The sequence below is a fragment of the Durio zibethinus genome, chromosome 26 (assembly GCF_047325235.1).
Source record: "Durio zibethinus cultivar Kanyao isolate XHJ-2024 chromosome 26, ASM4732523v1, whole genome shotgun sequence".
Classification (NCBI taxonomy): domain Eukaryota; kingdom Viridiplantae; phylum Streptophyta; class Magnoliopsida; order Malvales; family Malvaceae; genus Durio; species Durio zibethinus.
The window spans coordinates 3,390,275-3,451,222 of record NC_143187.1 but is presented as its reverse complement, the minus strand read 5'-3'; the positions used below and the strand labels follow the sequence as shown (position 1 = coordinate 3,451,222).

The 60,948-nt window shown below is 32.6% G+C and overlaps 5 protein-coding genes, 2 long non-coding RNA genes, 1 other non-coding gene and 1 pseudogene across 18 annotated transcripts; 7 read left to right on the top strand and 2 right to left on the bottom strand.

Annotated features, from left to right (window-relative positions):
- The first annotated feature begins 239 nt into the window (after positions 1-239).
- On the top strand, positions 240-5,151 carry MFP1 (MAR binding filament-like protein 1). Of its 3 annotated transcripts, none has more exons than XM_089755605.1 (5): positions 240-611; positions 2,001-2,079; positions 2,546-2,602; positions 2,715-2,852; positions 3,280-5,151. In XM_089755605.1, the coding sequence occupies exons 1-5, from the start codon at positions 337-339 to the stop codon at positions 4,987-4,989; spliced, it is 2,259 nt and encodes a 752-aa protein (XP_089611731.1). In that variant the 5' UTR covers positions 240-336; the 3' UTR covers positions 4,990-5,151. The 3 variants fall into 3 exon arrangements, with proteins under 3 accessions (XP_089611731.1, XP_089611730.1, XP_022714933.2); XM_089755604.1 differs by lacking the exon at positions 2,001-2,079 and adding an exon at positions 1,808-1,889 and having other exon boundaries at positions 241-607; positions 2,515-2,602; XM_022859198.2 differs by lacking the exon at positions 2,001-2,079 and having other exon boundaries at positions 242-607; positions 2,520-2,602.
- Positions 5,152-5,666: 515 nt separating this feature from the next.
- TRNAR-UCG (transfer RNA arginine (anticodon UCG)) lies at positions 5,667-5,740 on the bottom strand. The gene has a single exon. It is a non-coding gene; the product is annotated as a tRNA-Arg (tRNA).
- Positions 5,741-6,409: 669 nt separating this feature from the next.
- Positions 6,410-10,607, top strand: LOC149511149 (uncharacterized). The gene is made up of 2 exons (XR_016334295.1): positions 6,410-6,530; positions 10,416-10,607. It is a non-coding gene; the product is annotated as an uncharacterized LOC149511149 (long non-coding RNA).
- On the top strand, positions 6,639-9,229 carry LOC111274507 (uncharacterized). Its single transcript, XM_022859195.2, is given in 3 exon segments — positions 6,639-6,962; positions 6,965-7,010; positions 8,992-9,229. Coding segments are annotated over 3 exon segments (459 nt in total). The 5' UTR covers positions 6,639-6,787.
- A 409-nt stretch (positions 10,608-11,016) lies between the features above and the next one.
- Positions 11,017-15,544, bottom strand: SULTR3;4 (sulfate transporter 3;4). Its single transcript, XM_022859197.2, has 13 exons — positions 15,143-15,544; positions 14,563-14,611; positions 14,250-14,457; positions 13,803-13,974; positions 13,320-13,385; positions 13,118-13,231; positions 12,910-13,026; positions 12,531-12,657; positions 12,157-12,443; positions 11,825-12,015; positions 11,647-11,732; positions 11,437-11,513; positions 11,017-11,345 (listed from the first exon to the last, which is right to left on the bottom strand). Exons 1-13 carry the CDS (start codon positions 15,503-15,505, stop codon positions 11,202-11,204), a joined length of 2,001 nt encoding a protein of 666 aa, XP_022714932.2. The 5' UTR covers positions 15,506-15,544; the 3' UTR covers positions 11,017-11,201.
- A 9,075-nt stretch (positions 15,545-24,619) lies between these two features.
- LOC111274508 (coatomer subunit beta'-1-like) lies at positions 24,620-27,473 on the top strand. The gene is made up of 10 exons (XM_022859196.2): positions 24,620-24,712; positions 25,123-25,143; positions 25,254-25,315; positions 25,501-25,555; positions 25,804-25,840; positions 25,936-26,261; positions 26,337-26,468; positions 26,565-26,713; positions 26,914-26,982; positions 27,119-27,473. Exons 1-10 carry the CDS (start codon positions 24,710-24,712, stop codon positions 27,195-27,197), a joined length of 933 nt encoding a protein of 310 aa, XP_022714931.2. The 5' UTR covers positions 24,620-24,709; the 3' UTR covers positions 27,198-27,473.
- A 136-nt stretch (positions 27,474-27,609) lies between these two features.
- LOC149511148 (uncharacterized) lies at positions 27,610-30,059 on the top strand. 2 transcript variants are annotated; one of them, XR_016334249.1, is made up of 3 exons: positions 27,610-28,033; positions 28,338-28,682; positions 29,771-30,059. It is a non-coding gene; the product is annotated as an uncharacterized LOC149511148 (long non-coding RNA). The 2 variants fall into 2 exon arrangements; XR_016334248.1 differs by lacking the exon at positions 27,610-28,033 and having other exon boundaries at positions 28,040-28,682.
- A 2,458-nt stretch (positions 30,060-32,517) lies between these two features.
- Positions 32,518-48,500, top strand: LOC111274506 (coatomer subunit beta'-2). 7 transcript variants are annotated; one of them, XM_089755766.1, is made up of 26 exons: positions 32,518-32,740; positions 33,125-33,145; positions 33,265-33,326; positions 33,417-33,471; positions 35,272-35,308; positions 35,421-35,746; positions 35,847-35,978; positions 36,065-36,213; positions 36,613-36,681; positions 37,028-37,178; positions 37,290-37,355; positions 37,509-37,697; positions 38,070-38,210; positions 38,299-38,373; positions 38,500-38,676; positions 38,781-38,872; positions 38,980-39,096; positions 39,530-39,644; positions 39,761-39,832; positions 40,331-40,527; positions 40,611-40,704; positions 41,478-41,584; positions 41,841-41,970; positions 42,092-42,309; positions 42,880-42,946; positions 46,702-48,500. In XM_089755766.1, the coding sequence occupies exons 1-24, from the start codon at positions 32,738-32,740 to the stop codon at positions 42,263-42,265; spliced, it is 2,751 nt and encodes a 916-aa protein (XP_089611892.1). In that variant the 5' UTR covers positions 32,518-32,737; the 3' UTR covers positions 42,266-42,309; positions 42,880-42,946; positions 46,702-48,500. The 7 variants fall into 7 exon arrangements, with proteins under 7 accessions (XP_089611892.1, XP_089611895.1, XP_089611896.1 ...); XM_089755769.1 differs by having other exon boundaries at positions 42,092-42,233; positions 46,702-46,840; XM_089755770.1 differs by lacking the exon at positions 46,702-48,500 and adding an exon at positions 43,625-43,746 and having other exon boundaries at positions 42,092-42,233.
- LOC149511147 (nuclear pore complex protein NUP50A pseudogene) lies at positions 46,759-48,500 on the top strand (annotated as a pseudogene). Its single transcript, XR_016334294.1, has one exon. The product of XR_016334294.1 is annotated as a nuclear pore complex protein NUP50A pseudogene (transcript).
- Positions 48,501-60,948: the final 12,448 nt, after the last annotated feature.

Genomic DNA, 60,948 nt, shown 5'->3' with positions numbered 1-60,948 from the left:
ATTTTTAAGTTAATTAAGTAAAGAGATGTTGATTATATCATCTAGTTGAATAACTAGTAATGTAGCCATGTCAGTTTAATTCTTAATGTATTATCTTTAATTCTCGCACGTACCTATGACCTTCCTATTTCTTTTTAATTAAAAAAAATAAAAACTATATTTTCATTACCGAGAAGGGGAATTCCGTCTTTCCGCAAGTTTCCACTGTCCAAGACAATTTAAAACCAGAAAGACTGAGCAAAGGATCTAACTTTCTTTTCGTTCTTAGTGCGCTTAATCTCTGAATCAAGAAAAATCAAATAAAAAAAGAAAAAGAAAAAGGAAAAGAAAGTAGAAATGGGTTTCTTGTTAGGGTGCTCTTGCTATTTGCAAGCTCCCTTACCCAACTCTCAGGTGCTGTTTTCTTCTTCTCAATCCGTTTTCTTTAACATCAGAAATGCAGAAACCAAGAGAAGAAGGAGAAGCATCAGGCCTCCAATGGCTGCTCTGACCCATGAAGACCCAAACGACGACGTTTCCAGCAAGAGGAGGGCGGTTCTTCTTGTGGGTATTTCCATTCTTCCTTTCTTGCAACTCAGAGCCAAAGCTCTTGAAGGCTCCTCCTTAAGTAAGTCCCTTTTTTTAATTTTCTTTTTTCTTTCTTTGTTTCAACGTTTCATCTTTTTAATCAAAGTATTGGATTTGCTACTAATTTTTTCTTACAAGTATATATATATATATATATATATATAATTGATACAATTTACTAATCAAATTTGTCTTTTCCTATGCTGTCCATAACCTTATATAACAAAAGCAACCTTTTTTTTTTTTTATATGGTTTTTCACTTGGTATACATGTCAGATTATCAATGTTAGTTGCCTGATTATCAACCTTAAAGTCATTTCTTCTACTTGCATCTTGTTAACAGCTATTGGATGCATTGAGATTTGAGAGTCTGGACATTTAATTTTTTGCTCAAAGGAGTGGTGTTCTTCTATAATTTATGTACTAATATTCCTTTTGGAACTTTTTTCATAAACAAGATTGTCTTCTTAAAGAAATTGTAATAACTAATAAGATTTTGCCGATGGCTGTTGTGTACTTTTAACATGAGGTTCAAACGTGGCAGTTAACTGGCCTGATGGCAATGAAGCCGCTTAACTTTAACATCATACTCTAAATTGATTTTATCTCACCATTGGACTTCTGTTAGTTAAACAATTATTCTAATTGCTAAGGGAAGCGTTGGAATTGCCTTTAGAACCAATGTATGGGACATAGTTTAGCTGTGTGGCTTAATATGATTTAGACACTTGACATCTGATGTTGTGGCATCATTGAGAAAGATTTTTATAAAAATTAAACAACAAGAAGCTATCTTGATATATAAAATCAAGTTAACAAACTTTGCTTTCTTCTCTCTCTCTCTCTCTCTCTCTCTCTCTCTCTCTCTCTCTCTCTCTCTATACCCTTTGGCTACAGCACTTTTTCTGTTGGTCATGCTTTCTTGTGTTGTGACGACATTATTCTTCTCTCTCCCTGTCTCTCTTCTCTAGGTAGTTTTTTTTTTTTTTTGTTAACATTGTAATGCTGTTTGGTATTTTTTAAATTTATATAAATGGGTTCTGGGGGAAAAAGAACAAATACACTTGGTTGAGGTACTTTGGTTTTGGTAATCTATACTTGGTAAGCCTCCTTAAGGTTCCAAGTATAGAGGTGATGCTTGTGCTAGATGTGCGTACCACTTTTACTGATTTCATGGAGGGTTAGATATATCAATCTTCCATGACAAGAGAGAGATTGCTAAGGCTTGTGAAATTGCAGGGAGAGAGAGGCAGAGAAAGAATAAAAGTAGAGAAGAAGAAGGAACAAGAGAGCTGCCAATGGCAGTTGCTAGCGATAAAGCACTGGCACTAATTGCCTTTATTTTGATTTCTTTCCTTTTTGCACTTTTAATGTTAAAATTTCTGTTTTAACTTTTATTACTATGATATAATTGAGTTAAATATTTAATTAGCCCCATCTCCTTCCATGAAAAAAAAGGAAACGTTCCTCCTAAAGGTAATGGAACAACCCCTGTTAAGATTGTTTGGTTAGTAATAGATCAACAGTGCATTGAACCAAAGTAGTAAGAGATGGCCTGATCGAGAATTAAGTAAAATGCTTAGTGGTTTTAGTATTACTATAAAGTACCTGGCATGAATCAGGTATGCAGTCAAAGTTTCTGGACTAGTTGGCTCAAGGTCTAATCTCAAGTGAAGCATGTGTAACTATTGAAGTAAATGGCTAGAATTATCACTCTTCCACATCATACTCGAAACAAAATCACTCTTCCACACCATATTCGAAACAATTCCTTATGCTCATGCCTGTTCTTTTAAAGTAGATCTGCTTACTATTTTGTTTAAAGTTTACATATATTTTATTGTTACCAAGGTCCTGTCCCTGTTCTTATTCTTAGGTCCTTTTTATAGGGTTGGTTTAATAATTGCTTATCCTTCTTCATTTTCTATTCTATTTATTCATCTTATTTCAGAAGAAAATGAGGTAAACAAACCAGAGGAAAACCAAATAGCAGAAATTGATCTAAACAAACCAGAAGAAAACCAAAAGACAGAGGTCTGAGTCTCTTACTTTAAGATCCCATCCAGTCTATCTGCTTTCATTATGTTTACTTCTTGATTTTGTGACTAAGTTTCAAAAATTCTTAATGGGTAGCTTGCATGGACAGGAAGCACAGGGAGATTCACCATCTAATCCCTTTCTATCCCTCTTGAATGGTCTTGGAGTATTTGGTGCTGGTGTGCTTGGTGCGTTCTATGCTTTGGTTTGGAAGGAGAAGAAAGCAGCTGATGAAACCCTAGAATTAGTAAGTCATCACTTACCTTTAAAGTCAATTTTTGTTACACAAGGCTCATTGTTCATAAATGGCTTTGAGCATTCAGAAGATAAAGAAGTTATGGAAAGAATACAACTAAGAAAAAGTCAGTTCCCTCTTTTTGGATAATCAGATGCTTTTCAACAATATTATTATTTCTCCCACTCATCAAACCCCCTTCCCGTGCTACTCCCCTACCTCCTATCAAGTAGTCTTTCTTTCCAAAATACAAAGGAAAAAACAAAAAACAAAAGAACAGAGATCAAAGAATGCTTTTGGTGTTTTCACCTTAACGTAATGTTTGCAGTGCTAAATTATTTTATTTGACTTTCATTACCAAATACCCTTTTTTGGACTAGTTTACAAATCTTGCTTTGATTGGAATATGTACAAATCTTGCTTTGATTGGAACATGCAGATAAAGATCAAATTGCAAGAAAAGGAAGCTGCAATTTTGTCATTGGAGAAAGACTTTGAATCAAAGCTGCTAAATGAACAGGAAGAACGAACCAAGCAACTCAAAGAGGCAAAGGGAGAACAGCTGTCTTTAATGGATCGACTAAATTCATCTAACAATACAATTACAGGCTTAGGACAGGAACTGAAAAATGAGAAGAGGTTAATTGAGAAGCTTAAAGTTCAAATAGACAGTCTTCAAAGAAACCTCTCAAAGGCTGGGGAAGAGAAAAGATCTCTTGAACAAGAACTGAAGGAAAAGCTTGATTCAGTTGATGTCCTGCAAGAAAAAATTAACTTGCTCAGTTCAGAACTTAATGATAAGGGAGGTAATATTCAAAAGCTCAGCTCTTCCCTTGTTCAAAAAGAATCAGAGTTCAAGAACTTGAACACTACCTACAAGCAAACCATGGAAGAACTTGGGAAAGCACATTCAGAGATTGAAGGATTGAAAGATGAATTACTAAGAAGTCAAAGTGAGCTTGAATCCAAAAATTCTGCAGTGGATGAATTAAATTCAAGGTTAAGCTCTTTAATGGTTGAAAGAGATAATTCTAAGCAGGAACTTGGTGCTCTTCAGGAGGATTACAATGATCTGAAACTGTCTTCTGTAAATAAGGCAGCGGCAGATATTAAGCTTTTGGGGGAAAGAGAAAAAGAAATTCAACTGCTGAAGGAAAAACTTGAGCTTGCTCTAAATGATGTAAGTGAAAATAAAGGAATTGTTGTTGATTTGAACAAGGAAAGGGAACACCTGAAGAGAGCACTGGAGGTGGAATTGCACAATGTAACGAAGCTGAAAGAAGAACTCCTACTTGCTGAGGAAACTCTTGCGAAGTCCAGAAGTGAGGCTTCTGATCTGTCCAAGCAACTAAATCACTCAAGAAATCATAGTAAAGAGCTTGAGTCTGAGGTTTCAAGGGTTAGGGCTGAGTTTGATGAAGCTAAATTAAGACTGCAGGGTAGTCTTGTTGAGGCAAAACAAAGTGGTGAAGTTCTAGCCGGTGAGCTCACAACTGCTAAGGAGCTTCTGAAGAAATCTAGGGAGGAGCTGCAGATTTTTTCTCATGACCTGACTTCTACGAAAGAAAATTGTGATAGCCTCCAGAGGGAATTGGTAGATGCCTATAAAAAGGCAGAAGCCACAGCCAATGATTTGAAAGAAGAGAAAAAGATTGTTTCTTCTTTACACAAAGAACTACAGGCTTTGGAGAAGCAGATTGCGATGGACAAGGAAGCTAGAAAATCACTTGAAACCGACTTGGAAGAGGCTACCAAGTCACTTGATGAGATGAATCGAAATATATTGAAACTTTCTGGAGATCTTGAAAGGGCTAATGCTACAATATCTAGTCTTGAGGATGAGAAAATGGTGCTCTATAAAACACTTACAGAGCACAAGAATGCATCCAAAAAAGCCCGAGAAAACATGGAAGATGCTCATAACCTTGTCATGGCACTTGGCAAGGAAAGGGAGAGTTTGGAAAAGCGAGCGAAGAAACTTGAGGAAGAATTGGCATCTGCTAAGGGTGAAATATTACGGTTGAGGAGTCAAATAAATTCATCCAAAGTTCCTGTAAATGATCAGCATCAACAGAAAGGTGAAACTGAAACTAATGTCAGTGTCAGCGCAAGGAAAACTAGCAGAAGGAGAAAAGGTAGCGCACGATGAGGCCGTGAACCATCCTGAGTTCTAATACTCCTCCTAGATTTTTATTGTTGCTCTGACAATTTTTCGCAACACCATTGTATTGTTACCGTATAAATCTGACACCGAGGTATGCTGATTAAGGAATTTACTTCATACTGATGAAATACTAACGCAGTTTCTCTCTTTTTTTTTCAACAACAAAGAAAACATCAAGCTTTGCATGTTCATTGGGAATTAAGATTCATCTCTTGGGATGAAAATTGCTTGAGAGAACAATTAAACTGACAGTAGAAAACATAGCTTTTTTAGATCCTGAATCAATCTGAGCAAGGATATAGTTTCATCATATATATATATATATACTCCCGTTGAGTAAGCCTTGTCAACTCTATAGCTGTCTGCCATTTTGAGGTCATTGAAAGGGCTGCTATCGATTGCTGGAAAATGGAAGTAATCCAAGAGTTGTCCTAGGTTTTTTTTTCCCGTAATTCGCCAGATACTCATACTAGTTTTTTCTGGAAGCATAAAACAATGTTAGAGGATAAAAAATTATAAGGAGGGTAGGCGAGAATTAATGAAGTTCAGTGATAGTAAATGGCATTTGATTGTTAGTTGTTCAATTAACGAGAAAGATTAATAAATTGTTCAACGTAAATAGTTAATGAACACAAAATTAAAATGCTATGAAATTCACATTTCGACCACAGTGGGAGTCGAACCCACGACCTTTTGATCCGAAGTCAAACGCGCTAATCCACTGCGCTATGCGGTCATATGACATTTCGGTCGATAATTACAATAGTTGACTGAAACATATGAAAATGAATTGTTTAAAATTTTGTATAAATTATATATTAATACTTTCAACCTGATCAAATTCGATTAAAAAAAAATTTGAATTCAGTTTGATTATTATTGAGTCAAACTCAAATAATTTAATTTATCGATCGAACTAAATTTCAATATTCTTATATCCGATTTGAGTAGCTCGCGAGCTTAATCGAGTTTTTATATTTAAATATATTTTTATTATTTTAATTAATAAAATATTTCGAATTCGAGTTCGAATTCGAGCATAAATAATTGAACTTTTATCGAATATACGAATAAAGCTTATTTCTACATATAAATCAAGTTCAAAGTTGAAAAATAAAATTTAATCGAATTTGAGTCGAATACCAAACCACAAATTATGAATCGAACTCAAACTTTTCACTATATCGATTTAATTCGGTTCGATTTGATTACACTCCTAATTATAACTTCAAAACGACATCCATGTCATTTTTGTAGTATTTTTTCTCTTTTTTTTTTTTTCTAAATAAAACCTTCAATCCCTCTCCAAAGAAGAAAGTTTTAGTTTTCAATCTTCACCTGTTTTGGCTTTTCTTTTCTTTTTTTTTGGATCAAAATCTCAATTTCATTTAAGTTTGCTGGAATTGGGAATTCTTTCTTTCTTTTTTCTTTTTCTCTGATTCCCTCCAAAAAAGGGCCTTTCAGATTCGGGTTTGTTTCAGGACTACTGATTTACCAGATCCGAGTCCGCCAAGTCTCAACTTTAGGTACACTGAAAATTGAACCTCAAAGTCAATTTTAGCATTGAATTTTATTTCTTCAAAAACTGGCTTTTTCTTTAACTTCGAGAAACACCAGATTGGCAACCGATGGTTTTTGCTTTGATCTTTTTAATTTTTTGAGAATTGGGTTTGAAAGAAAATTCTGCAAGGGAACTAGATTTTCTTTTATGATCTGACGCTTGGATATAAGGAAATTCTTTTGGGGTTCTTTTTGCTGATCCGGGGGTATTTCAATTGTAGTCATGTTCTATGGTGTGGTGGTATGGGACCCTTGGCTTATTGTAGCCCAAATTGTTTGCCTTCAATGTTTATACTACCTTACACTTGGAGTCTTCTTGTCTTTTCTTGTCGGCACTCGTGTTTCTCGTATGAGCTTGGTCTATTTCTTTGACTTTGCTACTGTTACTACCTCTACGTTACAGGCTGGTGTGTCATTGCTTCGTTTCTGCTCAGTTCTATAGCAGGGTGAGAATATAATTCCCATCTTGTTTTATAACTGTTCTTCATTTGTATGCCTATCTATCGATGTGTAAACGAACAAAATATAAACCTTGTTATGTTCATGATCTTCATTTTCTGTTCACTCTAAAATGTTATTCACCATTGTTTGTTAAGCATAATGAATGAAATAAACGAAAATAAACTGAGTCTATTCATGAATTGTTCGTGGAAAGTTTTGTACTTTTACAATGTAAACGCCGAACATGATTGAGTTTTGCTATGTTCATGGTCTATTTGCTTAATTAATTGGCCTTGAAATATGGTGTTTGTATCCTTTGTTAAACTTAATAAACAAGTATAAATGAACACAAACCAAGCCTATTCATAAATTGTTCATCTAACATTTTGTTCTTTTATATCCCTTCTTATCTGCGTGAACTTTTGAATGCATCAATAGAAGAAATGGTTTGTTTCTATCAGCTGCTTTTAAGATGTATTAATTATTAGTTTTGCTTGAATGTGAATAATTGTTTTCATAAAAGCATGATAGCGTTAAAACTAGCTCTTATTTTGCTCAACTATGGCCTAATCTATTTATTAAAAATCAGTATGTTTCCTTCTGTTGCCTCACAAATCTTCCCTTTGCTGTGATACTCATACTTGTAGCAACTTTTAGTTATGATTAAACTACAAAAATCCCATTTTTCTTGTTTCATCCTTGATTATAAGCTGAGGATTGGCTTGGATTAATGTATAGATTACATTGTACAGTTGTGACATTTGTCTGTATCATTTGTTCCATGATATGTATACTTTTTTGATACTAGAAAGAAAAAAGATTTAGAAAGCTTTGCACATGAATTTTGAAACTTAAGAAGATTGAATCTTGAACCTTTTTTAGGATATTAGTAGCTAAGCTTGAATGTTATTTACCGCCTGCCCACATCATTGTACATGTTATTTTGCTGATTCCGTTGGTCTTCTGTATGAGGGAGGTTTATTTAGTTGTGAATTAATGGCCAGAACTAGATACCGTTTCTGTGAAGATATTACCTTGTTTTAACCTAGGTGGTATTTTATATGTTCATGTACATAAAAACTTGGAAGTAAAATGTACTAAGAATTTAAGAGATAATAATAATAATAATAAACTTACAGTGTGTTTGGATTGAGGGGAGAGGAAAGAAAGGAAAGTAAAGTAAAGGAAACAAAATCCCCCTTCCCTTGTTTGGATAACATTTAATTTAAAGAAAGGGAAAGAGGTGGAAACCAAATAACCTTTGATTTCCCTTGTAAACCCAATTTTTTAGTACCCCAATTTGGAGGAAATGCTAGGGAAAGGAAAGTTGAAATTTTTTTTTTTTTATAAAAAGACTATTATGTCCATCTTTTTATTAATACTAAAACCCTAATAAAAAAAAACTTAAGCAGATCACAATCATCCTATAATTCTTTCCAAGCTATCTCTTTTTCCAAGTTTCATATATATCTTCCAATTAACATTTTTTTTTAATTTTTTGGTGATTTGATTTTAATAAATGGTTGAATATAAATATATATATATATATATTTTGGGTTTATGAGATGTTAGATTAGCTCAAAATTCATCAATGCATATTTTTAAAATATCTTTATGTTTCACTTGATTAAAAACTATTGATATAACAGCAATTGTGAAGCCAGACAAGATAGCAAACATATCATGGTCCAAGAATGTTCTAAAATCACAGGCAATGAAAGGTTATAATTGGAAAAAATTATTATAATGAATTATTTCTTTTCTTTTTCACTCTTTATCCAAACAATGGTTATTAGAATTCTTTTCCTTTCTTTTCTTTTATTAATTTTAATTATCCAAACAAGGGTTACATGTATCCTTTCCTTTCCTTTAAAAAACTTTCTTTTCTTTTTCTTTCCTTTCCTTTCCTTTCCTTTATTAATATTTATCCAAATATAACGTTAGCTCTTTTTAACGTGCATTTTTGTTTTGTTTGGATCTACACAGAGCTGGTTACATGCTTTATTTGATTGAAAGGGCGAAGAAGTGCTTAGATTTTTCAGCCACCCTCTATATTATCCATCTTTTTATATGCCTCGTATATGGAGGTTGGCCTTCCTCAATAACATGGTGGGTTGTGAATGGTACTGGAGTTGCATTGATGGCTTTGCTAAGTGAATATTTATGCATTAGACAGGAACTGAGAGAGATTCCCATGATGCGATACCAATCAAGTAAGAAATAATTCCTGTATATGTTAGATTGACTTCTTAAGATAATTGTAATGTGAAATAAATAATTTTTTTCATTATTCGGTTGCCTGTCCTTTTCTTTTGGGATATGGGTTGCAGTGGTATTATCATGCTGGCTTTCCAACTTATTCTTTCTTGAAATTGTGGGATTGCTATTTATTGTCCTGTCATTCTTTATATTTTGATGGTTGGTCTGCACAATTAATTGTGCACTTTATTTGTTGGTCTTATGTTCAATGGGAGTACAATGATTTTCCACATCAACATCGTGAAATGATTGGGGCTAATTCATGTTATTTGTCTTTTTGGACGACAGTTGGCTGTTGCAGCACTAGTTTCCCAGTGACTTCCTTCTTGAGTGATCTGTTATAGGCTTGCATCACTAGTTTTTTCCTCTTATTCTTTTCCTTCTATACAATGTTTGTTTTGGGAGCATATCAACTTCAATCATTATAGTACAATTAACCAATCACAATTCAGAATTATGTGGATCTATCAAAATTTTATATGGACCCCACACTTATAATTGGTGGATACCTACATAATTCTTTAATATGATTGGATAATTATAGGATTGTAGTAAAAAGAATTGTAGGTGAAATGCTCCCGTTTGTTTTGGGAGATGTGTTAATTTTGTGGATTTAGATTTAATTATCGGAGAAATCTTGCACTTGCTAAAGTAGTTTTATAACTTGCAACTGCTTAAAAGGTGTTTTGAGAGCATGCATTTTTGGTTGAGAAATTTTTTTCTGTTTAAATCAGTGACATTCTTGGAAGCATTTCCCAAAAAAATAAATCCTTTAAATTTTCAACCCATAATTATTAAAAGAATATCCAGTTGTCATGTTATTTAAATAAGAAAATATAAAAGTGATTGAACCATGTATTCATTGACTGACGACCTTGCTAGTTTTATGGGTTGAAATATTCCACATTATTTACATTTTCTTCTTTTTCAGTTTACAACTCTTTCTCAATTGTCGTAGTATTGGCTGAATTTTGAACCTATTTCATGCAGATGTTTGACTGACAAAGAATCAGGCGTGAAGAAACTCCTTGTGGCATTAAAATTCTTTGTTTTTCACTGCTTTGGAGGAGCTGAAGGATATAATTCTTTAGATACCAAATCTTATCCGCAATGAGGAAAAACTGACTTTAGTTTATGGAATCTATTTTCAGTGCTTCTGGAGACAATATAGAAGTGCTTCTGAAGATGATAGAGAGCTACCATAAAAGTTTGGGATAATGGTGCTCCAGTGAATTGAAGCTGGGGTGCATGAGGCTATGTATACATTTGTGCAAGGGCAATCTAAAGGTACAACTACATGTGACTTTGAGAACTGTTAATACACTCACTGTTTTCAGATTCTATCTGCATGGTTGATTAGTTTTTCATTCTTTAATACAATTGTTCGGTTGAGTTTTTAGGTCTGCATATGATTTGAGAAATTTGGGGTTAATCTAAAAATTTGAGCATACACTACTGACTACTGACCGCTGAGTTATCTGACCTGCGTTTCCCAACCATGTCAATTTCTGACCTTCAGGGAGTAATTCAAACTTGAGATCCATGTCGATCATGTCTTGCAACTTAAGATCATGACCAACTGCCTAAATTTTGATCTGGTGAAAATCCAAAAATAAATTGACTTATTAACATGAAAGTTTATTTAATTTCATACATTCATATGAAATTAGAAGATAAATTTGGAAAACCAAGAGGCATCAACTTGGTTAATTTGGTGGAATGTAAGAAGGCTTCAAAAAACTCTTTTTGAAGAACATAACTTTCATTTCTCCATTAAACCAAAACACAATGTTTCATGGATTTGGGTTTCTCGCAAAAATGAAAAGTAAGAGCAATGTCCTCTCCTATGCTACAACTCTTCCAAGACTGCCAAATTAAGGTCTAAAGGTGTTAGTCCTCTCTTGATTTTTGTTGTCTCCCTAAAATTCTCTGCAAAATCATGGCTGAGGTTTCCATGAAGCTGAGATGTCTCCCACAGCTTCCCCAACTGTGAGATAGAATGAATTCATTCCAAAGGACTCTAAGATTTTGGAGTGATGCAATTTCTCCATTACACTTCCCACAGGGTTTACCAACACAAGCTACATTGGAAGATAAACCATATCAGTCTAGTGTTAACCTCTAGCTAATAAAGAATGTATGTAGTGAAATTCATTGGGTGACAACCATTACCTGAAGTGATCTTTTCTCCAACATTTTTCTTAGTTCACATACCATGTCAATGCCACTGGTGTCTATGGCTGTGACAGCTGAGAAAATTGCAAGACTGTTTGTCAAATACAGTAGCAAATTCTTGGGAATAATATGTTTCACAACCTAGAGTCCTTTTCTGGTTTTTTTTTTTCCTGAAATGATAATTAAAGAGTTTTTGGAGTAACTTACAAGTCATGTCAATAATTATACATTTCAAAGTGCTTTCATGGTTTGCCTTAATCCATTCTTCCTCCTCTCTGATCCATCTTAGTATCCTATAACAAAGAATTTCCTTCATTGCTCAACAACATGCTCTTCTATAATCTGCTTGACTGATAAGATGAAAAGGAGTCACTAGTGGAGTTACCTTTCTTGTAGATAAGTTGCATTCGCAAAGTAGATAGGGGATTCGATGGCCAGTATGAGAAATGAAGGGACCCTTGAAGCTTCTCTGTATCTGTTGAGGCTTTGGTATATCTGTGTTCTGGGAATATTCCCCAAGACCACAGTGTTTGGCCTGGTGACATGCAAGAGAATCTTGAATACAGAAACTCCAACCTGCACATTCAGGCCAAGTCATTAGATCCACAGAGAAAAATTGTCGAATTTCATTGCTTCTATTTTATATCGATGCTTTTAACAATACAATACTAGAAGAAGAGGAAGTGAAAAGCAATCACTAGGAAGTTAAATGCTTACTGCAATGGCAAGTCCTAGGGGAACAGAAATGAAAAGAACCCCAAAGAAGGAACAAATACAAGCCAAGAAATCGAGTTTGTCAACTTTCCACAATTTGTATGCCGCCTGATAATCAATAAGTCCTATCACTGCTGTTATGATGATGGCTGCTAAGATGACATTAGGGGTGTAGTAAAATAGTGGCATGAGAAACAGCAGGGTCACAAGCACAGCTGTAGCTAATACTATGTTAGAGACTGCTGTTTGTGCTCCAGCATTGTAATTTACTGCAGATCGAGAAAATGATCCTGAAACACGTCGAGGAGAATAGCTTTAGATACTAAGTACCACTTTTCCAGGAAGTTTTATGAAGCCAAATGAGAAAGGTTCGTCACCTGTTGTAACATAACATGAAGTGCAAGAACCAGCCACGTTCATGAGACCAATAGCCATCATTTCTTTGTTTCCATCAACTTGGTAGTTCCTTAGAGACGCAAATGTCCTTCCCACTGCAATCCCTTCCTACAAAGCATTATCGAACATTTGGACATTAGAAAAGACTAAACATAAAATCATATGGAAATTAGATATCAAGAATGAGGTGCAATGTTATGCAAATCCACATAATTTTTCTGATTCATTTATAGGAGGGTAGGCCATCAATAAAAAGGTTTGGAATCGCACGTCTATGTTGTCCAATAATGTGCGTTAATAACAATGATTTCAGCTATTGTATAAGATGTCAATGGCATTGCTGGCTAAGGAAAAGCTTACAGTGAGGGACAGGATCCCTGTGACAATGCCAGTCCTGATAGCTAAAGCCAGATATTGGCCATTAAAGTATAGCATGTTCGATGAAGGTGGATTCAAGCCCTTTTGCAAGTGGCCAATCTGTGAAAGAGAAGGAAAAACACAACTTAGATTTGGGAGAATTTTTCAAAAGATCTTTTACATAAACTTAGAATATGGTATCACTTCTTACAATTGGGATTCCATGAGCTTTGGATTTAATGCAGAAGACTAAAAGCGTTGAGAGAAACACTGATGTTAATGGGGCGGCTGCTGATACCCAGAAAAGCTTTGGTTTCCTCATGCTCTGGATCAACATTTTCAAGCATCAAAATTTAAAGAAGTAAACTAGAATCTACACTAATCATTTTGTTTGGTAAAATAGAGATACTTACAATATGCCTTGCCGTCAACAGAAACAACAGGAAGCTGAATCCCATTACAATAGTTTGCCAGGACCACTGCAGATGAATTTAACCAATATTACCATTGAAACATTTTCTTGAAAAGAATTTTATAAAGGTAGAATACATCTTTCTACATGAAGCATATAAGCATTAATTAAACTAAATAAAATGAACAGAAGGCATCCAATATCTATAAAAGGCACCTGCATTCTGGTAATTAATTCAGTGATTGAGTTTATTAGATTAAATCAAAGGGGTAGATTGTCAAAACTTAATCTTAAGCAATGATTGTAGAAGCATTTCTAACAATAATTGCCAGATGCTTGGCCGAAAAGCAAGAAGAGCACTTTCAAGATGCTGCTAATTACTAGCATAGTTTACATTCTTCTACAAATGTTGGCACCTAGTTATTTAAAAAAGAAGAAAAAGAAAGCGAAAGTTTACATTGGTTTCCCTTGATGAGCTACTTACCTCTTTTTTATGGTCAAATACAGAGGTCACAACAGGAATGAATTGCATCTTGCCAGTGAAATGAACAATTCCAAGCAACCCCTTTAGCTGCTGTAATGAAACAATGACTGCTGCACCAGCCATGAATCCAACAAGAGTTGCCTTGGACAGAAAATCAATTATGAAGCCTAACCTGTAAATCATAAACCAGAATCAATTAAAATACAATAGATAATGAACTGGCTTTTGTCTATGGTCCAATATGTTCAGGAATTCTTCTGATTTTCTATAAATGATCCATAGAGTTTAGGTATTAAGAGACCTATGTTTAAAAGGTATTAAGACAGAATCAATAAGCATAGCAGACAGAATCAATAAGCATTGTGACAACAGTTGTTTTCAGTAATCTTAAGGTTGTCAACACCAACTAATCTTCAAGGAAAATGAGCAAAAACCAATAAAAAATACCTTAAGAGACCCAAAGATGCCTGAAATAAACCAGCAAAGAAGGTAGCAGTGAAAGCTAATTTAAGGTAGAGAATAGGTTCTTCAACAGGGGAAATACTTTCACTTAGCATTGTGCCCATGACTAAGGATGCAATGGACACTGGACCAACAGCAAGATGTCTAGAACTCCCAAGGACAGAATAAATCAATGGGGGAACAAAGCTTGAATCTGCAGGAATTAATGAAAAATTCATATTAATAAGAGTTAATTTTATTTGCATTTATCCATTATTGAATTCAATTTCGAGACAGCAGTTTTGGTTCTGATACTAACATAGTCCAACAATAGGTGGCAAACTTGCAAGTTTTGCGTAACTGATTCCCTGCAGTCCAACAAAACAAAATCGATTAACATAAAATAATAAGGATTTTTTTTTTCAAATGAGGAATTTGTACAAAAACAAAAAGTGAATATTAATTTGATCCAAAACATGATTTATTCAATCCAATGACCAAGCAAATATCATGTTTGATGTCCAAAAATCATTACCATGTGATATCAACCACAACAGGACATTGAATTAAATTCACGTGAGGAATGACTATTGAAAATGACAACATAATTTAAGTTCAGAACCAACATAATTTTTTTATATAGAAAATGACAACAATAAAAACAAATTAATTTTATTATTAAAAACTATAAAACAAAATTCCAGTTCAGATAAGCCACACTTATTCACTGATAAACTTTTTAAAGAAGAGCCACTCTAATGATCCATAAGAAAATGGAATAAATTCAGAAACTTGTCCACTAATTTTCATTAGTTGACCAAACCCATAAAAACCATGAGAGAGAGAGAGAGAGAAAGAAAGAGAGATGGTATTGTGCTTTCGTGTTCATGATTGATTACCTGTGGGATTGCAAGGCTAGCAATGGTGACACCAGAGATGATATCAGACCTAAACAGCGTGAGATTATATTCAGGACCCCACTGGAATATTGGGAACAAAAACTGAAGTCCCAAGACCAGTTTCTTACACCATGTTTGGTCCTTGAACCTGTGGAGAGGATCATCAGGGAAAAATATCTCAGAAAGCCTGTGTTTTAGCTTCTGGAAAGTGGTTTTCTTTGATGGCAGGCAAACGTTGTGTATCTCCATTGCCTCTGCTTTTGGCATTGGTATCTCTGTTGAAATCTTCAGAGTTGTTGTTGTTGTTGTTGTACTTCCACCGTGGCTATTGAAATCTTCAACCCTGTTAGAGTTTACACCCATGTTTTTTCCTTTTTTTTTTTTTTTTTTTTTTTGGTGAGGAGCAAAGTTAAGAGTGGCTTTGAATTTATAGAGAAGAGAAAACGGAAGGGTATCTGTCAGATGGTAGCTATTGGGCAGCTGTTGGTTTTTGTTTGTACGGGGCACTCGGGATAATTTGATATTAGTTAACAGTTTAGTATAGTTTAGTATAAGGCGTAGTCGATCGAATTCAATTTTATATAATATTAAATTTGAGTTTAAATTTAATTTTAAATTTGATATTTAAAATACGATTTAAATTCGATCGAATTTTTTTTTTAATTTGAGTTTGACTTAAGATAAAAATTGAATTATTTAAATTCGTTTGATTAGGCTCGATTAACTTATACAAATAAATTCGATTCTTATATTCGATAAAAATTCGATTATTTATGCTCGAATTCGAGTTCGAGATATTTTATCAATTAAAATAATCAAAATATATTAAAATATAAAAATTCGATTAGGCTCGCGAACTACTCGAGTCGAATATAAAAATACTCGAACTTGATTCGATTAATAAGTTAAGCTATTCGAGCTTAAGTCTGATTCGATAATAATTAAATTGAATTTAAATTTTATTTGAATCAAATCCGAATAATTTACGAATACTAATATTTTATTTACACGTCTAATTTAGTATATGAAATAGTAGTATTGTTAATGTAGTCATTCTTTTGCCACTTAAAATTTCTTCTTTTATTTCAGATTATGATTTTTTTATATAAAAAAAAATAGTAGTATTTTATTAACCACAATGAACACTCTTTGAATATATCAATTATTTAGTTACAATTAATCAATTATAATTCATAATTGAATGATTTATTTATTTTGATTTATTTAAAATAGCTTTTGGGTTTAATCTTACAGCAGCAAGAGAGAAGAACATGGATGATTCTTGGGGCCATTGGCAAAAAATATTTAGGCGTGAATTATTGTTTTGGATTTGGCTTAGACATTCCGAGTAAAACAAAAGAGACCATGCAAGTTACAGCATAGATTAACATGATCATAATACAAATGGATTAGCATAATAATAAAAAAAAAAAACCTTTTTCTTTACTAAAATGCTGCTTAAAGTTTTCTCCCTCTTAAAAACTTTGCTTTTCTTGGGGTATTTATCAAAGATTTTAGTGCAAAGCTAAAAATTCTAGTTCTGGCATTTTGTTCCCTTGTTATATCCACAACCATCTACAAGTTTCTTTTTGCCAGGCAAAAAAAAAAAGGGCTTTGTTCTCTTGATTGATGGTTTTTCTTAGCTAAATTGCTTGATATGGAAAACTGTTTAGTCAACAAATTTCACATCCATTTGGACAAAAAAGGAAGGATTTGTGTAAAAATTTATTCATTTATATGAGCTGGAGATTATTTATTTAAAGTATATTTTAACAATATTGAGAGAGATCTCAATGTTGAAAACTGTTTTCCAATTTGTTTAATTTGTATTAGACACCCTATTAATTAAAAGCATATATGACCTAATAATGTCCGCAAGGAAACTTTTGTTGCGTGAAAGTGAAATTCATGAACTAAATATAACTTTTTATCGTGGTAAAATTCTATTCATTAGGAATTACTTAGATGATTAATTTATATATACGTATATTAATATATGGTTTTATGTTATAAGTATATTCTTATACAATATATAATAATACATTAGAATACGTTAAAAAAAAAAGAAATACGCAAAAGCATTGAGTATATAATAAAAACATTAACACCGAGTAGAATTGTTAATTAATTAAAATATTAATTTTTAATAAATATTAAATTAAAATAATTTAAAATGAAAATGAGTTATTTATTAAACATTATTACTTTAACAATAGATCTCGTAATAAATTTTTTTAAATCATTAAATTTTTATTAGGGAATTGTGAAAAATAGACATTAATCTTATTCTAAGTTTACCTAAAGCCTTGAAAAAAAAAAAAAAAAAAGTGTAAAGAAAGACAGTGTAACTTTCCGAATTGCTTTGGAATAAGGAATATTGTTTGAAATCTTTCTATTGATATATCTCTTTGGACATTAATTCCCATTATAATCCGCTCATTTTTTTTTTTCTCAATTTCAGACAGAAACAAAGAATTACCTAATGCAAAGTTGGAAAGGGTCATCTACCTCCCAAATTTAGCTGCTTGAAGTGAAAGCTATCCTTTCAAAAGGGTCCAAGGGAAGCTATTTTGAGGCAGAGACTACCTGAAAAAAAATAAAATACAAGTCATTACCAAATTTCTTGCGCATCAATCTTTAAAAAAATTCTCAACGGTTAAAATTTAAGATTCTAAGTTATATTTTTTGGAATTAAATTAAGAAATGGAGATGAGATTTTTAAAAAATTACTAATTGCTACATGAAGTTGGTATGTGTTACATCAATATTATTACTATTATTATAATTTTTGGCTTCTTGATTGAAGTTATAACATGGCCTAATCGAATTAATTAAATAATTAGATTAATGTGTCAATTATTCTCGTTAATAATGGCTTTGTAGAGGAATAGGAATATGTCAATATTCCAATTTCAGCTTCCCTTCAAAAACAAGAGGGAGCTCTTTAAATCAAGACAGTCTAATCGGCGATAGATTCTATAGTTTTTATTTTACTCTTTTTTTTAATTCTTTCTTTTTCCTTCTCTACTTTTGATTGAACATTTATTCTCGACAAAGTTATTTCGCCCTGCAGTTCAATTCTTTTTGTGAACGGTGTTTGAAGAGGGATATTAATTGGATATACCCTTTTTTATTTCATTTCATGCGAGCAACTTTTTGAGCATGAGCGCAGGGCTTGACTGTCTTGGTGCCGATTGATTGGGAGATGTAAATGTGTTTTGATTGGTTTTGGCTTTTGTCATTGTTTTATTTTTTTTTATTTTTTTTTATATTACAGATGAAGGATTTGAATTAAAATTTTTTTTTTTATAAAGAAAGTTTCGATCTTAAAATAAAAAAAAATGAATTACAGTACCTGAAATTTGAATTTTAAACATATTGAATTTTATTTTTTAAGAATAATTATATAAATTAATTAAATTAAATTTTAAATTTCAAATGCATCTATTTGGACATGCAAAAAATTTATATTTATCAAGAATCAAATGCTTGGGTTTTTTTTTTTTTTTTTACTTATACGTACAAAAGGTGAAGAGTAATATTTAGGTATATATACTAAAAAAAGGGGAAAAGAAAATGAAAGTTATTGTTGAACTTAACATTCAATGTGTATTTACCTTGGCAGCGGTATGCATTTGACTATAGTGCTTTGCTAGAGAAGAAATTAAAACATCAGAGGAAAGCAAAACAATCTGCACATTTCATTAAAAAAAAAAAAGTGGAAAATGAAACCCGTCAGCTTGTTTTACTTCTGGTTACAAACGGGTTGGTTCCAATTTGACCAAAGTCGACCCTAATTGAAAATCGAATCAAAACCAATTTGATTGTTCAGTGTTACCGAATATGAATATTTTTTTTCTTTGGTTCATTGCATGTGTCGTGTTGCCTGTTATTCATGTCTTCATCAGTGCTGCAAATAGTTTTGGGAGGATAATGTTGTGTACGTATGGAACACATCACACTAGGGCATTGCTTGATGAGATCATAAAAGAGCGGAAGAATGGAAGGCAGTTGATGGAAAAGTGAAAAGAAAATTATTTTCGTTGGTGTTTGGTAATAGAGAAAATTGAGAAGAAAAAAATTACGAGAGGTGATCATTTTCTATCTTTCTTCACAAAATAAATCATTTCAAGTTGGAAAGACATGAAAGGGAGCAAATTGAAAGACATGCAAGTCAAGTGTTATATATCTACAAGATTGTCCCTCATTATTTAGATTTTACATTTTTTTTCTTAAATTATAAAAGGTATAATGGTAAAATAATTTTTTTTCATTTTCTTTATTTTTCAACCCTCTATAATTTTTTATCACCAATAAAAATAAATATATATTTTCCGCCTTTTCAATTTTTTTGCTCCTTCAATTTTAGCTTTTCATTTTTTCTATATATCCGGTCATTCACCCTACCAAACAAAGCCTAAAATAAAGCTGAGCCCCACATAGTTGAGAATGCAGAAGCTGAGGATCGTAATTGAGTCAATGTGGATTCCACTCATGGGTAATGTGAAAACAACGAAGAAGACAACAATATCTCTGGCCCTGATGAGGTCAAAGAGAAGGAATTTTGGTTGAAATATAGCCTATAAACAATATCGCGTTGTGGATTTTAACTAGAGAACCTTTCTTCCATGAAAGAAAATAAAAAAAAAAAAAAATTTGGGGTGCCTTTCTTTTGACCAACAGTCAATTTAGATGTAGCCCTACCATTAACAAAGATATAATGTACTTTTGCATTGCCTTTGTTATATTTATCAGAAAAATAAGGTATGACAAGGGTACATGGTCATAGGTTCACTACTAATCAACTTAATCACCCTTTAGTTATCAAAAGAACATACTTGGTCTTTCTATCAAAAAGAAAAACAGTATATTCAGTATTCTTGCATTGGATTTCTGTCGATCAACTTCTCTTGTTTAATTTACAGCAGACTGCAGACAAGTTTGATTAATTATAAAACCATGGTTAAAGGTCCAAGTTCATGATCATTAGGAGGCCATCTGATCCAGGCGGCTAGTTTTTATTGGGATTTGCCTCATGGCATTTCTCAAGGGTTACTTTTTTTTTTTTTTGTTCTTTTTTCACGGTCACCATGATTTTATAATATTTTGTACACTATAAAGCACTGAAGAAAAAGTTAGAATCAATGTTGAAACCTGTCAAAATTCATGTTTCGATCCTCAGGCCAAGAATCGCCGACAGTCAAAAGTTCACGCCTTATTGAACGATCAGTGATTTGTCTTCCCACAATATAATATCATGAGCCACTAATATTTCCAAGGCAAAAGAATTTTTTTTTTTTTTTGACTTTGGTTGGATATATGCAAAGATCGAGTAGATTCTTTTTTTCTAGCTAAAGACACCTAATTCACCTATATGCGGCGAGATGTAGAAGCCTGTTGATTGCTACCTATAAATGGATTGTAAAGGTAGAGCAATATGTTAAGCAATTTATTTGTTCCCACAACCGATGAACCAGAATTAAGCACAATATTCTTTGGCAGTGTTGGCAGGATTTGATAAGGCAGAAATGGTGTGCCATTACTGGGAATCTGACTGATTATTATAGCAAATTTAGACCAGTTTCTGGGGTCATTATTTCAACAGCTAAAATGCTATAAATTCAGGTATGTGGCAGGAATTCTTTTTTTTTTTTTTTCAACTTTTAAATAAGCAGTTATAGTTTATGCTTGTCTTTGCGGAGAAGATTGCCCTTTAGATAGACTAAAGTGAGAAAAAAAGCCTCAGTTCCCATTTGCAACAGTGTTCACGTCTGTTCCAATTCTGTTCAATCATTTTGAGCATAATAATTAATAAACTGTTGTTTCAAATGGAACTATATCAACAGGACATAAAAGCATACCAGATTTTCCCACAGGGATTAACCATGTAGGCAAGTGGTACTCTCCACATTCTATGCCAAGTTTCAACTTCCTGACACTGGTAATCTATTTAAGAGCCACCTAATGGTTGACAGTTGCCCACATCACGTGCTTTTAGACCGAGCTGTTCTGGAGGAAACTTACATGGCTAAACAAGAATCCCAGGTTGGATAGAGAAGTGTTTGCAATTTTACTTGTTTTAATCATAAACGTATCTCTAAAGTATAATTAATAAAAAAATTTGAAAGATAAGTAGACAAATACTAGGCCCACACGCTTTCTGCAGGATGCCATTTATGGGGAAGTTGAATGGGAATTTCAAAAAGATTCCTTTGTGGCTATGTGCCTGAAAGAACACACTTTCACTGGTTTGTAAATTTGGAACTTTGAGACTGAGTGTCTGGGCATATCAGTCCTTGTCAGGCAAGCAATGCCTGACATTGTAGTGCTTGACTAGGGTCCAACTCTAGTTCAGGATGAAGATGGGTAGCTCATAGAGGACATTGAGAAGGAACTGTGAGTGGACAGGTTTATTCCTGGTATATTCCATTCCATTCAAATTTTGTGCAAATCACTTTTACAAAGTAGTTTCTGATCTATGATCATACCCAATTGACTAATTTTCTTTCGTGTGTAGTTTACTAATACTTTAGCCTCCAATTGATCCAAGTCAACTGAGGCGATTGATAGAGATATTTAGATATGAATCTTCACATTTTATTACCATTAATTAACAAGCATTAGTGGAGAAGGCATTAAACCCTTGATTTTGATTTAAACCATAGGTGTTATAGGTCTAGACTCTTGAGACAAGTCACAACTCAGGGATGAACCCTCACCATTTGACAGGCTATTACCACTTGGATTTGGCCTTGTTTGCATGATCACAACTTATAATAATATTTTAGCATTCAAACATACCAATTCACCATTTGACAGGACGTGTGGGATTGAACATGATTACCTAACTGCTATGAAGATTGTTAACAACATTGAGAAATCGATCATAAGAGGTAGAAAATCAGGACTGTCTTCCATTTTCCGATTGTTTTATTCATCCACCATGATGTTCATTATGTTTCATTGCTCTGATCACAAAAACTGATTTTATTAATTTCCACTTTTTGCCTTTTCAAAGAACTCATGAAATTGTGCTTTTTAGTTAGTTGAAGAATGATTCACGCTAATTAAGTTCTTGGTGATGATGATGATGATGGTTCAAGGGGTATACTTCCATATATTGTTGAATGACCTGGTGTTTAATCCATAGAAAAAGAGATCTGTTGTACCCCTTTTGCTCTCTCTGTCTCTCACCATGACAGACGTACACTTGACTTTTGCTGATCTTGCATCTTACTCGTACGTATGTATGTATGTATGTATGTTTATGCATATTCAAAACAGTCTACCATTTACTGGATTTGGTCCATATATACAGGATTACTGTCCAGGAAATACAAAAAAAAAAAAAAAAGTAATAGCATAACAAAGGCTTTGCAAAGTATTTGGCCTAATGAAGTTGTAAAGCTGTAGCTTTTACTGCCTTGTGATCTGTGAAAGCTTTAGGAACAAATGTCACATTTGGCAGGGAATAAAAGAAGTGAAAAGATGCAAAAATTGTTTGGTCCAACCAATAACCAAATATTCTTTTTGTTTGGAGCAAAGAAAAACTATAGATTTATTCTGTTGAAAATGAAAAATGCCTATGTTTCTATTTGACCAATCTCAACTTTGGCACTTTGCTTCCGTACAGTATTGATGTAAATATCATGAGACCTCTTTCATTAGCTCTTAGCTTTATTTTATGCTTATTATATGATTCGTTTTAGCAACTGTCACCTCTTTGTTCTTCTTCCTTCAAGGGGGAAAAAAGCCTTTGGATGCGGCGGAGACAATAAGAATATTTTTCATGCTTATATCTGTTGTTTCTTTTTAATTTTCTTTTGATAATATATATTTTATACCAATGAGATCACGGTTTTTTATCAAAAGATTGCTGCAAGTGTCCGTGGCGATACCAAATTTGTTTTCAAGAGTATCCATTTATAAAATATATAAAAATTTATAAACAAAAATTTTAAATAATATATTATTATATTATTTAATATATGTAATCCAACAATTATTCAACCAATAATTGTTGAGGGATTTATTTATTTTATCACAAAAAGAGTATTTAAAATATTTTTGAGATATAATTTTTTATTTTTTATTTTTTGAGATGAATACTTTAATAATGAAATTTAAACCCAAGCTTAGCGCCGCGTCTAATGATCGCATGGAGAGGTCGTCAATGTATAATCTTATTTTATTCTATTGTTTGGGCTAGGGGAATATTCCAGTAATTTTTCTTAGTTTCTCAGGCCCACTACTAAAATCTAACAGCCCATTGTGTTAAGACAGGATGATGGCTAGCTTAGGATATTACTCCTCACACTGGAACAATGCAAAAGCCCAATGAAGGAAATATAGAACTCATCTAAGCCGGTCCTTTCCTATTGTTGAGTGTAAATGAAACTAAAATAAAATAAAATAAAATAAGATTATTGCCTTGAACTTTGAAGTATTAATCAAACTGCGCCGGAGGCCTAAAGAAACGTATTCTTGTTTATAAGCTCACTGTTATTGTCAATATTTATCGGTGGCACCAACTGTATATTTGAAATAAACTATCAAAGCCTCGCATCTTTCATTTTTTGAAAGAGTTAGTTTAGTAATGTAAGTAAACGTGTTATTTGTTAATAAAATATTAAAATTTAATTATTTAATATTTCAAATATTAAAAAAAGCACAAGTAGAAGTGAACTCTTATATTCATTGAAATTTATAAAAGTAAAATCCTAAACTTGGTCTAAATTTGATGGAAAAAAATTCGTTTGGCTAAAAACATAAAAAAAAAAAAATTACAGATCTATTTTCAAATTTGTTGAAAAGTCATGTCTATCATTAGTTAACTTATAAAAACGAGGAGATGCAAATGCAATGAACTCTTCCCATCTTTTTCCAAAGGAAATTGAAACGAAAATCACAAATAAAACCCTAAAAATATAAGAGAGAAAGGGACAGAAAAAATTTTTTTTTTTCTGTTTCAAAACGTTTATCGTATATTAATTTTTATATAATTTTAAAAAATTATTTAAATATATTTAATATTAAATTTTCATAATTTTTAATATAAAAAAAACATAAAAAATAAAATATAATTTTAAGACATTTCAACAGAAAAAGATTAAAAAAATAGACAGAGAGAGTACTTACTGTATAAAAATACCATATAGGGAAAGTCAAAGCCACGGACCTTTCCTACTATTTTCCTTATTCATTTTCTTCATATCAGCATGAGCTTCTCCGAAGCAACCCCCACCATTTTTGTTTTTTCTTATCAACATGGTCAAAACAACGAAGCACCTCAAAACTTAAATATACACCGTCGATTCCAACGCGTCCTAGTAATCAACGGAGCAGACCACGTTGAATGACAGGATAGGGAAGACAGAAAAGAGTGAAAAGTCTTTGGCGACGGGAGCTTTGTAAAACAGAAACATGATATTTTCCTTAGCGGCAAAGCTTCCCCATACTATATAAGGAGTTCTAGCCTTAAAACCCCTTTTACTCTCAATTCGATTTCAGTTACAAGAAATTTCGGTTTTAAACATTTCTCTTTTGCCAACAAAACCAACTTTGAAAATGGTAAGACTTTATTTGTCATATAATTAGTTTTGTTTGTAAAGTTAGCAATTCCATGATATATATATATATATATATGCTTCTTCTTGTAGTTAGCTTTATGGCTTGCATTTTTTTTATCAAATTTGTTTTATCATAATCTAAGAAAAAATAACAAGTAAATATAAATGAATTTCATTTAGATGAATGGTGGAAAGAATTCAAAAATAAAATGATAAAATGACAGCTTTTGTACGATAGAAATATTCCATCATCCATTCAATTGAAGCATTAAAAGATAATTCGATATCATGACAATTTGTTCATAATAATGAGCATACGAAAATTAAATTTATTTGAAATGTACAACTTTTAACTGATAATAATCTTGTGTTTTCCCCCTTTATTTGCATGACTCTTTTGGTGCGAGGCAGGCTCAGTCACTTAAATTTGAGGTATACTATGATTAATCTTCTCTTTCTCTTTGTTTGAAATATATACTAATGTATTGTGATCAAGCTGTTTTACTAAGTTTGATTTTGATTTAAAATAATCTTTGGTGCAGAAAGAATTCGTTCAAACTTCAGAGAGAGTGAAGGCTGTGGATCTACATCCAACAAAACCATGGTAAATTGATGGGTTCTATTAAGCATTTGCTCTTATATTTTCCCTTTCTTATACTTCCCAAATCTCCTTCTTATTCTCTGCATAATTCAAGTTATGCTCCAATCACCAAAAGCCATAGCCAAATTGCTAAGGACCATTGAAAATTTCACTGTACCAAGCGTTTTACATGACAAATTTTCATGCAGGATTTTAGCCGCTTTGCATTCAGGAACTGTCAGTATTTGGAACCACCAGTTACAGGTAAGACATTCTACTGTTTTTCCTGATAAGAAGACTATAGTTAACTAAAATGCCTTAAAAAGAATCTGGAGTTTAACTCTGTTAGTTCATGCATTCACTCTTAAGTATTTAATGTTGGGTTCAAATCTCAGCACGTATAACACTTTCTTTTACTCCATACTTCATTTATAAAAATAAAAATTAAAAAAAAAAGCACGGCCTCATTAAGTTCTTGCTAGTACTAACTCAAATTCCCAATGCTGCCGTAGAAAATAGAGAAGTCCATCAAGGTCACCGAATCACCAGGTATGGTCGTACACACACATAATTTCTGTTCTCTAGTAATTCTCTCTTGTTATTAGCTAAGATAGTCTTTAACGTATGTAAATATGTGGTTACAGTAAGGTCAGCAAAGTTCATAGTGAGGGAAAACTGGATTGTTATTGGAGCTGATGATGGATTTATTCGTGTCTACAACTACGATACAATGGAAATGATCAAAGAAATCAAGGCACATACAGATTACATTAGAAGTCTGGCTATTCATCCAACCTTCCCATGTATGTTGTCGTCCTCGGATGACAAGCTTATAAAGCTGTGGGACTGGGAGAAGGGTTGGGTTTGCAGTCGTGTCTTCGAGGGCCATGAACATTACGTGATGCAAGTTGCATTCAATCCAAAAGACTTCAATACTTTTGCAAGTGCATCACTTGATGGGACTGTAAAGGTACCTTCAGAGAACTTGCTAATTTATTCCAAACAAGTGTTTGATTGTTCAACCTTTTTTTCCTCCATTCTTCAGATTTGGAATATGGATTCCCGTTCTCCAAATTTTACATTGGATGCACATTCGAAAGGGATTAATTGCATTGAACACTTCATGGCTGGTGATAAACCATTTTTAATTAGTGGTTCTGATGATTACACTGCCAAGGTTTGCAATTTTCGACCAAAAACTCTTTCTTAAATGTGATTTCTGCATCTGGTCTAAAATTTGAAATACACTCCCTGATTAATCATTTTTAAACAGGTATGGGACTATGAAACCAAAAGTTGTGTCCAAACGCTAGAAGGCCATACGCATAATGTTACTGCAGTAAGTGTCCACCCAGAGCTTCCCATTATAATTACTTGTTCTGAAGATGGAACTGTTCGTATATGGGACACAACAAGTTACAGGTAATTTTCCTGTGCAGTTAATAACTTTTACTATACTCTAAGGTCCAATTAAGTCTTCCGAGAATGAGAATTTTGCAGCAAACCTCAAGGATTTCTGACACCTACTTTCATATTTGTTGCATAATACTGGATCTTTTATCATATTCTTGTTATGCTAGTTCACAGCCTCCAAAGTTGTTAATCAATCTATTGACTTACAGGCTTGAGAACACATTGGAATATGGTCTTGAAAGAGTCTGGACTGCTGCTTTCATGAAAGGTTCTAGCAAGTAAGTCTCCTGACATTTGTTTCTCTCTTAGATGGTCAGTTTCTAGTCAGATTTATGGTTCCAACTCTCTGTTTTAATTGAGCACCATAGCCATTTTTATACTTTCCCCTTACTTACATGGCTACTATGATAACAGAGTCGTATTTGGATGCGATAAAGGGACAATTGTGGTCAAAATTAGTAGCTCCCATGACTCGGATTCTACCATTGTTTGACGCAAAGAAGTACTGGCTTGCGTTGTCTATCTTCAGCTTGAAGATGAAAAATGACTACATTTACTTGTTTTTATGCTCCTCCCATTAGTGTGTCTAACCAGGAATAAAGGCTTCTCTGGGCTTCTAATGAAACTGGATTTGTCATATTTTAGTTTGTGCTTGTAGTGTAGTTCGATAAATTCCAAGGAAGAAATGTCATACACAATAATGTTGATGATCCAATGTGCAAATGCAGTTCATTTAGTATAAAACAGCCTTCTAGTTCTATGCTTTGAAGATCTTTCCTTCTTTTTACTGATTAAAGGATCTTTTGACTGGAAACTAAATTATTTGGAAGAACCAATATTTAAACTCGAAGTTTAATTCAATTAATTTATATAATCATCTTTTAAGAGATATCATTTAATAGATTTAAAATTTAAATTTCAACGTATGCAATACTTTCCCTTATACCCAACCTGTGATATCTTCTGCAAAAAGACATCCCAATTTGTATATAGGAGAACAAAGCTTCATATTTCATGCTTCCAAGTGTTATTGTCACAGACTTAAGGAGGAGTCTTGAATCTCACATCGAACATAATAGGAGGGTCACTGGGGTATAAAAGGGTTCACACCTTCTTTTCCTTATGAGGCGCTTTTTGTATGACAAAACCGTGAGATCAAGGGGCCAGAGCGAACAATACCTCATAAGGATGTGAACCGTGGCGGTCAGGTTGATCTGAGACGTTAGAAGGGTGAATGCCCGGGTCTCGGAGTCGCGCGAGTTCGAAGCTTAAGTCTCGATCCGTGACAAGTGATATTAAAATCAACTCTATACCGTTCGATCTACGTAGGTAAAAAATGTTGAAATGATTTTTTTTTATAAAATCTAAAAAATAACTGGATTAGCATGAACCTAGACATAAAAAAATTTGAATTAAAAAATGTTTAAATATAAATTATCCAAACTCAAAATAACTCAAAAATAAATTGACTAAAATCTGACCGGACATGAATCTCACATGACTGGAACCATCCATTTGCCACCTCTAAATATAGATCATATAAAACCTTCCATTAAATCAAAGGGACTGTTATTGGTTTAGTTCTCCTTCATTTCGGGAATCTCCGAATTAATTGCATCCTTCATTGACCAAGGGTTCCAGGCTTAAAAATTCAGATTTATATATGTTTCAAAGCACATCAAATTAGATAAAAACATAAAGGGAGGAATCTGGAAGAGAAGAAGGCAGGCAGCCATGGACAGAAACAGAGGAAGCAAAGTTGTTTTAGTGCTTGTGGTAACAGCCATGATTACGATGATGATGTTCGCTACAAGCGTCGAAGCAGTGCCCTTTCGCTGCGCTCTAAAATGTCAGCTTAAGTGCGCTGCTAAAACAGGACTAGGTCGAGCAACCTGTACGGACGATTGCTTAAAACAATGTGACACCCCAAAGCCCAAAGCGCCATCGGATCTTCACCGCTGTTCTGACCCCGGCTCTGGTAAGTAAAAGATATCTTTTTATAAAGCTTTATGATTGAAAAAAGAATTATTATAATTACAATTGAAAAAAATTAATAATAAATTTATATTAAATAAATTTCATTAGAGTTAATATTTGAATTCAATTGTATTACTAAAAATTTATCCAGTTGAATCTTGTTATTATAAGTTTATTTTATCATTATATTTATAATGAAATCTTTCAAATTCACTATTTTTTAAAGAAAAAATAAAATATATATTGAAAATTCAAAAAAATTATTAAAATATAAAAACAATATTTTTATTTTTTTTTCCAAGATAAATAGTACAAATATAAGCCTTTTGGTTTGTGTCAATGGTTCATTACCTCTCTCAAGTATGGTTATTTGATTCATTAGGAAAAATTCAATGGTTAGGTACGTAAAAATACTCTTTTGACAGATCTAAATACTATATTTTTTCTATTTAATTTTATTAGTATTTATTTTCACGTGCTTTTTACGTTAATACTGATTGTTTTATCTATTTGAACATATATTTGCATATTTTATGAATAAATGAAAATAATAAAGTGTATATTAATGGAAATTTTTATTAAAATGTAAATTTGTTTCATGTGAAAATTATATCAAATTAATATAATTTTTATTATTTTAATGTCAATGAAAAATAAAAATTAAAAAAAAAGATAAAGAAATTCAATTTAAACTTTAACTCTTTTTTATTTATCAAATAAATTAATTTACTTTTTAAAATTAATGAAAAATTAAAACTCTAAAATAAAACAATTCAAATTAAATTTTAACTCTTTTTTATTTAGTATCAAATAAAATCCATTCAATAAAAGTTTTTAATGAAATTAAAATTCTTACTTAGAAATTAAATAAATTTTACTAATAATAAAAAATATTTACAGTTATAATTTAAAAATTAAGTGTATAACAATGATAATTTTTATCCATTTAAAAAAATTTTTACGGTCATATGTATATATATATGTGTATATATTTTTTCGTATTGTTATTTTTCTTGACTCTTGTATTGATATATGGATGATGGATTCTTAATTTCTCATAATTGTTAATTTGTGTTGGGAAAATTGCAGAAAAAGTGGGTGGCTGCTCAAATTAATGCTACAAAAATTGCAGCAAGCTCTATCCATCTGATTAGCATTTGTGCAAAGTGGAAGACAGGGAGAGCAAATTGATGCTCCTTTGACTTTGTTCTGCCAGCTTGTCCACTTCTTTTTTTTTTAACTTTATATTAATTATTATATTAAGATGATCTTAAAAAAATGAATTTTAATCACCTATAAAAAATACTACAACAAGAACATGTATTGTGGCAAGAAAAACAGTAATACTAATGTACATGTGGATTCAGGGTTTTTTCAAGGGTATCCGTTTGTATATAGATAAATTGTTATGAATTTATTAATTTTATCGACAAAAATAAATTTTAAAAGTGTTTGAGAAAATTTTTATTAATTTTTTAATTTTAAAAATGTTAATAAATACTATTTCTAAATGTGGATTCGACCTTCTCTATCTCCTTGATCACTCAGCCAATATTTTCCTATCATTTCAACATTTAGTTATTGAAATTGAATCAATCTATAATTTGGATCTCATGGTTACCAAATTGACAAATTGATAGAAAAAAAAAAAAAACATAGGCTAATTTTTAAAGAAAGATGTATGAATTCAAATTTTAATTCAATTAATTTATAAAATTAATTTTAAATATAGCATTCAACAATTTTGAAATTGAAATTCTAATATTTACAACTTTTTTTTGGCTTCTTTTATAAAAAAGAGGCTAAAACTATTAATCATGTAGTCTTTTTTCATAGTTGATATTTTTGTTATTTATTTTTAGTTTATATATAAAATATCTCTTGAATTATAATTAAATAACTGTTAAAGTTCTTATTATTTTATTATAATTAATTAAATCTTTCAAATATTTATTTTTATTCAATTGAGTTATTAATTGGACAAATTGCTAAATGATCGCAACTAATTTTTGTCAAATTAAAAGTTTGATTAAATAAAAATAAATGTTTGATAGTTCAATTTGATTAAAAAATAAGTAGATAAGAATTCAATTGATCACAGTAAAATAATAACCGCTTAAATAAATATTTAATTTTAGTTAAAAAGCTTTTTTATATTTAAGCCTTTTTTTATTGTTTTTTTAAATGATATGGACCCTCGATCTTTTCCTTTATTCGACTATCATTCTGATCTTATTAGGATATTATTTATTTATTACAAAATAAATCATACTTTGAAAATATAAAAATAAATTATAAATATTGAGATTTAAATTTAAATTTATTAAATAATATTTTTTAAGAAGATACATAAATTAATTAAATTAAATTTTAATTTTTTATTACAAATTTATTTGAATACAATTTTTATTTTTTATTTTTTAAGATTTATCAAGTTTGAGGAACTCAATCAATGCACAAAGTATCAAACAAGTAACCAAAAAATGGACCATGGTGCAGACATGATCTTTGACATCCGCCGTTCAAATTTTGTGGAATTCTTGAAGGAATAAGCCATGACTATTAACTGGCTGACAATGGGTTTCCACGATTACAATTTTTTCCAACCAAAAGGCAAAAGCCTGACTTAAGAGAGCCGAGTTCTTTAAGAGGACAGAAACTCAAAACAAATATATATATATATATATATATATATATTTATTTATATAAAATAACTTTGCATTAAAATAGTAAAAAATTAAGTTATTTTTATGACAAATATTTTAATGAAGTTTCTAAAGTGAAATTTATAAAATTTTTTTATAAAATTGAATAAAATAAAAATTAAAATAAAAAATTTAACTGATAAATTAAAAGATTTTTTTTACATATATTTGATTTTTTAAATAAATAATTTTATTAAAAATTTGATATAATTTTTATCATTAAATAATTATTGATTAAATTTAAATTATAAATAATATTTTTATATTATTAATTTTTTTATTGAATCTATCAATGAAATTTCAAGGTCTTTACCTAATAAATTTCGTCTTTCTTTACATTCTTACTTTTTTTACACAAATGATTAATTTTTTTACATATTTAAATATATCGTAATTATTAAAATTAAAAATTCGCTTCTTTACTCCTATTTTGCTTTTTAAAGTGTTTATAAGAATACTTAGCAAAATTCTTTATTTTTTCACTTTAATTTGTTATCCTTTATCAACTTTATTTGTTATTTCTTTTTTTTTTTTTGTTTTATTGTCTTGTACTCTTTCTCATTTTTTCACTCACCAAACAACTATTTTAACTTATCATACCCAAATTGGAATTAATATATTATTTCATTTTAGATTGAAATCATCAAATATTTTTAATTACAAATATAAATTTCATAAAAAAAAATTATATTTATATATAAAAAAATTAAGTTATCGAATAAATAAAATAAAATTTAAACTTAAAATCTTAAAATTTTGAAGTTTTTTTTTACACTATTAAATCAAAATTTCATTTAATGAAATTAACAATTGTTAAATAGAAGATTTGAAGCCTTATTCTATTCAATAAAAAGTTCAAAACCAAAAATTATCTGTAAATAAAAGCGGTAACGATAAGTAATTTAAAAAAAAAAAAAACGGAAAGGAAAAATAATCCGATCCAACCCGATTCAATAATGACCCAATATTCTAACGGGTCAGCTGTCACTCTCACGTATAGTACCACGTTGTTCCCACATCGCAACAACTTTCCTAATGCCAAAAATCCCCACCGTCCGTTTCAACACATCAGAACAATCGATCGCCGTCTATCCACTTCTTACTAATACACCATGGCTTAACCAAGGCAGCGAGTGGTACTTCCGTAAATCTATCCCTTAACTCCAAAAGCATTGCCTCTCTCTCTCTCCTTCCTACTCATATTTTTTACCCTACCACACACAGAGAAGAGTTCTCTTTCTATTACATTACACCTATCAAAAACCTCTCTCTTTCTCCCTCTGGATCTCTCTCTCAAAACCCCGATCTCGATCCAGAGCTTCTTCTTTTTCTTTAATTTTTATTTGCAAGAATGGTGAGTTTTATTTCTCGGTCTGTTTGATTCCGCATTAGATCTGGTTCAAATCCCCTTTGATTTGCACTCAACACTCAATTTTCCGTTTAATTTATGAAATCGGTGACGGGAAAATTTTCGAATTGTGTTTTATTCGAGTTTTACTGGCTTTGGAACGTCGACGTTTTTTGTTCTCTACGCAGCAGAGCTGGAGAGTTAGGGATTTGAATATAGTTGAGATCTGTCGCTTGTTTTTTCTTTTCTCTTGTTTTGAATCTTTGAATATGAATGCGGCAATTTTGAATTGTCTTTCTTTCTCTCTTATTGAATGAGTTTGATTTAAGATCTGTTTTTTTTTTTTTTTTTGGGTTTTGACTAATTGTGTGGTTTTTGCTTTTGTGACAGCCACTTAGACTTGAAATTAAGGTATGTGTTATTCATTCATTGAGTTCAGTTTTATGTGCCGATGAGATCTTGTTATTGTTTTGGTGGGAATGTTTTACGAGTTTTGTATGTAATATTCTTGATTGTGATGTTTGGAGCAGAGGAAACTTGCTCAAAGATCAGATAGAGTAAAATCCGTAGATCTCCATCCAACAGAACCATGGTAATGTCTACCCTTTTATTCAGTTTCCCATTTATTTGAATTTTATCTTTTCAAGCTTGAAGCCTAAACATGATCTGTTGTAAATTGCAGGATTCTTGCAAGTTTGTATTCTGGAACTGTGTGTATCTGGAACTACCAGTCACAGGTATGGGAGTTTTATTGATTGTAATAATTTCTGTCAAAACTAGAAGCTTTGCTGTGCATGTTAGTGGAATGCCAGAATCTGACATAAAGAAGTGTGACATAAAAACTTACTAGTTACGTGTACCTCTCTTTTTACATGGACTGAAAATTTCTATTATATTAGAGCAACCTTAGACCTATGCTCCTTATCTGACATAAAACAAAATATGCTACTTGAATTGGCTCTGTTTTTATTAGGAGTAATCCATTTCTTATTCCATCACTTCTTTTATGATCATCCGTCCTCTTCATTTTAGTCCAACTCCTCTTGTGGATATATTTCCATCTGCCATTATTCACTGATCGTCGTAGACTGTATTCCTTCCTATTGACTTTTTGACTTGATTCTTGTAGTATCTTACAACTGTAAAAGCATCTTTTGGCACCACTCCATTCATTTAATTCACTCTAAACTTATGTAAAGTCCCCTTTGAGTCCTTGTTAGGAGTAGTTGAACTTTGAGCCTCATTGATGAAATAGATCACTTTTAGAAACTTATTAACCATTAATTTTGATTCCATTTTCACTATTTCTAGATTTACTTGAATTCTCTCCATTTACTGCTCCTTAACCCAAAATCTTTAGACCGTATAGCTCTCATCTAGTTCTATTTTATGATTAAAACCATAATCCTTAGACTTGTCAGCTATGAAGCATGGGCATGGTGGAAACCCCATGAACCAGCGTCATATCAGTGTCTGACATGGACATGTTGCCAATATGTCGGAATACATACAGGACATGTCAGGACACGGCAAAAAAAAAAAAAGTTTGGATACAGTCAAGGCATGGTGACAGACATGCCAGGATGTGTAGAGGAAGGAAAGAGGAGGTGGTTCTAGGTGTTTTAGGTGGCGGAAAACAGTAAAAGGTGATGGAGGCCTTGCTTTTTTTTTTTTGTAGATCTAGGCTTTTTAGTTTTTTTTGGAAAATCTAACTGGATGAAAAGAAAGATGAGACTAAGAGGAGATTTTGGTTATTTTTTGGTAAAGCATGGTTGCCGGCAGAAGGTGGCGGTGGCAGCACACCAGAACTGGGTTAGTGGGTTGTTGCCAGGAGGAGAGTAGAGAGAAGTGAGGATGAGAGAGGTTAGAGAGAGAGAGAGGGGAAGGAAAAAGGAAACAAAAAATTGTGTTATTTATAAAGCACAAAAAACAGTGTGTTTCGGGCTGGTATAAAAGGGGAAAAAAATGAAAGAAGAAGAAGAAGCGGGAATTGGGAAGGAAAAAGGAAAGGAAAGAAAAGAAAAGGAAGAAAAAGAAGGAACAGAAAAGGAGGAAAAAATGAAATTTTTTATGGATTCAAAAATCAAATTAATGGATACAAAAATATATATTAAAATTTTATGAATATGAAAATGCATAAAAAAGTTTTTTATTGCTGTGTCTTGCCAGACTGGTCTCCCCATTTTTTGAAAGTACTGTGTTGCATCTTTGTTACGTGTCCTTTTTTATGCTTCCTAGCTTGTCTATGAGTGCTGAGTTATCTGCAATGTTGCTAGCACAAAACTCTGCTTAAATCTAGGGAACACAGGAACATGGATCTTTTTAGCTCTATGTATATGGCTTTGCTTTATCTGTGAAACTTCTTTTGTATCTTATTCCATGGAATTTAATTGGTATAAGATGTTGGGTTCTTAACATGTTCTTTAAGTAGTATTAGGTTTATTTTGAACTTTTGTAGTCTTGATATCTTGAATTTGAATTGTTTGGATTTTTTCATTTATTGTTTAGTGTTAACTTTAACTGTCCTTGGTGTACAGACCATGGCTAAGTCGTTTGAGGTCACTGAGTTGCCAGGTATGTATTCATCTGTTTTTGTGATGCGCTTATCTTGGTCTGATGATACTATATTTTTCCTTTCTGTTTTCAACATGATGAAGTTGTTAGCATTCTCTGAATGCATCTGCAGTTAGGTCGGCCAAGTTTGTCGCACGCAAACAATGGGTTGTTGCTGCAGCCGATGACATGTTTATTCGAGTATACAATTACAACACCATGGATAAGGTCAAAGTATTTGAGGCACATACTGATTACATTAGATGTGTGGCTGTCCATCCTACTCTTCCATGTGTGTTGTCATCATCTGATGATATGCTCATAAAACTTTGGGACTGGGATAAGGGTTGGGTGTGTACTCAAATATTTGAGGGACATTCCCATTATGTTATGCAAGTGACCTTTAATCCCAAAGACACTAACACTTTTGCCAGTGCATCTCTTGATCGTACCGTAAAGGTATAAAAGGGCCTTTCTGTTTGTAAATTTCTCATAATATTTCTTACTTCATTTGGAATAACCATGCTAAAGTTTCCTGGGCTCTGTTTGAAATTTCTAGATTTGGAACCTTGGCTCCCCGGACCCAAATTTTACTTTGGATGCCCATCTGAAAGGTGTCAATTGCGTTGATTACTTTACAGGTGGTGATAAGCCCTATCTAATCACTGGCTCTGATGATCACACTGCAAAGGTATGCAGCTACTATTTGCATTCTGCTATCTTTTGATCATAGATAAATGTTGAGGGAACTATTCACAGTAAATTCCATGGATGCAGGTATGGGACTATCAAACCAAGAGTTGTGTTCAGACATTGGAAGGCCATACGCATAACGTTTCTGCAGTTTGTTTTCATCCTGAACTTCCAATTATTATTACTGGTTCTGAGGATGGGACAGTTCGTATCTGGCATGCTACAACTTATAGGTAATTCTTGAGATAGAAAATATTTCTGGTTTGGCATGCCTACCGCTTTTAATTTCCAGTGGCATTTGTTTTGTGGTGAGGCTGTTATTATCTTTTTCTGTTTCTGCATAAAATTCAAGTTTCCACTTGATTTCTCAACTTCATGTCTTGGTCTTGCATTGGTAAAAGTGTGAAAATGCTTTTTGATTGTAAAAAATGTTGGCTTGAGCATCTTGAGATAGGTGTAGAAATTCATGGTCTGGAGCCACCTTGGTGCTTCACCATTAATATTTCTTCCTTACTTGCATGATGCTTTAGCGTTTTCTTAAGATATTTTGATCTTAATAGTCTTTGATGTATGCAATGATATCTTTGAATTCTTCAACTATTTTACTTTTTAATCAATTCATTTGTTTTCAGGCTTGAAAATACATTGAATTATGGTCTTGAGAGAGTTTGGGCAATTGGATATATCAAAGGTTCACGAAGGTAATTTCTTTTGGTTAAATGATGCAACAGTTTAACGTTTATATTCTTTTTTCAGTTTTAACTTTTTTTCTAGGTTTTTTGTTTATACTTAATACTACAATCATTTTTTGCTCATTAATGTGCCTTTCATTTAGTTTAGAGTATGACTATTTGCTTAAAGAATGCGAGAAATCAATTAAAACTGTCATTCTTTTAGGTTGCTTGACCTGACTTCTTTAGTTGTATGTTTCTTTTTGCATGCAAATCGATATCAAGTTTCTGAATTGAGTTCTTGATTAGTTTACATGATACTTCATAGTTGTTAATCAACTATGGCTAAAACTAATATACTGTTTTGGTCTTACAGGGTTGTGATTGGGTATGATGAAGGAACTATTATGGTGAAAATTGGTCGTGAAGTACCTGTAGCAAGTATGGATAACAGTGGGAAAATCATATGGGCTAAGCACAACGAAATTCAAACCGTGAATATTAAGAGTGTAGGAGCAGATTTTGAGGTATTTTATTTGTTGGAAAATGTATTTCTCTTTCTACATCATGGCGTGAGTTTTAATATTGGATTTTTCACCTTAAGGTGATGGAGTAAGCTTTTTTGCCTTGGTTCTTAGGTTACTGATGGAGAAAGATTGCCCTTGGCTGTTAAGGAATTGGGGACCTGTGATCTATACCCTCAAGTGAGTTGATGCTTTCTAGCCTCATTTAAATGAATTTGTGCATAAGGTTAAGGGTCACTCCTAAAATATGTTGATTAATTTTGTTTTAAGTTGTGTTATGTTTGGCTTTGTGTATAATCTCTTATCCTTTTTACTCTATTTTGTTCTTCTCAGAGCTTAAAGCATAATCCAAATGGGAGGTTTGTTGTTGTCTGTGGAGATGGTGAGTACATCATATATACAGCTTTGGCATGGAGAAATAGGTCATTTGGTTCAGCGTTGGAATTTGTTTGGTCATCTGATGGAGAGTATGCTGTTATAGAAAGCTCATCAAAAATTAAGATTTTCAGCAAAAATTTCCAGGTTTGTACTACTTGTCATTTAGATGGTTTCTTATCTTAAAAGGTACTTTTCTTCATATAAAATAGTTTGTGTGCATGCACACATTGTTTTCAGTTGTTGAAAGATATGTTCTAAGCAACGGATCTATTGCAGCTGGAGAGCTGGATTTGATCGGATGAAAAAAATTTTGGGTACAGAAGGGGATTTCAAATTTTAAGAGAAATTTTAACTTTGAACAAATTGACTTGTTATTCTATAAGTGTATATAATTATGATTACTTATTATGTGTATTATGGTAGTTTCATTATGATTGTTAAGGAATTTAATTTAATGCTATGTTCAAGTTTCATTTTTACAATTCAGTGGTATTGATGGAGAATTGACCTTTTCAGGAAAAAAAGAGTGTCAGGCCAACCTTCTCTGCTGAGCGTATTTTTGGGGGCACTTTACTGGCAATGTGCTCCAATGATTTTATTTGTTTTTATGATTGGGCTGAATGCAGGTTGATTCGTCGAATTGATGTTACTGTGAAAGTAAGCTAAAATTGTTCTATGAGCCCCATTTGCTTCTTGGCTACCTTGCAACCTAAATGCCATTTTTGTTTGTTACTAAAAATGTCAGAATCTCTACTGGGCTGATGGTGGTGACTTGGTGGCAATCGCCAGTGATACATCTTTCTATATCCTAAAGTACAATGTAAGTCTCTTTAATGTGATATGCCTCTTAGATCTGCATAATTTTATGCAGAGTGGACTCTTCCTTTGTTAAATGCATGATTTCTTACACTTATGCAGAACTGAAGTTGATAGTTTTATGTTTCAGCGGGATGTAGTTCAATCTTACTTAGATAGTGGAAGACCAGTAGATGAACAAGGAGTTGAGGATGCATTTGAGCTTCTTCATGAAACCAATGAACGTGTCAGGACTGGCATCTGGGTTGGGGACTGTTTCATTTACAACAACTCTTCATGGAGACTTAATTACTGTGTTGGTGGAGAGGTATTTGTTTTCTGCTTATCCTTGGCTTGAAAGTGTTCCGTATGTTTAGATGCATTGTCTTTGTAGGCTTTGACGGTTTCATTTTGATGATCTAATGATTTTAGGTTACCACAATGTTTCATTTGGATCGTCCTATGTACTTGTTGGGATATCTTGCGAGTCAAAGTCGGGTGTATCTGATAGACAAAGAGTTTAAGTAAGTCAGCTAGTTATTGCTAATTTTTATGTCAAAATGCACATTAAGTTTTGCTTTGAAAATGCATTATTAATGTCTATTTGCACTTATCTTGTCATATTGTACAGTGTTATGGGTTACACATTACTTCTCAGCCTGATTGAGTACAAGACTCTTGTGATGCGTGGAGATTTGGAAAGGGCCAATGAAATTTTACCTACAATTCCTAGAGAGCACCATAATAGGTATAAATATGCCTTAAAATATTTTCCTTCAATTCTTAAAGAATATCGGTGGTCATGTTCCCAGTATTCTTGCAACCGTTCCAAATTGGGTTAGAGATGTAGAATTTATTTTTCCTCCTTTCCTATTATTTTCCTTCATTCCTACATTTGAATTTTTGGTTCTTGATTAGTCATTTTTTGCTGAACATTTTCATGCCCCTTGTAGTTGGAAGTTTGTTTTCATCTATGGTAATATCTCATAGCTGTTGAGAAACTTAGAATTCCAAATCTAATCTGTCTCCATAAGTAGCTTACTAAAAATTAGTCCCTTTGAGTATTCCTTCCGCCCCTGAAAGCTATTTAATTTAAAATTTTATGTTCAGTTTCTCTATATGTAAGTTGTGATTATTGAAATATTTCTTGGATTTAATCAGTGATTTTGCTTGATTGATAGTGTGGCTCGTTTCCTGGAATCACGAGGTATGATAGAGGATGCTCTAGAAGTAGCTACAGATCCTGATTACAGATTTGAGCTTGCCATACAGCTTGGTAAATTGGAGATTGCTAAGGTAAGAAAGTTGTTTGCTTGAATCTTTGAGTGACGTATTCTATTTTGTATTAAGCTTTGATTGTGCCATTTAACAAAATTTCTATCTTCACTAGAGATTCATACTCTTTTGTGCAGGAAATAGCTACAGAAGTTCAGAGTGAGTCTAAATGGAAGCAGTTGGGTGAATTGGCTATGTCCACTGGAAAGGTGTTGTCTATTCTCTATTTTGCCAAATTTGTTTCAGTGCCATTTCTATCGTTTCCGATTGTTGTTCTTGATTCTCCCATCACCTTTCTTTGTGGCTTGTGCTTCTATGTTGGTGTCATGATGTGGTCGTAAATCACAAGTTGAAAATGTCAATGTGTTTGCTCTTGAAGGAAATCTCTCTTAAGGATTTAGGAATAGACAGCTTAGCCGTTCAATAAATTATTTGTCAATTTGTCTGAGTTTGGCTTAGTAGGCTATTTAACTGGTAAATGAAATGTAAGAAGACTTTATTATGTTTGCTTAGTGTCTTGTTTATGCTTGATGTTGTACATTATTGTTTTCTGATATGGATTTTGAATTTTACCACATGCACTAGCTGTTTGTATTAATGTTGCTTAGTTGACATGCACATGTTATATAAATTATTAGTTTTGGACTATGCCTTCTCTGTTTGTTTTGGAATAATTTCTATTAGTTATGCTGTACTTGTCGTTGCAGCTAAAAATGGCTGAGGAATGCATGAAGCATGCGATGGACCTGAGTGGTTTATTGCTGCTTTATTCCTCTTTGGGAGATGCTGAGGGAATATCAAGACTTGCATCCCTTTCCAAAGAGCAAGGGAAGAACAATGTTGCTTTCCTTTGTCTATTCATGTTGGGTAAATTGGAGGATTGCCTTCAGCTTTTGGTGGAAAGGTATTTCCTTATCAAATACTTGAAAAAAATAGACTGCCATTCATGTCATTAGTTATGGATATATTGAAGTATTCCTGTTGCAGCAATCGGATACCAGAGGCTGCTCTTATGGCACGATCTTATCTTCCAAGCAAGGTTTCAGAGATAGTGGCAATTTGGAGAAAAGACCTCAACAAGGTTAGTTGCCATTACTTGTTTCTCTAGTGTTTTTTCTTGCTTTGTTCTTGACGAGCTGGGTTAGCTGTATAATAACCTTTTGTTTGTTTCGATTCCACTTGTTTGATTTTCCGAGTAGTTTCACAAGATTCAAAATATCGCTTTTCTATAATCAATAATATAAAAGACCTATTCTTCTTCCTCTGCCTTTTATTCCTTTTTTCTAAACTTATTGTTCATGAGTCATGTATGTGTCACAACATTGTCCTGAATGCCTTTGTCAAAATATCTATTTTTGCCTCCTTTTTATCCCACATGTAAACTAGTACAGCTTGACTTCTTGCCTTTTTGTTCAAGTTGATGGTTAATATTATTATATAACATCTTGATATTTTACTGGAAAAGATTGGTTTGAAATTCTGCTTCTAGAGCTTTACAACTGAAACCTAAGGAAAAAATCTGAAAGCTAAGCTTGACATCTGCTTCTAGAGCTTTACATCTAACATTGCAGCTGTAAATTACTGCTGGAATCATCAGGTTAAATCTTTTTCATTTAATAAGTCATTTGTGGTGGAGCATTTTAATATCTTTTTATTTCTACTCAAAGTGCCATGATATTTAATTTCTTTATTTCTTAGTACCCTTGCAATGTGAATATGTTCGAATTGCATTTTTTTCTTGTAATCGTACTGAAAATTACCTACCCTTGCACTTTATTACTTATTTTGCTTATTAAGTTTGATTAGTGCTAAAGATTGCAAAATGATTTGACATTATTTTTACATCATCTACAGGTTAATCCAAAAGCTGCTGAATCTCTGGCGGATCCTGAAGAGTATCCCAACTTATTTGAGGATTGGCAACTAGCTCTTTCTGTTGAATCTAAAGTGGCAGAAACAAGGTATCAAACAAGATTCCTTTCTGTTATTTATTGTTATGTGTTATATTTTACGGTTTTGGTAGGCAATTTTATCGAACAGGATTCCTTACTGTTATTTATTGTTACAGCTTTTGTGTAATCTTGTTGGACAAATCATTTTCATATTCCAGTTTTTTGGCCTTTCTGGTTGCTCTATAGTTTTGTGTATTTGCTTTGGTTGCACATCCTATTTTTCTGTCTCACATGGATACGCTATTAACTTTCAATTGGTTTGTAGGGGTGTTTATCCTCCTGCAGCGGACTATTTGAACCATGCTGATAGTTCGCAGATGACACTTGTGGAGGCTTTCAGAAACATGCAAATAGGGGGTGAGGAACCTCTTGAAAATGGTGACCTTGATCATGAGGTATATAACCTTGTGTATCTGTTTTTCTTTTAAGTTGGCAACACATTAAACATAGGAAGTGCTTGAGTGGTTGAGGACTCTGGTTTGAATTTACTTTGTCCTTTATTTGTGGGCACCACAGGCTGCAGAACCAAATGGACATGATCAGAATTCAGAGGAGCAGAATGGAGAAGAGGGTAGCCAAGAGGAGGCTGTTGTTGTGGATGCTGATTCTAATGATGGTGCAGTACTCGTTAATGGTAGCGAGCCTGAAGAAGAGTGGGGTACGAATAACGAAGGAACCCCGTCAGCCTAAAAGCAATTGGTTGGGGCAGTGTGAAAATCGAAATTTTGTCTCTGGTGATTAGTTGTTTCTAAAATGCCATCTCTAACCCCTTTCTCTTTTGGGATTCTCTGACTGTTTTTATGATTTGTTTTTTTCACAACCGCTAATTGTAACACTCCTACTGCCAACTAAATTCTAAACAGTTTTCCTGATTTGTTTTTCATCTTCTTTGCTATTTGGAATTGAGTACATGTTTTTTAATGGTTGCTAAATGCACCTTTGACTTTTGGAAATTATGATATCCCTGATAAGATCCTTTCTTTCTCATATTGACAAATTTGTGTCCCAAACTTGGATAAGATCAAGTTAATCTGATGCCTATTGATATTGACTAATATGATGCACATCTATTTGCTTCTGATCCCTCATATTCCGTTAAACAGTTCTTATCTAATTTGCATTTGTGCAATCAATTTATTGCATTCTAGCATCAAACTAATAATGTTGTTTTGTATTCTGTATAACATAGAACATTATCGAGTCTTAAATTATGTTATATTAACTTTCATGTGGTGTTCTAGGCAGTTATATTTTTCTGTCATGCCTTGATTCTAACTTTTTGTTAGCTTTTCCTCTGTTGCCAGTGCTTACATCAGATCACTAGGTTCCATGAACGCATTCAGTTCGAGCTCCATTCAGCACGTATTTAAGGTGAGAAACCATTATTATTACTCCTATTATTTCTTAAAGGAAAAAGCATAATTAGTTATATTGGTTAGAATTCACTTGACACATGCCCGAGTTTGGGTCAGGGCCAAGTACACATTTTTTGTCTCATTTGATTGGCCCTTTAATGATATGCATGCATCTTGACCAGTACAGCGAATCTCTCTACTCCTTGATTTCTAGTGTATTTTTTGTTCCTTTCCAAATAAATCTTTCTAAATGGAGTTCTTCACTAGGATAAGAATTTTCTTTCCAGATTTTGTCTCGTGATTCGTTTTAATTACTCTGGAATAGACCCCCAAGTGTTTATTTGCTCAAATTGCGGCTTCTTTTATCATTATCACCTGTTTTAACAATTTTCTTTAACTAGCAGATTTGGATATAGTAGGTAGAAAGATGTAAAATATTAAGGGCTGATTGTCTTGCATTCCCGGTGGTTTGGATCTCAAGCACATGGAATTTTGGCATGATGGGGAGCACATACCAATGTTTAGTTAGCTTTTGACATTATGATTTTAGTTGCCTGTCTTAAAAGTTTTAGCTTATTCTTACGGGGCATTTTGTCCTAAATTTGTTTTTCTTGTGCCATTACGAATGTAGAAAGAATTCGAGAACTAGTGATGATCACCCAATTCAGCTCATTCTATGTTGTTTGAAATTTAGGTACTATGTTTTCTCCTTGAGGCTTGAATTTTCTGGTTGGGTTGTGGGGATTTCTTTTTCCTCGAAATATGAAACTTGTACTGTAAACACATTTACATAAAAAGCATAATATTGTTCAATCACATTACTTTTCTCTCACTCTGGCTCCCTCAGTTAGCTGTGTCCAATATTTGTCATTTCAAGGCTTTAATTTGAACAATCGACGATTGTCAAATCGAACCTGAAATGCCCAAAATCTAAACATATGTAGCTCTATGCTATATCCAATTTTCGCTGTCTAGGAATTAATTTCAGATCGCTTACTCAATATAGTCCAATTTTAGCTCTATTCTATACAGCCAACTCAAAAAATTATAACGTAAATGGCTCTATTCGTTCTATGGACGCTTGAACGGCTCTTGATAGTAGGAATCAACATTATTTTTAGAAAACAATTGAAACAAATTTTATATTTTAAAAAAAATATTTATTTATTTTTTGGGCCCAAACCTGTCACCAAACATTAGCAAACCGGAGCTGCACGTGTCATCACCATAAAAGAAATCATACAAATTCCATGCGTCAGCAAGTCTCCACTCTACCCGCAAAAGCCGAAGGGAAATGAAACGCCCTCGGACCCCTTAACCTCAATTCCCAAATAAAAAATTAGTAACAAAAAATAATATATATTAAAAAAACCCATTTATTCTTTGGATCTCAATCTCTGTTATTAGGGTTTTGCGTCTGCTTTTGCTCTGCTCTTATGTAAGTCCCAATCCATTCTTTCTTCTTTACTACTGTATCTTAATCTCTTATTTTTATCTTTAGTCTTTTATTCTGAATTCTTCTTTACTTTTTCTTTTTAAAAATATATCTTGCTCGATTCGTTTTTTCTGGCCTTAAAAAATGAGGTATGCATAGTTTTTTTTAAAAATTTTTTTTGTTCTCATTTTCATGATATTCATGAATACCCAGTTCGTAACAAACGTTAGATTCCTGTTTGGTTGCTATGAAAACGCAAGAAATTTTCTTGAATATAGGAAGAAGTTAATTTTTTTAGTTCTATTTTGTCTCTGGTTTAGCTAAAAGAGGTTAATATTATACAGGGAATTGATGTCTAAAAGAAAAACAATTATCATTTTTAATTTTCCGCCTGTTTTATGATAAACCCTTAGTTCTCGGGCTTTACAAAAAATTTTGGCTTTTTCCTCTTCTTCCCCCATCCCTTCCCACACCCCCCCCCCCAAAAAAAAAAAAAAAAAAAAGAAGTTTTATTAAGATATGCTAATGAAAACAGTTTTTTTTTTTTTTTTTCCAGTTTCAGTTATGTGGGTTCTGTTAGTGACTCTGAAATCACTTCTTGCTTTTGTTGATTTTTTTTCATCTCAGATGTTCTGATACTTGTGCTAGTTGGCCAAATTTTGCTTCCAAAGTTTATCTTTCTTTTTCTGACTGTATCTATTTGTATGCCCCTTTGATTTTTATATGATATGGAATTTTATTCGGTTGGCTTTTCCATTTTAGTTTATATATTGTTGGGTGCCTTTCCGTTAAGTGGGTGCTTTTAAAGATATAAAGTAAAGTAGAACAAGAAAAATGCATAGAAAATGTCATCTGTAGTGGACATTGGCTACTTGGTTACTTGTGTACTTGTTCTTGATTGCTCTCACCACTTTCATTTGAAACTGAGAGAGTTAATTAATGAAGGATTGCTTGATGAACCTGAATAAACTGTTATATTCGTTTTTCCCATATGATTTTAGTTTTCTATTTATGTATGTGAAGGAAGGGTGTTTGATCAAGATTTACTTGGCACTTAGCCCTTTTTGGATAAGTTGACTTGTCTATTAATCTGAAGATTACTTTTTCATTCTTAACTTTTTCTTATGCTGATAGTTTAATTAGTTTGGTACTGGGGAAGAATGCAATTTAACATCATCATGGAATTAAAGTTATACCTAGCATCTTTCTCTTTCCTTTTTTTTTTTGGGGGGGGGGGGGGGGGGGGAGGGCAGTTGCTTTCATTTCCCCTTTCGTCCTCTTATTTTATTGCCCTTTTCTTTTTCCTTTCCGGTTCAATGTTTTCTCCATTCAAATGTGGTATACAGCCGTGTGGTGGCAACATTAACTAGGGACTGCTATATGTTGAAGTCAGCTTGTACAGTTGTTTGCTGTTAGTGATGTGAAATTGATTGCATATGGTTTGAGACAACAAATTTGTTCTATCAGGGCAAGTTGCCTGCTGCTTTGGATAAAGATGTAGAAAGATAGTAGCTATACCTGAACCTATGCTTGAATGTTTTCCCTACAGGAAGGACATATTGCTTTTGATTTCATTAATCAGCCTTATTAGTAAACCATTAAAATAGTTCAAACTTAAATCATAAGTATCCATGGGTTTACCGGTTATGCAGTTAGTTCATTATAATAATTATTTTGTTCATTGTCTGTGCACAATGATGCTTCTGTGGGTTTAAATGTGATCTACAAGGGAACTTTGGATATGTCTCATTTCCTTATGATAACTTTTTATATTCCGAGTGGATTGTTGCAGACTCATCTGGTTTTTTTACTCTATATCTGCTAAGTTTATGTAGCTGTTCTCATGCGTATTTCCCATATTTCTCTTATTTGCTCATTGTAATTTGAAGAAAAAAGTTATTAGTTAGCTGAGTACGTTCTTTCCATTTGATTGGTGATTGTTCCATTAGTAATAACATTTATTGTGGTCTTCAGATATCACCAGTTGCAAGAAAAATTTAAGCTTCTGTGAACTTATGTTTGTTGTAATGTGCTATTTTCCTATTGGGCACCATGCACTATGCTGTGTTCATATGTTTTAATGAGATTTGTATGGAAATCTGGGTGTAGGTTGTGTTTTTTTTTTCTGGTAAATATCTGTTGCTATCACATAAATTTTGGTGATGAGTGTCTGCCTGTTGTGAATCTATTTTATTATTTATGTGCTGTGTTCTTGCAACTGTTCCTACGTATTTCCCACTGTTCAGTTTTATGGTTTGGTGAAACTCTAGTGGCAAGATTCATGTTAATTTGTTTCTGATAGTTTCATTGGATATATCATTTCCAATGATCTGCAGATATCCTAGTTTGCACAAGAAAGTCCTCAAGTTTCAGTTTCTTGGTTTCTTGCTGCAATGGGGGATGCAGAAAATGCCCTTCCACCTTCAAAGAAGAGGGCTGCTGGAAGAGAAATTTCTCGGGATAACCCTGGTCTTGATGATGAGGAAGATTCTTCTGAACAAGAAACTGGAACTTTTAAGAAGGCTAGTGAAGAAGTTTTGGCAAACAGAAGAATAGTCAAAGTTCGTAGAAATCAAACCACTTCAACTGCCTCATCCAATCCTTTTTCTGGAATTCGCTTGGTTCCCCCTACAGAACCAACCGTTACTCCAGCTACAGCTAGTGCAATCCCTGAATCCAGCGCAACAACCACTGAGATTACAACTGAAGCACCTATTGCCAGTGAGAAAGAAGTTTCAGAAGATGGGAAAAATGATGTTAAAAAATCTGAAAAGAATGAAGATGGAAATAATCAGCAGTCAGAGAAAAAAACAGATGAAACGGAGCCAGAGCTTGCAAAGAGTGACGAAAGTAGGAAGGATGAGCCACTTTCTGATGCTGTTGCTAATAAGGAAACTGCTGAGGATAAGGGCAGTGATGTTGTAAATGAAGGAACTCAAAAGGAGGCAAATGATGAAAAACCAGCAGGAGGTGCTAAGACCGAGGATGAAGATAAGAAAGATGACAAGACCGCAAATGCAGGTAACAAAGATAAGAGTAGTGAAAATTCAGATTCAGCTGCAGAAGGTGGATCATTGAGTTCATTCCAACAGCTTTCAAGTGGCCAGAATGCCTTCACAGGACTTGCTGGCACTGGATTTTCTACTTCTTCATTCTCCTTTGGATCTACTACGAAGGATGGTGCTACTGGTTCTTTTCCACTTTTTGGACACAAAAATGATCAGCCTTCTTTTGGTTTTGGTCTTTCAACAAATGGAAACTCTTCCCTCTTCAACACATCAGGGACTTCAATTGTTTCTAACAGCGAGGGAAGTGGTTTTCCAGCCATGCAGGAGGTTCCAGTTGAGACGGGAGAAGAGAATGAGAAAGTGGTTTTCACATCTGATTCTGTGCTGTTCGAATTCATGGATGGAGGGTGGAAAGAGCGTGGGAAGGGAGAACTTAAGGTGAATGTCTCTACAATGGGGGCAAAAAGAGCCAGGGTGCTAATGAGAGCTAGAGGAAATTACAGATTGATTTTAAATGCAAGTCTTTACCCAGATATGAAGCTGACAAACATGGATAAGAGAGGTATTACATTTGCCTGCGTGAATAGTACAGGTGAAGAAAAAGAGGGGCTGTCTACATTTGCATTGAAGTTCAAGGATGCTTCCATGGTCGAAGAGTTTCGTGCGGCTGTAATGGCATACAGAGGTAACACAACTGCTGTTCTGAAGACGCCAGAAAATTCTCCTAAAGCCTCAGAAGGTTGAAAGGTGTCTCCCCTAATCTGGTCTGTCCTGAACTTGCCATTTGCAGCTAGTCCTTTTTCTTTGTGGAAGCAGGATCTTGATTGCATTCGCTTATTCCTAAGCCTTTATATGTAGCAGAGTCAACAGAGACCAATCCAATCCTTTTTGGTTGTTATAAATTGTGTAGCCTGCGGGAGAATGTTCCGACTTTTTTTTTTTTTGGTGTCAATCCTGGAATTAAACAACTGTATCAGCTACCAAGGTATCAAGACATGCAATATTTGACTGTTATTGCCCTTGATGTGGGATGAATCCGTGGAATTGCAGTGTAGCCTATTTCATATTTTTACGAGTCCTTAAACTTTTCCTTTATATTAATTAATTCCCCCTCTGATTCCAAATTCCGGAGACAGTGTTGTGTTGTTGTATCTGATAGATTTATCGATCATCGCTCCATTGTTGTTGTACCAAAAACAGAGTTGCAGTGTCTCTCATTTGGACAAAGGTTATAGACTGTCGAATGTACTCTAAAATAAAATTGCTATCGTAATGTTTTTAAAAACTCCCTTATAAAACAATACTAGCTTTATATTTGATTTAAATATGAAAAATTCTTAAGTAAAATTAAAAATTATTCAAAATATTTTTAATTATAATCAATTAAATTTTTAAACATTTATTTACAATTAATTAAATTCTTATTTTAGATAAAAATTATCACACAGCTAACACGGGTAGATTTTCTCATAAAAATTATGTGACATACCAATTGGATTTTATCGTGTGGTATTTATGAAGAAAGAAAAGAAACACATCAAAATAAAGCAAATTTTTTTTTTCATTTTCTAATGTCAATTTCTATGAGGAGATTAACAGTGATATTTTGTAATTTAAGTGACTGTAAATAAATGTTTTAAAAATTCAATTGATTGTAATAAAAAATAAAAATTTTAATTAATTATAATTTAAAGACTTTATATATATTTAAATCTTTGTTTTAATATTTTAGGATATGTATTGTATGCAATATTATCATGATGCTGTTAATGACGTGCCCTTTTTACATTCTTTATCTTTTGCAGCTTATTCAAACTAGCCAACAGTTTTGAAAGGAAGGGAGTAGTTGACTATTTTGTTTATTTATTCTATAAAAAGTACATCCTTTCGTACTAGGCTAACTCCTGTTTCTTTGAATAAATAAAATTTAACTCAACTAAAAAAAAGTGCATGTCTCACTTTGTCTGACATGCTAATGGCATAGTTTATATGAGCTTTGTTCAAAACTTGATGATTAATTTACGTAAGAAATTTGAAACTTTCCCAACCATCCATCCAACGAACAATCCCATTTGTGGAAACATAGACGTCCATATCACATATATGGGCAAACAAATAATTAATTGTTGTTCGTTATTGCTTGAGTTGCAGAAGAGTCGTTACTTTGAACTGATGAAAATATAGCAAAATGTTTTACATTCAGATTAACCAAATATTTAATAAGCTTCATTGATTCATTCATTCCCTCACAGAAGAGGAAAGGAGTAGCAGCTGTTAAGATTCTGACGCAGTATCATTAGTTTAAATAAAACATTGGGATTAACCCAACAGGGCTTTATTCATTCACCATCTCTTATATGGGAATTGATCAGTTCTTGGCGCATGTCGCTGAGCAAGCATCCAAACAACTTCCAACTTTCTTTTCAGTTATGGAATTTAAACCAAAACAAAGTAAAACAAAACCTTGAGTTTACTGTTAATGGTATTTATTTATAATGGAGAGAAAAAAAAAAAAGATTATCAGGGTTTTCTTTGGTGCTGAGATTTGAGCACAAGGCGGTAGCACAACCAAGCTTTCAGAAGGATTGGGTGTCTTGGGTAGTGCCCACAGTTGATTTGGGAAGGATGCAGTTCTTGAAGCATTCGATAGCGCAAGAGCCAGCTGTGGTTTCAGATCGAAGAATGCAAGGAACATAGCAATCCCCATAGCAGACTGCAGTGCAAATTATTTGAGCTTTGAACTGTCCTACTAGAATTCCCAACACCAAACAAACCATCAAGACCGATGAAACTCCTCTTTTCTCCATTTTTCTTTCCTTTCCTTTTACAATAACAAGATATATAGATAGAAATCTTGGTGCCTCTTTCTTTGTACGAGAGAGGCTTATATAGACTTTAAATGGTAACCTAAGCCATTATGTGGTCATCATTGTTAAAGTACTAAATTCTTAATTTTAACGATCAAAATTTAATTTTTGATAATTTCAAGTATTAACAAAAAAAAAAAAAAATGATAAGTGTATGTGGTGGAAAACTAGAAATCATGCTCCACTTATTTATGCTTACAAATTGAAATCCAGTTAAGTTGGTAATATTAAAGAAATCCATTACAATGCCAAGGATCGAAACAGATTGGTCTGGATTGCCTTAATCCAGAAAAACAGTATCTGATTGGTCTAATTCAATGGAATAGGCAAAAGCCAAATATCAAAGATTAAAATAATTAGAATAATTAATTCTTTTTTAGAAGTAAAACATTCAAAATCTTCTTTCTAGATGTGCTTCACAACTAGAGTCCTCCTATTATTTCTCTAATTTCTCCAAATAAGAAACACAAAAGATAATTTTATAAAACTCTTCAAACTTTGCTTATGCAACTTTTAATCTTTTAATTTCATTTTGTGATATTAAAAGAATTTACTGAAAGTATGTTAAAAACGAACTCTTTAACTAATTATTTTTAGGGTTTTAAACAATTTATGTTTGTGAAAATTTTGAAGTTTACAACCTACGTATAAATTAATAATTCAAATAAAGATATATAAATGGATAATGGGTTTGTTTTAGTTGCCAAAATAATGGTTCTACCACTTTAGTACAACTTGACTATAATCACTCATAATTTCACTAATGGATCAAAGTGGCATCCCATACTAATAGGTAAAGCAATCCTGATGTTTTGATGATGCATTGTTGCTGCTACCATTGTTGCTTGTCTTTTTATCTTTTCTATTCCTGGTGGAATATTAATAAAATATATATTGGCCAAAAAAAAAGAGAAAATCTTTTTATATAAAAAACCTTAAACTATATTTTTATAATAACAATTTATGTTTATATTTATTTGAAGTATTATAAGGGTTTTTTTTTTATATATATAAAAAGACAATAGTATGAGTATATTAAAAAGATATTATCATATGTGAAATTATATATTGCCAAAACAACATTATTGAAAATTTGAAATGTCGAACAAAAAATTGTCGCAGAAAATGAGACAAAGAAAATTTTTAATGTAATACTCCCTCTGTCTCATTTTTGTTATTCATTTTTTTTTTTTTGGATATCTCAAAATTATAAACTAATTTTTTAGAATATTTAAAACTTTTATTTTTTTTATATTTTAAAATTATATTTTAACTTTTTAGCATTAAAAATCATAAAATTTTAATTTTATAAAAAAAATTTAAATTTAATATTAAATACATTAAAATAAAAAATTTATTTTTAAATTTCATGAAAATAATACATGACAAACATTTTAAGGAGGAGGAAGTAATGGGTTTAAGTGGGCTTATATCATGGGTTGGGGTGGGTTTAAGTGAGCTTTTATCGTGGGTTCGGGGTGGGGTGGGGGTTTGTCTGTTGTTACACAAATAGTCTATAGAGGTGAATTTGATTTTAATTGAGTTAATAAATCAAATCTCTTTAACTTAATTAATCAATCAAATATTAAATAAATTTTGATCAATTTTTAAAAATAATTTTACTGAATATGTTTTATCCTTAATAGAACGGAATAATTTGTAACATGGAATGGTAATATATAAAAATAGACATTTTATCTAAAATCACTTGTTGTAATTATGTAATAAAGTAAATGATAAATATAGTATATGCAGGTGGCATATAATATAAAATAAATACAAAATAAATACGGTAAATGACAATCTCAAATTTTTTAAAATATTTTACTGAACTTATTCAATTGCATACATACATACATATATATATATATATATATATATAGCCCAACCAAATATTTTACATTCATATTAACCAAAATATTTAAGAAGCGTCATTAATTCATTCCCACATTGAGAGAATGAGTAGCAGCAGCTAAGGATTTTGACATACATACAGTCATTATTTTAAATACATTAATTGGGATTAAATCCCAAATCACTGAACAGGCCATGTTCTTTATTCATTCATGAACGATCTCTTATATGGGAATTGATCAGTTCTTCTTGGCGCATGTTGCTGAGCAAGATTCCATACAGCTTCCAACTTTCTTTGCAGCTATGGAATTAATATAAACAAAAAAGCAAAACAAAACCTTGAGTTTGTTGATCTTGTGTCTGTATGGAATTAATATAAACATCATCTTCCTTATTTGTAATTAAATTGAATATATAAAGACAGCAAATATATATGTATGTTTTGTAGAGTTTTTGAAATCATTGCTGGTGTATGAAATAATTATAATTCGAACAAAAATTTATAAATGGGTATAATGGGTTTTATGTTAATTGATTGCCAAAATAATAATTTCATTTTCACCACCATTTATAAATGGGTTTTGCATTAATTTGATTGCTAAAATAATGATTTCATTTTCACCACTTAAACAAGACTATAATCACCAATAAGCCCACCAATGGATCAAAGTAGCATTACATACATTATATTAACTTAAATAAACCCCGTTAATGATTTTAATTTGTGAATTGTGAATAATTGAGTTTTCTTTTTTGGCCATCAATTGAGTTTATTTTAATTTAATAAATGAAAGAAAAAAATGTAGGCAACTCATTGCCCTTTTGTTCCATTTTATTTTACGTATTTTTTTTATTACATTGAATTAATATATTAGTGTTTTGTCTTCATTAATAAATGAATTTGTGTTTGTTTAATTTTATATGATGCATAATGTAGTTGTGTTTTATTTCGACAATAATACATGCCAATTCTGGTGGACAATGATACATGCCACAAAATAAGATTAGAATATATATTTTAATATACTAATGGGCTTAATTATGCTCGTATATATGCTGGTGGGGTTTTGTCAATTTTTACTGAATCCTCTTCCACTTCTAATTTCAAGTGAACATATAATGGGCAAATACTATTGATTCTGATTTTTAAAATTCAAAATAAAAATGTATTAATTACCCATAATTCTTATCAATATAAAAATATAAAGTATATTTTTTAATTTTATTAAATCATATACATAATTATTATTAAAATTTTAAAATTTATAATTTATATATATATTTTTTGTATTATGTTCATATTATATTATCATATCATAATTTAAATTATCATATATAACTGTATATGGTAGAAATGTGCTCCACTACGATTACTAACAAATAAAAATGGAGTTAAGTTAGCAATGTCAAAGATTCATTAATTGCCCTAAAATAGATAAATATGAACTAAACCGTTCAGTAGCCCAAAGCACAAAAACAGACAGTTTTGTATCAACCAATAAAAATTTTGACTGCCAATTATCCAAAATCCCGATTAATTAATTTTAAAAACATCAATTAGTTTCCCATAGAAATTCAATTAAACACACATGCCACAATATTGTGCTTTGATTTTGTAAATGTCTTACCAAGAATGCTTTGGGATGACATTAATCTTTAGGCATTGATTGAACTATTGTATTAGTAAAATACAAAATAAAATAAAATAAAAAAGTGTGAAATTTCAAACAAAATATGTCACACGAAATACGATTAATAACTTTTTAATAATAATAATAATAATTGTCATCACGGTTTTGTGTCCGTCTGACGAATTTGAAAACGAAATAAAAAAAAATAACGGAGTGGTTACAAATCTTTTTTGACTAGGTGTGATTGGTCACCTATTAAAACATATCTTTTTAATAAAATTTTAAAATTAATTAAAATTTATTAAAAAGATAATTTTAGGGTTTGCGCAACTATCTGGGTTCGGGAGTCGGTTACGTGTGGAGAAGGATTAGCACCCCCACAGCGCCCGTTAAAAACGCTACCAATTAACAACGTGTTATCCTTTGATTTTGATACAAACAGTCTTATTTTCAGTATTCGAAAAATAATTTTCTTGATTTTTTATTATTATTATTTTTTAAAAAATTATTCTCGAGAAAAATAAATCAAAACTTTTTTATTGAAATAATTCTTAAAATGTTTCAGTACGTTGGTAACATTAAAAGAACTCTTTCTCACCTAGAGATTTCTTAAAGCATCTCTACTTGGAATATTTTTAGAATCTCATCTTTGGAGGCTCGAATTTATTTTTCGTAAGAAAATGCCATGTTAAAAAAAATTTATTCTCGAGAAAAATAAATTAAAACTTTTTTATTGAAATAATTCTTAAAATGTTCCAGTACGTTGGTAACATTAAAAGAACTCTTTCTTACCTAGAGATTTCTTAAAGCATCTCTACTCGGAATACTTCTAGAATCTCATCTTTGGGAGGTCTAAATTTACTTTTCGTAAAAAATTATGTCATGTAAATTTTAATTTTAATTTTAAAATTTTTAATTTAATTAAAATTTTGAAGAAAAAAAGGAATTTAATTATATTGAAGATTTTCTATAAATATTCCAATACGCTGGTAATATTTTATAAAAAATCTTCTCACCTAGAGACTTCTTAAAGCATCTCTACTCGAAATACTTTTAGAATCCCATCATTGGATTAAATTTCTTTTCTTCTTATTTTTATTACTTATATTTTTAATTTATTAATCAATTTTTATTAAAAAAGAAAATCTTTACTATATTGAAAATTTTTTATAAATACTCCAATACGCTGGTAGTACTTAAAAAAAATCTTCTCACCTAGAGATTTCGTAGGCATCACTACTCGAAATACCGTTGAATCTCATCATCGGATAAAAATTTTTTTTTCTTTTATTTTTTATTAGTTTAGTATTATTATTAAATATATTTTTATATTATTGTTTTTAAAGTTTATTAACATAATTACATAAAAAAAATTTAACCACAATTTCATCAATTAGTCTAACAAATATAGATATTTTAATATGCATAAATATTAATAAAATAATATATAAAAAATAAGAAAAATTCAAAAAAAAATTTTTTTTTACCTGAACCGGACCAATCAACGGTCCGATCAACGCCCGATTAGGTCCGACGGTTCGGCTCGGTTTGGTTGTTCAGCGGTTCGGTACCGGTTTGGTTTGGTCTGGGCGGTTCGGTTCCGATTCAGTCAGACCGATCAGAGCTAATGAAGGAAGTGGGTCACGAGTCGGGTGCGCGGACCTTGGGTCGGGTCGCAGGTTGACGCACGGATCCTCTTTGGCTGAAACGGCGTCGTTTTGGCCCTATGCCCAAAACGACGTCGTTTTTCTTTTAATTTTTTCTATAAATAACTTGAAAATTTTTTTTTGTTCATTTGGTCCTGTTTTCAGAAAAAAAATGAGAGAGAGAGAGGGCTCTGGGGGAGGGGTTCGGTCGGTTGCTGTCCGACCGTCAGATCGTCGTGTCGGCCGCCTCCTTGTCCACCGTCGGCGGTGGTCGTCGGTGATCGAAAAATGGTCAGAAGTTCACGAAGACTCCTCGAGACGCCCTTTTTCCAGATCCGATCTCTTTTTCACCGAAAATAGCCCCGATCAGCGTAGATCGGGGCTCAAAGTTTCTATTTTCAAAATTTTTTTTGTTTGTTTTGTTGAAACAAGATTGATGCAATTTTTTTGCTTTTGTAGGTAGCTTCGGCGCTGGGTTCCTCCCTGCAGGGAGGACTGTGTTGTTTTTTTTTTTTTTTTTATAGATCTATTTTCGATTTGGGTGCTTTGGGGGGTTTGCGTGAAACTGAGTTTTTTACGCGTAGGAATGGGGGTCTGTCTGGGGTTGAATGGGGATTCCTGAGGGAGATTGAAAGGGATTTCAGCCAGCTTTTTTTCTAGCTTCAAGGGGAAATGGCTGGAGATTTTTAAAGGCTTCAATTAGGGGGATCTAGGTGGCTGTAGGGTAGTTGGTTGGTGGCTGTAAGGTGGCTGGTCGGGAGGCCGGTAGGGTAGTTGGTCGGGGGCTGGCGACAGCGGTGCCGTACCAACTCCCTGACTTCTGTCTTATTTTGTTTCTTTTGTTTGTTTACTTTTTTTATTTTTTTTTGTTTTGTTTATTAATAATTTTTTTATTAAAAATATTATTATTATTATTATTATTATTATTAAAACAGTAGATCCGGATAAAATCGGTGTCTACAGCTGCCCCTCTTTGTACATTACTGAAAATCAGGAATAGGACAAAGACAAAGACAATGATTTTATCCGAAAATAAATCGTGATCTTTTATTATTTTATTTTATTTTTTTTCGAAAGGGCTCCTCTCAGCAGAGGCTCAACAACTTTAAAATCTTATCTGAAAAAGCTCCTCTCAACAGAGGCCCACAACTTTAAAATTCTCATCTTGGAAAAGCTCCCCTGCTCTCAGCAGAGACTCAACAACTTTAAAATCTCATCTGAAAAAGCTCCTCTTAACAGAGGCTCCACAACTTTAAAAATCTCATTTTGAAAAAGCTCCTTTCAGTAGAGGCTCAACAACTTTAAAATCTCATCTGAAAAAGCTCCTCTCAACAGAGGTTCCACAACTTTAAAAATCTCATCTTGAAAAAGCTCCTCTCAGTAGAGGCTCCACAACTTTAAAATCTCATCTGAAAAAGCTCCTTTTAACAGAGGCTCTACAACTTTAAAATTTTCATCTTGGAAAAGCTCCTCTCAGTAGAGGCTCCACAACTTTAAAATCTCATCTGAAAAAGCTCCTCTCAATAGAGGCTCCACAACTTTAAAAATCTCATCTTGGAAAAGCTCCTCTCAGCAGAGACTCCACAACTTTAAAATTCTTATTTTGGAAAAGCTCATCTGCTCTCAGCAGAGGCTCAACAACTTTAAAATCTCATCTGAAAAAGCTCCTCTTAGCAGAGGCTCCACAACTTTAAAATTTTTATCTTGAAAAAGCTCCTCTCAGCAGAGGTTCAATAACTTTAAAATTTCTTCTTGAAAAAGCTCCTCTCAACAGAGGCTCCACAACTTTAAAATTTTCATCTTTTTCAAATTTGAGTTCTCATCTTTGAACAAGTAAATTTCTCTCTTTTGAATTCCTTTGTTTGATCATTGTCTTTACCAAAATCTTGTTTTTTCATTAAGAAATGGAAAGTTTCTATCTTTGTTACAACTTCTCATGGATGCATGTACTGAGTGGTCATAATACAATGCATGTAATGCAATCAAAATCGCTCATTGTAGTGAAAAGGTTCTCGAAATCTCTTGCTTTCGGCTTCTTTTATCCGAATTCTTATATGACCAATCTGTTTTCAACATCTGACCACAATATTTTTTTCTTCAAAAGTCTGCAACATCAATGTCTTGTCATGCTTTTCTCATCTTTTTTCATTTGCCTTTGTCAACTTTAAAAGTAATGCTGAGATCTTTCATGTTTGTTTTTCTTTTCATCATTTTAAGTTCAAGACAAATAAAATACAATCACACATTTCTCTTATTCACTTGTACGATGAACAAAAATATCATATAAGGATAAAAGAAAGAATAGGCATTATTTTCAAAGGAAAGATAATGTATTTCATATGGCTGGTAACAAATGCATGTCAAAGTATTTGAGTTAAAACACAGGTACCCAAATAATGATCAAAAGATAATCATGGACAAAATATTCTCAGATTCTTTCTCTAAAACTAAATCAGATGACTTCTTTGATCATTCAGAGTTCGTCAAACTACACTTGCCCCTGCATTGTGTGATCTTTTCTTGATGATGCTTCTGCTTCACATCCAAGCTGCCTTTTCAGGTTTTCAGCTTAGACAAGTCATCATTTTTTTCTCTTTTTTTTTTCTCTTTTTTTAAGCAAAATATTTCTTCACAACATCTGAATTTATTGGGGTAGGCAAATCACCTCCGTCCATTTCTGCCAAAATCAATGCCCCATCAGAAAAGGCCTTTTTCACCACATACGGGCCTTTCCAATTTGGTGTCCATTTCTTTCGATTATCATGTTGATTTGGAAGGATTCTTTTTAGCACTAAGTCTCCTTCCCTAAAGCAACGGGGATAAGTTTTCTTGTCATGTGCTCTCATCATCTTTTTTTGATATAATTGACCATGACAAAGTACTGATAGTCTTTTCTCTTCGATGAGGTTTAACTGCTCGTAGCAATTTCTAACCCATTCTGCTTCCTCTAACTTCACCTTCATCAAGACTCTCAGTGAGGGAATTTTCACTTCGATTGGTAGCACAACTTCCATTCCATATACCAAAGAGAACGGTGTGGTCCTAGTAGATGTTCGAACTGATGTTCTATAAGCATGCAAAGCAAAATGCAACTTCTCATGCCAATCTTTGTAAGTTTCAGTCATTTTCTCCAGGATTCTTTTGATATTCTTATTCGCAGCCTCCACTGCCCTATTCATTTTCGAACAATATGATGCCGAATTATGATGACGGATCTTAAACTGAGTGCATACTTCATTCATCATTTTGTTGTTCAAGTTTTTGGCATTATCAGAAATAATTATCTCTAGAAGCCCATATCTGTATATTATCTCTCTTTTTATGAACTTACATACCACAAATCAGGTCATGCTAGCATATGATGCAGCTTCTATCCATTTGGTGAAGTAATCAGTCATTACAAAAATGAATCTATGCCCATTCGAAGCTTTTGGAGTGATGGGACCAATGACATCCATGCTCCACATAGAGAATGGCCAGGGAGGAGCTAGAACGTGTAATGTTGATGGCGGAGCATGAATCTTGTCAGCATAAATCTGACATTTATGACATCTCCTAACATAATCAATACAGTCTCCCTCTATTGTCAACCAATAATAGCCAGCCCTCATAATTTATCTAGCCATCATATGACCATTTGCATGTACCCCACAAACTCTATCATGTACTTCTTCAATAATCTTCTTTGTTTCAGCTGCATTTACACATCTTAAGAGCACTTGATCTTGATCTCTTTTGTAAAAGATATTTCCATCAATGAAGAAACTCATAGCTAATCTTCCAATAATCCTCTTATCATTTTCTGTTGCATGTTCTGGGTACTGCTGGCTTTTAATGTATTGCATGATGTCATGATACCATGGCCTTCCATCAATTTCTTTTTCAACACCTGAGCAATGTGCTGGTACATCTTTTACATCCAGCTTGATGGGTTAAATTTCAGTACTTACATCTATTTTGATCATTGCAACTAGAGTAGCTAGTACATCAGCAATTTGGTTTTTTTTTCTAGGTAGATGCTCAAACTGAACTTCTTTAAATTACTTAACCAACTCAGAGATGTATTTATGGTACCGAATCAACTTAGAGTCTCTTGTTTCCCATTCACCTCGTAACTGATAGATGACTAAAGCTGAATCTTCAAACACATCTAACACTTTAATCTTCTTTTCAATTGCTGCTTGTAGACCCATAACACAGGCCTCATATTCAGCCACATTATTTGTGCAATTAAAATTTAACCAGGCTGTGATGGGGTAATAATATCCATCAGGAGATATCAAAATTACCCCAATACCATGACCCAAAGCATTAGCAGCTCCATCAAAATACATCCTCAATGATTTTTCAACAGGTTCATTTTCTTCAATGGCCATCACATCCTCATCAGGAAAATCTAATTTCATTGGCTCATAATCTTCGACTACACGATCAGCAAGGAATTCAGCTATTGCACTCCCTTTAATAGCTTTTTGAGTCACGTAAATGATATCATATTCTGAAAACATAACTTGCCACCGTGCTATTCTTCCTGTCAATGAGGGCTTTTCGAAGATATACTTAATAGGATCCAGCTTTGCTATGAGCCAAGTAGTGTGATAAAGCATATATTATCTAAGCCTTCGAGCTGTCCAAGTTAATACACAACACATCTTCTCTAATGGTGAATACTTTGACTCATAATCAGTGAATTTTTTACTCAAGTAGTAAATTGCTCGTTCTCTCTTATTAGTTTCATCTCTTTACCCTAGCACACATCTCATTAAATTTTCATGCACTGTTAAGTACAAAATCAAAGGTTTTTCTGGCATTGGTGGCACCAACACAGGTGGATTTGATAAGTATTATTTGATCTTATCAAAAGCTTCTTGGCATTCATCATTCCATTCTCTAGGATCATGTTTTCTGAGAAGCTTGAAAATAGGATCACACTTATAAGTGAGTTGAGAGATGAAACGAGCAATATAGTTCAGTCTCCCTAGGAAACCTCACATTTTTTTTGGGGTACGAGGAGGAGATAAGTTTTTGATGGCTTGTATCTTATCCGGGTCCACTTCGATTCCTCTTTCACTGACCACAAAGCCCAATAGTTTTCCTGACTTGACACCAAATGTACATTTAGCAGGATTCAACTTCAGCTGAAATCTTCTCAACCTGTCAAACAACTTTTTGAGATTGACTATATGATCTTCTCTTTTATGAGATTTTGCAATCATATCATCCACATATATCTCTATTTCTTTATGCATCATGTCGTGAAAGAGAGTCACCATTGCTCTTTGATAAGTGGCACTAGCATTTTTTAACCCAAAAGGCATGACTTTGTAACAGAATGTCCCCCACATGGTCACAAATGTAGTTTTTTTCCATATCATCTCGAGCCATCTTAATCTGATTATAACCTGAGAAACTATCCATAAAGGAAAATATGAAATGCCTAGCAGTATTATCCACTAGAGTATCGATGTGAGGTAAAGGAAAGTTATCCTTGGGGCTTGTTTTATTCAAATCTCGATAATCGACACACATTCTCACTTTTTCATTCTTCTTAGGAATTGGCACTATGTTGGCTACCCA

What these genes read in the sequence shown, in the direction of transcription:
- MFP1 (XM_089755604.1), top strand. Translation starts at nt 337, where the DNA reads ATGGGTTTCTTGTTAGGGTGCTCTTGCTATTTGCAAGCTCCCTTACCC. An exon ending in AAGAAAACCAAAAGACAGAG is followed by an intron (nt 2,603 to 2,714) that starts GTCTGAGTCTCT and finishes TTGCATGGACAG; the next exon opens with GAAGCACAGGGAGATTCACC. An exon ending in CTGATGAAACCCTAGAATTA is followed by an intron (nt 2,853 to 3,279) that starts GTAAGTCATCAC and finishes TGGAACATGCAG; the next exon opens with ATAAAGATCAAATTGCAAGA.
- LOC111274508 (XM_022859196.2), top strand. An exon ending in CAAGGTCACCGAATCACCAG is followed by an intron (nt 25,841 to 25,935) that starts GTATGGTCGTAC and finishes ATGTGGTTACAG; the next exon opens with TAAGGTCAGCAAAGTTCATA. An exon ending in CACTTGATGGGACTGTAAAG is followed by an intron (nt 26,262 to 26,336) that starts GTACCTTCAGAG and finishes TCCATTCTTCAG; the next exon opens with ATTTGGAATATGGATTCCCG.
- LOC111274506 (XM_089755766.1), top strand. An exon ending in CTGATGATCACACTGCAAAG is followed by an intron (nt 35,979 to 36,064) that starts GTATGCAGCTAC and finishes CCATGGATGCAG; the next exon opens with GTATGGGACTATCAAACCAA. An exon ending in TCTATATCCTAAAGTACAAT is followed by an intron (nt 38,374 to 38,499) that starts GTAAGTCTCTTT and finishes TTTATGTTTCAG; the next exon opens with CGGGATGTAGTTCAATCTTA.